The sequence below is a fragment of the Pseudorasbora parva genome, chromosome 10 (assembly GCF_024679245.1).
Source record: "Pseudorasbora parva isolate DD20220531a chromosome 10, ASM2467924v1, whole genome shotgun sequence".
In the NCBI taxonomy this organism is placed as follows: domain Eukaryota; kingdom Metazoa; phylum Chordata; class Actinopteri; order Cypriniformes; family Gobionidae; genus Pseudorasbora; species Pseudorasbora parva.
In genome coordinates, this window is record NC_090181.1 from 2,161,295 (window position 1) to 2,233,383 (window position 72,089).

Here is a 72,089-nt window from a genome sequence, read left to right on the forward strand (position 1 = left end):
CTGTCGCCAGCCCCCTCCCAGTCGTGACCCCCACGGGACGCTCCGCCTCCCCTGGTCTCTACTAGACCTACTCTACAGGGTGCGGAATCCGACCCCGCCCACAACTCGGCCGCTTCCATGCCTTCCGAGTCTGGGCCGGTCATTCCACTTCGCTCCCCCATGCCGGGTATGCCTGTGGCTTGCATTATCCCCTCGGTTCAGTTTTTCAACTGTCCAACTGGATCGCCCGCACCATCAGGCTTGACTATGCGATTCAGTTCGCACAATGTCCTCCCCGCTTTCAGGGAATCCGCTATATGATGGTGGGTGGCAATGCCCCTGTCCTGGGTGCAGAGATCGACACCCTACTGGCGAAGGGTGCCATCGTGATCGTCCCTCCAGCTGAGTTATTTTGAGTTTACTTAAGGAGAATGAGATGAGAAAGTTATTGAGGACTTTGTCAATTGGTGTGAGAAATCTTACTTACAGCATAATATATCAAAGACCAAGGATATGATCATTGCTTTTAGGAAAAGTACTCATCCAAGTGAACCGACCTCAATTAAAGGCCAAACAATAAAGTATGTACAATCATGCAAATACCTTGGGACTATTATTGATGAGAAACTACATTTTGAAAAGAATTGTGAAGCTCTGTGCAAAAAGGGGCACCAGCGTTTGTATTGCCTAAGGAAATGATCTTTGTTTAATCTTGACCGAACAATAATGTTTTATCATGCTTTTTTTGAATCTGTGTTGTCCTTCTCCACTGTAGTATTGTATGGTCATATATCTTTAACGGCATAAAAACAGTTAGACCAGATAGTAAAATGGTCTGGCCGTTTGATAGCTGAGTCTAAACCAGGAGTGGCATCCCTGTATACCAAACAGTTACAAAGGATGGCCTTCTCAATCTTAGATGATGACTCTCAACCTAATGACTTTCAGTTATTGCCGTCTGTGAGGAGGTATAAAGTCCCGAGGTGTAGAACGAAAAGATATAAGAGCAGCATCGTACCAAATGCAATTAATATGATTAACAAAGTGTAGAGGTGGTTCTTAGAAATGTACTAAGGTTTTTATGATTTTTATCCATTGTTTTTATTTTTATTTTTAAGTTGTTTGTTTTTATGTTTTTCAGTTCTTCATCAGGTCCTTTTACAAAGAAAACATGTAATGTTTTGAGAGCACTTTCTTTCTTTCTTGAGAGCACTATTTACTTATTTGTCTTTATGTTTTGTGGAGTATTCTTTGTTTGTGTGTTTTTGTATTGGATGCCATAGTCATTACACTGTAAAACAAATTTACCTACGGGTATAATAAAACTAACCTAACCTAACCTAACCTAACCTAACCTAACCTAACCTAACCTAAACTAAACTAAACTAACCTAACCTAACCTAACCTAACCTAACCTACTTAAGTAAAAATCTGTTACAACTTTCACTTGTAATGGAGTAATATTTGACCATTTGTACTTTTACTTTTACTCAACTAATGAAGTTGTGTACTTTGTCCACCTCTGGACTTGATAAACTGGATTTGAATGTAAATTATCACTGAAATTCACAGGTAAATCCCAAATAAACATGATTTTCCTGTATGCAAATAAACTGTATGTCATTGTTTCAGCGGATCATAACCGTACGGCTTCATATGTGAACGGATGAAACTCTCTCTCTCTCCTCTTGGACTTTGGACGTTCATCTCAAGAATGTAAGAAAATACTTTAGGATTTATAGCCAATATCTGTTGAAAAGAAAATCAAACTCTTGTGTCTCTATCAGGATATCTTTGGGAATTATGTCTCGGCAGAAGCAGAATTTGCTGTGGCTGATGATCGTCTGTTGTGCTTCAGAGCAGATAAGTATGTCGCTTTAAATGACAAATTACATTTATCAACTTTGAAAGAACAAATATGTTTTTGATGTGCTTAGCCTTTTTTGTGTTTGTTTGTGCAGGCTCCTCGAAAATAATGATCATTGGAGACAATCTGACTAATGCATATTTCGAGAATTTAAATAATTCAGCTTGCTCAGGTAGCTGTGAAATATTCTGCATATTTATTTTCTGAAAGTGCTTGTGATGACAGATTAATAGAGATAATGCCTTTTTATTCCAGCTGTAAACCTGACATGTCCGTCGGCTTGTGAAATACTGATAGGGAATTTTTGCATAATGACTGTCAAACCAAACTCCATGTTACAGGGTAACAGTGTTACTTTCTTATCATATATGATTTTTATTTTGTTTTTGATTATCATTTAGCTTGTTTTAATATTTTTTCAGTTTGTGTTTTAGTTAAAGTTTTAATAATTTTTTTGTTATTTACTCACTTTTTTTATAGAGTTTTTATCTAGGTTTAATTTACATTTATTTCAGTTTAATTTAAGATATTTAGTACATTTAACTTAAATGTAGGCCTATTTTATGCTAGTTAGTTGCCAAGGCAAATTTTTATATTTTCTTTACATCTTCAAAAAATAAAAAAATAATAGTTATTGATAACAACACTGGGTAAAGTATGCATATATTTTAATTACAAACCATTATTGATTTTTTTTTTTTTAAATGTTCTATCTTGTTTTCAGGACAATGCAAAACATCAAAAAATATATACTTTTTCAACATTACAAACAACTGGGGGAGATATGAAATCAGAACGAAAGAGATACTTGAAGACATAAAAATTTGGATTTTACCAAATGTATTTAAGTGCTTGCCATCAGCAGTCCTGATTTCAACAGGTGCGTGTCTTCAGATGCAGAGTGTAACACACACAACACCGCATGAGTACAGGTATACGCTTGTGTTTCCATGAGTGATCACTTTTGTCAGTCAATATGACATCATCGGTGCCGTCAGTCATTATGACATCATCGGTGCCGTCAGTCATTATGACATCATCGGTGCCGTCAGTCATTATGACGTCATCGGTGCTGTAGCCATTATGACATCATCGCTGCTGTCAGTCGCTGCTGTCCGCCATTATGACATCATCGTTGCTGTCAGTCGCTGCTGTCAGTCATTATGACATCATCGTGCCATCAGTCATTATGACATCATCGGTGCCGTCAGTCATTATGACGTCATCGCTTCTGTCAGTAGTCATTATGACATCATCACTTCCGTCAGTCGCTGCCATAAGTCATTATGACGTCATCGGTGCCGTCGCTTCCGTGGGTCGCTGCCGTCAGTTATTATGGCGTCATCGGTGCCATCAGTCATTATGACGTCATCGCTTCTGTCAGTCGCTGCTGTCAGTCATTATGACGTCAACACTTCCGTCAGTCGCTGCCATAAGTCATTATGTTGTCATCGGTGCCGTCAGTCATTATGACGTCATCGGTGCCGTCAGTCATTATGACGTCATCGGTGCCGTCAGTCATTATGACGTCATCGGTGCGTCACTCAGGGACATCGTTTGGCCTATTTTACGGGGGCTGAAGCTACCCTAAAATGTTCCTACGCTCCCCTAAATGATAATGAACAACAATAACAATTCGATTTATCAATAACCGTATCCTCAATCATATTTAGACGCAACAAATGATATATATCCAGATACCAGAAATAGCCGAAAAACCGGAAGTTGGACAGAAGTACAAAGAGTCGTTGTGCTATTAAGATGATGCACTGTCTCGTTGCATTGGTGTGAACTGTGGCAGCTTTCAGAGCGTTTATTGCAGACCGGAGTGCTGCTGCAAGTGACGGCCATTTCACACATATTCATTTGCCGTGCGTATGCGGTGTGTATTTTTTTCCCGTACCCATTTTAACAGATGACAGCGGACGTGGTCTAGCGTTCCAGGAGCCTTGCATATAGAGAATTGCATATATATATATATATATATATATATATATATATATATATATATATATATATATATATAATTTTTTGTGATGTGCTGGATTTGCTGAATTAAAGTAACATTGTGCATTGTTCGTATTAAAATAAACACTGACGCGAAAATCTAGTAATTTCACCACAGACGCATATGATGTGAATATAGTTTATAATTATATTCTGTTTCAAAGTCATGAGGCTTTTTACATCATACCTGCCATTTAGCTAAATAAGAAAACATAATGGATAGCACTTGTTCTTCCTCCTTTCTTTTTAGAGGTGGAAAAACGTCCCCGGTTACGACTGTAACCTTAGTTCCCTGAGAACAGGGAACGGGACGCTGCGTCAGCTGACGCTATGGGGAACGCCTCCAGCGTGACCGGTGTCTGAAACGTTTATCCAATCACATCAGTCCTACTGACCGGCGACAGCCTCTGACGTCATCGACGTGCGACCAGGAAGTATAAAAGGGCGCCTTGCAAACACAACCGCATTCAATTCGTCTGAAGGGACTGTTCGCAGTCAGGCCCCGAGGCATGGCAAAAGTGACGCAGCGTCTCGTTCCCTGTTCTCAGGGAACTAAGGTTACAGTCGTAACCGGGGACATTCCCTTTCGAAAGGGAACTCGAGCTGCGTCTGCTGACGCTATGGGGAATGATATACCCACGCCGCCATGCCGAGGGGAGTGCATGCCTACTGGCAGTGACAACTGTCAGGACAAGCAAATTCAACTGAAATGCCTGAACCACTCCCCCTCTGGTCACATTAGGCTGTCAGTGACAGCATTCCCTACAGTCATAGCCCGAGCTGTGGCCTTGGGGCACCTTCATGTACCCTACCCCGGCCGCTCAAAGGCCTGGAACCAACCTGTTCGACAGAAGGGGTTCCTTTAAGGGAATGTGGCTAGGGGACCCGAGGGCGCCCCAGCCAGTCACTATTCGGGAAGAACTTCACCGAATGCCACCAGGGAGGCTTGACCTGGCGTCACTATGCGGGACGCTTCCGTCTGCCAGCCCAGTCTGTTAACAACAGAGCCTCTGGAAACTCGCCTCTGGAGAGGCATCAAGCTGAGGGACTGCGAACTGGCAGTGTTCGCCTCAGGCCGGAACTCAGAGACGGGCTATCCTGGAGAACAGCGCTCAGCGTAGTGCTTTCCGACCCTTGCTAGCGAGGGGAGTCAGCTGCTCGATCCTAGGATCTACCGAGCACATACATTACAGGGGTGCTCAGGAGGCCTGAGAAGGCCTACGGGCTGATCTAACAGGGAGGCCCCGAGGGGCCTACGACCAACTGACCAGGCCCAGGCGGCCGTAAGCTCACAGACAACCCTCATAAGAGGGGAGCTTTTAAGCCTGCCTGGTAGGTACCATGCTGTAGGCAACCTATGCAGGTCCCTGTCCTGTAAGGACCGCATAGCAGCAGTGTAAACTCATTGTGCTAGAGTATGCGCCCGCCATCAGGTGCTGCCGGCTAGGACCGAAGCCTGATGGCAGGAACCACTAGCTGTCAGCTTGAGTTCCAGTTCTGTGTCTCCTTCCAAGGAACCCGTTCCCCCAGGGAGGCCCCGCAGGGCCTACTACCTGCCAGGCTACTCGTAGCCGGCACTGCGGCCGGGGAACGACCTCAGGGAGGCCTGGTGAGGCCTGCTACCTGATAGCAGATCATGCTAGCCGCCCTGGCTAGCAACCATGCTCACTGTCATAGGAACCGGGAACCGGGGCTCACCCTCCGGGAGGCCTAGCGAGGCCTAATCCCTGTCACCCAGTGGCCGAGGCCCTGGACCACCCCCTCAGGGGAAGCCAGATGAGGCCTGCTGCAACCCAGCAGGCCCTCCGGGAGGCCTGGTGAGGCCTGCCACCTGCCCTCTGGTGACTGGAGCCCAGGAACTGTTATCCAGCGCAAGTTCCCTGGAGTACCCCCCCCCAGGGGAAGCCAGATGAGGCCTGCTGCATCCCAGCAGGCCCTCAGGGAGGCCCCGCGAGGCCTACTACCTGTCCGCCAGTGACTGAAGCCCAGGAACGACCCCTTGGGGGAAGCCAGACGAGGCTTACTGCTACCACAGCAGGCCCTCAGGGAGGCCTGGTGAGGCCTACTACCTGCCGTCTAACACCTGAAGCACGGGAATACCCTCTCAAGGGAAGCCCGGCAAGGCCTGCTGCACCCCAGCAGGCCCTCAGGGAGGCCTAGGGAGGCCTACTAACTGGGCTTGTAGCCATGCCAGCGACGAATGCTCACTGGCAGGTCGGATGAATGCTGGCCGCTCCACGTCGGGCTGACAGTGGCTGTCTGCTTGGCTGACGAAGAACTAGTCGTCCAGTTACCACCTGGGGACTTATCCCCTGGGAGGCCCTACGGGGCCTGCCTGTTGACGAGACACTGCTGTTTGTGACAACAAAAGGGAAGATTTTTTTTTTTTTTTTTTACCATCCCGCACACGGGCCCCCATGTCGTCACTCCAACTAGAAGGCCTGTCGAGGCCTCCTGTTCAGAGTCTACTGCCTGGACTGTCTGGGCTGGCTGCTCACAGCTCACAGCTGGCTTCATTCGGAGGCCCACGGGGTCCTCCCTGCGAAGCCCAGTCTCCTCCGGCAGTAGCTACAACACAGACCTAATTGCATCGCCAAAGCGGTGTACTCAGCACAAACATGCTCTTACAACCCCTTTAAGTGAGGGGAGTTCACCTTACCACACCAGCCCCGGGGAGACCGCTGCTATTTCCAGCGGCCCGCCGTTTACTCCAAGGCGTCAGCCATGGCGATGCTTGGTTTCCCAGGGGAGCATCCAACGCTGGGCCCTCACGAGGCACGCAGGTTGTGCGTGTCGCTCACCCCGAGCCCTACGAAAGGTGGAGCACAAACACAGGGCAAAATTATTGCAATATGCGAATAATGGTTACCACAGTCCCACATCCCTTGGATGGGATAAAAGTATTTGGCCCAGGTGACCCACAAACCTTACTTACCGCCTTACAGGCTAAGTTGTAAATCTATAATGCTCTCACCTTTTCCCATCTGCATTACCGCACCCCCGAGCGCAGACCCGGGGGCGGGCCCTGGCCAGGCGACTCTCACATGAGAGGAGGCTGAATAGGGGTTATCATCCTGTAAAAACACAGCCTAGGCTAACTGTGCTCTCTTTTTGTAGCCTGACCATGGCATGCCTGTATACCAGTCTCTGCTAAGGCTGGGAGCACCCACCCTAGCAACTTAACGTCCCAAGCCCATATCTCGAGGGTTGGGTACACATATGCTTTGTTCGTGTGTTAGCCTACTCACCCTCGCGCTTACTTACGTCCGCAGGGGGTAACGCTACAACACTTGCCCTCCGGTGGCCCGGAGCTTTTAGCCGAACCGCTAGGGACACCCACACTCGCTTAGTTTTTTCTCTTGAAACATATTTCCGCGAAAATGAGCGGTAACCACTCTCAACGCACTGAGAGAACACACCACAGTAACATGTTTACTTTGCTGGCTTAACGTGACGGCTACGCTCCACTAGCGAGGCTAGCTCTCACCAGCCGTCTCACGGCTTCCCTCAATAGATCGTTCCGGCCACCAAACGGGGAAACTAGCGGCCGTCACAACACACCCTCGGCGGGGAGCACACAGCATTTTAAGAACATAAAACGTCCCTCATACTGAGGGCTTACCCGCTGTCCACCGGCGCGTAATGACATCCATGCACAGGCATATGTGCTGCTGTTTGCTTGGTGGCCCGGAGAGCTAAATCCGTGGTGCGGCGGAGCTCAGCCATCGCCTCAGGGGGTAGGCCACCCTGGCGTTCCCCCTGATCGAGGTCCCTCAGCAGGTCGGCTTGGTAAGCCTGCAACACCGCCATGGTGTTCAGCGTCGCCGCCGCCTGACCTGCTGACGTGTATGCCCTGCCGTTTAACCGTGAGGTCGTTCTCAACGGCTTAGACGGCAGGGTGGGAGTTCTTAATGTCGATGCCCGGCCAGATGCGAGATAGTTCGCAAACGTCTCATCAACTGGCGGCATCGACACGTACCCCGCCTCGGCCACTCCCTCCACATCAGCGAAATTCGCCCGCTGATGGCGGAATAAGCGAGCCGAGAACGGGGTTCTCCATGCCCCCGCGATCTGCTCATGGAGATCGGGGAGGAATGGAAGGCTCCCAAGAGCTGGGGGGTTATGGCCGGAGAGAAACCGATCGTCCAGGCGATTTGGACGAGCGGCTCCTCATCTAGCGCGCCGCCACGGCAACTGTACCCGCTCGGCGGCCCGCTCCATAACCTCCAACAGCTCCCCGTATACGGGGCAGGATGGCTGGGAGGGTTCGGCCTCGGCCGCTTCACCACCCTCCACTTCCATCCCTTGCTGATGTGGGAGCTCCTCGGCCGACGATAAGGAGGAGTTATCACCCAACTCCTCCTCCGGCGGCCGCCCCTCGTGATCTGGCCCTTCGCCGAGTACAACCTCCGTCTCTAGACGGCGGGCCAGATCCAGCTGGGAGCCCCAAGACATAAGTCGCCGCTCAGCCTCGGCCGAAGCGGGACCACTCCCAGCCGCTGGACCCCCTTCCCTCGAGAAGAGGGCCAGACGAGAGCGGAGCGTCTTCAGAGACAGACGCTCACAGTTCGCACAGGAGGCACTTTCCTCAAGAACCTCCCGTGCGTGCTCCTCACCCAGGCAGAACACGCAGAGTGTATGTGTGTCCTCAGGTGTGAGGAACCTGGGACACGGGTCTGCACACTTTCTGAAGCCGTGCTTCGTCTTGTGCGCACACTTCGACATAATGCTCTTTTTTTTAATCAGACAAACAGTCCCTGAAGACGAATTGGATGCGGTTCTGTTTGCAAGGCGCCCTTTTATACTTCTTGGTCGCACGTCGATGACGTCAGAGGCTGTCGCCGGTCAGTAGGATTGATGTGATTGGATAAACGTTTCAGACACCGGTCACGCTGGAGGCGTTCCCCATAGCGTCAGCTGACGCAGCTCGAGTTCCCTTTCGAAAGGGAACAAAGTTCTTTATGACCAGCTGGTTATTAAAAATATGACGTCATTATGACATCATCGGAGCGTCACTCATTATGACGTCATCGGAGCGTCACTCATTATGACGTCATCGGAGCGTCACTCATTTTGACGTCAATGCTGTTGTCAGTCATTATGACGTCATCGCTGCTGGTTACAATTTGAATTCTGAACGTTCTATCAATCAACGCAAATATGTAACCCTGGACCACAAAACCAGGGTCAATTATTTTAAATTGAGATTTATACGTCATATGAAAGCTGAATAAATATGATTTCCATTGATATATGATCTGTTAGGATAGGACAATATTTGGCAACGATTTGAATATCTGAAATCAAAGTGTGCAAAAAAAATCAAAATATTTAAAGTTAAAGTTGTCCAAATAAAGTTCTTAGTAAGGCATATTCCTACTAATAATAATTTCATAATTTCTCTACTTTTACGATTGGAAATTTACAAAATATACTCATGGAACATGATCTTATTATCCTAATGATTCTAGGCACAAAAGAAAAATGGATAATTTTGACCCATGCAATGAAAGTATTGTTGGCTATTGCCACAAATATACCTGTGAAATGCAGGACTGGTTCTGTGCTCCAGGGTCAAGGCAAGGCGAGTTTATTTGTATAGCACATTTCATACCCAATTCAAGTGCTTTACATAGAAATTAATTAAAACAGTGGTAACAAATGCATGAGAAAAAAGAATACCATATGGAGGAATACAATTTTTAAAACAAGCATAGTTAAAACAGTTGTAAAGATAATAATAATAAAATTAAAAATATATATAATAAAAAAAAAAGATAAAATCAAATAAAATGGTCAGATCCACAATTATGGTCTGATATAAAAATAAAACATTCTTCAGTTTACAGCCTACATACATGTACCATCTTTATTAGAACACCTCTCATTCATTTCTTTCTCAAACACGTTCATAACATCCATTTTAATCACTATTCCCTGATTTTTACTCAGAAACCTTCTTGTTAAACCCATTCTCACTCATCATACCCTCCACAGATTTACACATACTCAAACCTTATTGTCAAACTTACTATTTCCATCAAACCCAGTTTTCACTCATCATATTTAACTCAAAAGAACATATACAATAACAATAACCAAAGATAAGAACAAAGGTAAACTAAAACAATTATAAAAAGAATAAAGAGATAAGATAAGGTGCGATCAGTCGGACATACAGTGGTTCAGAGCTCATTCAGTAAATGCACAGCTAAACAGATGTGTTTTGAGTCTGGATTTGAATGTGGCTACTGTTGGAGCACATCTGATCTGTTCAGGAAGCTGGTTCAACTACGGCTGGCATAATAGCTAAAAGCAGACTCTCCTTGCTTTGAGTGAACTCTTGGTATTTCTAACTGACTTGATCCTGCTGATCTGAGTGATCTGTTGGGATTGTATTTAATCAGCATATCTGTAATATATTGATGTCCTAGCTAATTGAGTGATTTATAAACAAGTAATAGTACTTTAAAATCGATTCTAAATGTAACTGGAAGCCAGTGTAAAGACCTGAGGACCTGTGTGATATGGTCATATTTTCTGCTTCTGCTCACAATCCTGGCAGCAGCGTTCTGTATGAGCTGCAGCTGTCTAATGGTCTTTTTGTGAAGGCCGGTGAGAAGGCCATTACAATAGTCCGCCCTACTGGTGATGAAAGCATGAACGAGTTTCTCTAAGTCTTGCCTGGAGACAAAACATCTAATTCTTGCAATATTTTTCAGATGATAGTAAGCTGATTTAGTTATTGCTTTGACATGACTACTGAAACTCAGGTCTGACTCCAAAATCACTCCAAGATTCCTGACTTGATTTTTTTTTTTGTTATCAGGCCTTTAGTCTCAAGATAAGCGTTTACCTTGAGAATTTCATCTTTGTTTCCAAATGTAGTGATTTCGGTTTTGTCTTTGTTTAACTGAAGATAGTTTTGGCACATACAGTTGTTAACTTCATCAATGCATTTGCACAAGGAGTCAATGGGGCTGTAATCATTAGGTGACAGTGCTAAGTAGAGTTGGGTATCGTCAGCATAGCTGTGGTAAGCAATATTGTTATTTTTCATTATTTGGCTCAGTGGCAGGTGACCTCATAACCTCATATACAGGTTAAATAGGAGTGGTGCAAGAATTGACCCTTGTGGGACTCCGCATGTCATGGATGTCCACTCAGACTTATGGTCTCCTATACTCACATAATAACCTCTCCCTTCTAAGTATGACCTGAACCATTTGAGGACCATCCCAGAAAGCCCAACCCAGTTCCCTTTCGAAAGGGAACTCGCGCTGCGTCAGCTGATGCTACGGGGAATGTACCGTGCCAACATGACGCTATCCTTTCGTCTTCAGGGACTGTTCTGTCTGGTTCGCTACAAAGTCTTTCTAAAGTGAAATAAAGTGCACACGTAAATCCAAGGGAGCGTACAGGAAGTGCGCTGATCCGTGTCCCAGGTTTCTCACGCCTGAGGACACGCACACCCTTTGTGTGCTTTGCCTGGGGGAAGAGCACGCGCGGGAGGTTCTCGAAGTGGCTTCCTGCGCAAACTGCGAGCATTTTCCTCTGAGGACGCTCCGCTCTCGCTTGGCCTTCTTCTCGAGGGAAGAAGAGCCAGCATCTGGGAGCGGTCCCGCTCATGCCGAGGCTGAGCAGTGCTGTTTGTCCTGGGGCTCCCAGATGGATCTGGCTCATCGTCTGGAGAACACATTGCTCGCAGACGATCAGCCAGGTCGCGAGAGCAGGCTGATGGAGGAGGAGTCGGATGGAGACTCCTCCTCTTCGTCAGCCCGTGCTTTTCCAGTCGATCAGAGGATGGCTGTGGATGAGGAGGAAAATGAGGCTGAGGCCGAATCCTCCCAGCCATCCTGCCCCGTTTATGGGGAGCTGCTGGATGTGATGGGGCGCGCGGCGCTGAGACTTCAGCTGCCGTGGCAGAGAGCCAGGGGAGAGGCTGCCCGCCCTGACAGATTGGGCGATCAGTTTCTCCCCGACCATAGCCGCCCAGCTAGCCCGGGAGCCTTCCATTCCTCCCCGACCTTCACGAGCAGGTCGTGGGGGCATGGAAGAAACCCTACTCGGCGCGAATCCATCGACATCAGCGTTTTAATTTTGCTGATGTCGGGGGATTGACCGAGGCAGGGTATGTGTCGATGCTGCCCATCGACGAAACTATCTCGCGTCCGGGCGGCCATCGACACTAAGAGCTCCAGCCCTGCCATCGAAACCATTAAAGACGACTTCACGTCTTAACGGCAGGGCATACACATCGGCGGGTCAGACGGTGGCGGCCTTGCACACGATGTCTGTGATGCAGGCTTATCAAGCTGACCTGCTGAGGGACCTCGATCAGGGGAGGGTCTACCCCCTGATGCGATGGCTGAGTTGCGCTGCACCACGGATCTCTCTCTCCGGGCGGCCAAACACATAGCAGTCGCCATCGGACGGTCGATGGCGGCTATGGTCGCCACGGAGAGGCATCTGTGGCCGAACTTGGTGGACATCGGGGTGAAAGAAAAGGCCTCTCCTCGATGCCCCGGTCTCGCCGTCTGAGCTTTTCGGAACCTCCGTCGAGGCGGTGGTGGGAAAGTTCAGAGAGGTGAGGGCGCGCTCAGTGGTGTATAGAATGTGTATTCCGCTGAGGTCTGGGGTGGCGCCCAGGCAGGTGGGTGTCCCTGGCCCATCAAGATCCGAGGATCATCGACTGGGCCAATGAGTAGCGTGGCCTCTCATGCGCCCCCTCTGTGGAGGAGTAGGACGCGGAAGAGGCGGGACACCCGCAACTGGAGGAGGGACATCGGGGAGAAGAACCGCTTCCAGCGCCGGAAGCGAGGTGGTGAGTCTCCGCCCGCGGAGAACGTGAGGTTGTGTCCCCTCCTTTGTTTTCTGTTGTTTTCCTTTCTCTCCCTGGGCGCGCTTTACACCAGGCCGCACGGGCCGATGATGAGCGAGCGGTGTGTGAAAGCGCCCCACCCTCAGGTTAGGGCGGCGAAGCATGCATGTTACATGAAGCGATGAGGCACTGAAGACAGCGGGTGAGTCCCCTTTAGGGCAAACATTCTTCTTTTCAATGCCGTATGTTTGGACTCTATGCTTCCCTGAGGGATATTTTGTTTAAAAAAGAGTGAAGTAATGTAACAGTTGGAGAAGTGGGCCTGTAGTTCCCCGGTAAAGGTGGCTAGAACGATGTTTGTATAAACACAGAGTGTTTATGTAGGCTGTATGTTTTCTAGTGTAGCAACAGTAGTTTATAAGGCTGTTTCTCTTCTGGATATGTGTAATATGAGCAGTTGAGGCCACTTCACATGCCGCGGGCATGTAGCAGCAATATAAACTGATGTATGTTCTCCTGGCGAACTTTTTTAGCTGTAGCCACTTCTGGGTAGCGTTGGCACCTCTGCTAGTGAAATATCTAGATGAATATGTGAGGTTAGGCTAGCGCATGAACTGCAGTAAGGTCTGTCTTAGCCCTTTTTAGGGCCGTTGTTTGTGGGATTATCAGACCGATGCTAGTGCATCAAGTTGGCCAAGGCTGTTGATGGGATGGCGGTGGCGTCTCGCGGTGGCATATCGCCCTGGCAGTTGCCCCGGGCTCCTGTCGGTAGTCCCGCAGGAGCTTTGTATCCCTATCCGGCCTCCCCGCAGTTAGGGTCGTCCAGCCAATGCCCACCCCCCTTCTGCATTTGGGGGTTGTTATTAATGCAAAAAGGTGTGTAGCAGAATGAATCGCGACTCAGCCAGTGGTCGTGGGGACGGGGTAGGCGTCTCTTCGCGGTGCGCAGAATAGACTGGTTTTGCTAGCCCCGCCCCCCAGAGCTAGTGCGGCCGCCACTTCTGGGCGGCCCCCCGGCTTGGTTCAGGAAATGGCCGGTTGTGGGTGTTCAATATTTTCACCTCTTGCTCTGTGTCTTCTGCTTCACCTTTTAGGGCTCGGGTCGAGCTGTACTTCACAACCATCGGAAAGCATGGGTTGGTAGACGGCCGCCCTGGAGGCAGGTGGCGTAAGTTGTACTCCCCTCGCTTTAGAGGGTTCAAGGCGTTTTATGCTGAGTGCACTGCTGTGGGCATTGTGTTTTAGGTCCACGCTGGTAGGCGCTGCCTGGGAGACTACGCCGTCGCAGAAGGCTTCTATGGGCCGCTGGGGCGGACCGACTATAGAAGGCTGGCTGGCGGGAGACGCCAGCCGAGGCAGTCTGGGCAGTTAACTCTGGGTCAGGTGGTAGGCCTCAGTAGGCCTCCCTGCGGGTAAGTTCCGACGTCGTGGCCCATGTGAGCCGGGGAGGGTTCTCCCCAACGATGTCGGTTGCAGCAGAAACCTCGTCATAAGTAGGCCCCTAACGGCCTCCCTGGGGATGAGTCCCCAGGTAGTGACTGGATATCCAGTCCTCATCAGCCAGCAGACAGCCACTGTCAGCCCAACTTTGAGGGCTTGCTGAGTTTCAGCACGCCTCAGATGGCGTCCCCTGAGGGGGTGACCTAGGGTTCCGACCATTGGTTGACAGGATCTAGGCCGCTTTAGGCCTCCTGTAGGGTGAGCCCCGGTTCCCAGGTCTTGCAACAGTGTGCGTGGGTGCTAGCCAGGCGGCTAGCATGGTCTGCTATCAGGGGCAGGCCGCTTCAGGCCGTCCTAAGGTCGTTTCCCGGCCCTGCGGGTTTTCCGGTGAGATTTGCCATCGGATAAGCACCGTCTGTCACCAATCTTATAGGGAACTGCCATTTGGCAATAGGCCTCTCCAGGCCACCCTAGAAGACCGGACTATACGTGGGCATCAAACAGGCCTCCCTGGAGGCGAGCCCCGGGAACACAGCAACTCCCGACAGTTTGCACATTGGCTGGCAGGTAGCAGGCCTCTCCAGGCCGCCTGAGGGTGAGCCCCCCGAGCCGGGACGCTCGGTAGGCCACTGTATTATGCTGTCAGGCCTTTTTGGGCCTTTTTGGGAAGGGATTCCCGGACCAGTTCTCGGTGACAAGCTAGCCATTAGCATGGATGGCTTCTGGCGTTATAGCCTCATGGGCCCCCTGAGGAACCAGTATGGCCACCTTCCTGCGGCTCTTAACAGCTAGCACTAACGGTGCCAGGTAGAGGCGCCTCCTGGCCTCCCTGGAGGGGAAACGGTTCCCTTGAACGGGAACGTATAACTGGCTTTGTGCTGACAGCTAGCGGCTGCCCGCCGGTGGGTCCCGGCCTGGGCCGGTATAACTCAAGGGCGGGCTCATGCCCTAGCACGACGAGACTCCGTTTCTGCTGCGCAGTCCCTTCAGGACAGGGACTGGCTAGCCTACAGCATGGTTTACCTACCAAGCTGGCTTAAGAGCTCCCCTCATTGAGGGTCGTCTGCGAGCTTACGGCCGCTTGAGTCTGATCAGACGGGCAGGCCCCCCTCGGGGCCTCCCGGGAAGATCAGTCCATAGGCCTTTTTTAGGCCTCCTGAGCACCCCTGTAATAAATGTGTTCAGTAGATCCTAGGATCGAGCAGAAGAGACTCCCCTCGATGGCAAGGGTAAGAAGCACTAAGCTGAGTACTGCTCTCCAGGATTCCCGTCTCTGAGTTCCGGTCTGAGGAGGACATTGCCAGTTTGCAGTCCCTCAGTCTGGATACTCATGAGCAAGAGCAATGTCCGGAGGCTCTGTTTTGACAGATAGGGTTGGCCAAGCTGGGGTGTCCCACAGAAGTGATGCCAGGTGAGGCCTCCCTGGTGGCATTCGGTGAAGGTTTTCCCGAATTAGTGACGGCTGGGGCACCCTCGGGTCCCCCAGCCACATTCCCTTAAGGGACTCCTTCCTTCGAAGTAGTAGGTCCCAGGCCCTCGAGCAAGCCGAGAGTAGGAAACCTCAGATAAAACTTGTTAAGGTTCTCTCTTAGGCATATAGCTTGGGCTATGACCGTAGGGAATGTCTGGGAATGATGTCACTGGCAGCTTGTGTGGCTAGAGGGGGAGTGGTTCAGACTTTCTGCGAACACTCGTCCAGGCAGTTCTCACTGCCAGTAAGGGGCGTCCACTCCCCTCAGCATGGCGGCGTGGGTATATCGTTCCCCATATCGTTCCCCGTAGCGTCAGCTGACGCAGGGCGAGTTCCCTTTCGAAAGGCAACGTCCCCGGTTACGTATGTAACCTTAGTTCCCTGAGAACAGGGAACGAGACTCTGCGTCACATGGCCATGCTTCAAGGTGTGCCTGCCCACAGTCCCTTCAGACGAAGCGGATAGCGTCATGTTGGCACGGTGCCCTTTTATACTTCCTGGTCGCACGGCGATGACATCACCAGCTGCCGACGGTCAGTAGGATTGTGATTTGATAGCGATTTCAGACACCTGTCACGCTGAAGGCATTCCCCGTAGCGTCAGCTGACACAGCTTCTCGTTCCCTGTTCTCAGGGAACTAAGGTTACATACGTAACCGGGGACGTTTTCCAGCCTGTCTAGAAGTGTTTTGGTCAACAGTGTCGAATGCAGCACTGAGGTCCAGTTGTACCAGAATTGATGTTTTGCCTGTATCAGTGTTTAAGCGAATATCATTTATAATCTTTATGAGCGCTGTCTCTGTACTGTGATGTGGACGGAAACCAGATTGAAAATTGTCAAAGTATCCATTCGAGCGTAAGAATTTGTTCAGCTGATTGAAAACAACTTTTTCAATGATTTTGCCTATGAAGGGGAGATTTGAGATTGGTCTGTAGTTGCTCAGTATGGAGTTATCCAGATTTCTCTTTTTCAGAAGAGGCTTAACTATTGCAGTTTTAAGGGAGTTTGGAAAAGTTCCATAGAGAAGTGAGGAGTTCACCACTTCAAGGAGATCTGCTTCTAAACAGTTAAACACACTTTTGAAAAAAAGAAGTGGGGAGTGTGTCTAGGGCACAGGTTGATGTTTTAAGATGCTGTACTGTTTCCTCTAAAATTTTGCAGTCAATAGCTTCGAAATCTGACATGGTAATTTTCCGAGGGTTTGGTATGATCTGACTGACCCCAGCGCAACTAGAGGATGTGCTGATCGCCTTTCTGATATTATTGATTTTCTCGGAGAAGTAGAAAGTAGGAAACTGCATTTACTCTCTGAGAGCATTTCACTAGGAGTGTGACTCGGGGGGTTTGTTAGTCTCTCGACAGTAGCAAAAAGAGCGCGTGTGTTGTTAATGCTTCTGTTTATAATATTTGAGAAGAAGGCCTGTCTAGCTTTGCCTAGTTCAACATTGAAAGCATGAAGGCTGTCTTTATAGATGTTATAATGGACTACAAGTTTTGTCTTCCGCCACTTTCGTTCAGATTTTCTGCATTGTCCTTTCATTATTTGAACTGCTGTTGAGTTTCTCCAAGGTGCTTTTTGTTTGGTACTCTTTTTTCTGACTTTTAGAGGAGCAATATCATCAATTACACTCTTTACTTTTGAGTTAAAGGAGTCAAGGAGAAAATCAACACAGTCTGCAGATATGCTTGGTGTTAGAGATAAAGCCTTCATAAACAGCACATTAGTGTTCTCATTTAAGCATCTCTTTTTGACAGAGACAGATCTAGCTTCAATGGCAGGAGAGATTGATATATCAAAGAAAATACAGAAATGATCAGACAGTGCCGCATCCTTAATAACAACTGATGAAATGTTTAGACCCTTACTGATAAGTAAATCTAGAGTGTGTCCACGATTGTGTGTGAGGCCATTTACATGCTGTGTCAAATCAAAAGTGTTAAGAACAGTCATGAGCTCTTTTGTTGTACTGGATTCAATATTGTCTATGTGAATGTTAAAATCCCCAGCAAGAGCAAAACAGTCAAACTCTGAGGAAATTATTGATAACATTATTGGTCACAACAAACGGAAAACGAAAATTATTAACAAACCAGAATATTTGAATGGAGTGTGTATGCAATGAGTTCTTGAGAAACAGCAGGTCATGGTACAACCACAAACTATTTTACAAACCCGATTACAAACAAGTTGGGACACTGTACAAATTGTGATTTAAAAAGTATATGAAAAGTATATAAAAAAGTATAAAATTATAAAATGTATGTTACAAATACATTACAAATCTCATAAACTTATATTTTGAAATGTCATGTCAAATATTGGCTGATTTTGGATTTCATGAGAGCTACATATTCCAAAAAAAGTTGGGACAGGTAGCAATAACAGGGCCGGAAAAGTTAAATGTACATATAAGGAAACAGCAACTTTGCAAAAATGTGCTACTTATTAGGTCAATTGGCAACATGATTGGGTATAAAACGAGGCTCCCAGAGTGGCAGTGTCTCTCAGAAGTCAAGATGGGCAGAGGATCACCAATTCCCCCCAATCCTGCAGCAAAAAATAATGGAGCAATATCAGAAAGGATTTTCTCAGAGAAAAATTGCAAAGAGTTTGAAGTTATCATCATCTACAGTGCATATTATCATCCAAAGATTCAGAATTTGGAACAATCTCTGTGTGTAAGGGTCAAGGCTAAAAAACCAGACTGGATGCCCGTGATCTTCAGCCCTTAGTTGGCACTGCGTCACATATAGGAATGCTACTGTAATGGAAATCACAACATGGGCTCAGGAATACTTCCAGAAAACATTGTCGGCGAACACAATCCACCATGCCATTTGCCGTCGCCGGCTAAAACTCTATAGGTCAAAAAAGAAGCCATATCTAAACATGAAGTGCAGGCGTCTTCTCTGGGCCAAGGCTCATTTAAAATGAACTGTGGCAAAGTGGAAAACTGTTCTGTGGTCAGACGAATCAAAATTTAAAGTTCTTTTTGGAAAACTGGGACGCTATGTCATCCGGACTAAAGAGGACAAGGACAACCCAAGTTGTTCTCAGCGCTCAGTTCAGAAGCTGCATGTCTGATGGTGTGGGGTTGCATGAGTCTGTGTGGCACGGGCAGCTTACACATCTGGAAAGGCACCATCAATGCTGATAAGTATATCCAAGTTCTAGAACAACATATGCTCCCATCCAGACGTCGTCTCTTTCAGGGAAGACCTGGAATTTTCCAACATGACAATGCCAGACCACATACTGCATCAATTATAACATCATGGCTGTGTAGAAGAAGGATCCGGGCACTGAAATGGCCAGCCTGCAGTCCAGATCTTTCACCATTAGAAAACATTTGGAGCATCATAAAGAGGAATATGTGACAAAGAAGGCCTAAGACAGTTGAGTAACTAGAAGCCTGCATTAGACAAGAGTGGGACAACATTCCTGTTCCTAAACTTGAGCAACTTGTCTCCTCAGTCCCCAGACGTTTGCAGACTGTTATAAAAAGAAGAGGGGATGCCACACAGGGGTAAACATGGCATTGTCCCAACTTTTTTGAGATGTGTTGATGCCATGACATTTAAAGTCAACTTATTTTCCCCTTAAAATTATACATTTTCTCAGTTTAAACATTTGATATTTCATCTATGTTGTATTCTGAATAAAATATGGAAATGTGAAACTTCCACATCATTGCATTAAGTTTTTTGCCCAAACACAAGTAAGATTTTACCCTCTTCTACAGTATAATAATATTTGTTGTACAACCAGATAAACTTCACTCTGATTCCCACTGAAAAGTTTTCTAGAAGCATAGAAATAAAATAAAAAATTAAAGTAGAATCATCAATCTCTCTAAAGTCTAGGTTTACATCTTACGATTCGTTTGGTCCTTCAAGAATTTACACTGTCAACGGGAAAGTCCAATATAAGATTTTTAGCAATATAAGATATTTAGCAACAATGTCAAAAAATTCCATGCAGCCTTTTCATTAACACGATGGCATATATTATCAAGATAAGGATTATATGTAAACAGATTAGGCTGAAAGGAATGTTGCGAATTTTTTTAATAATATATATATATTTATAATGATACAAAAAACCTTTTTTTTTTAAATTATGACGTCATCACTTCCTTCAGTCGCTGCTGTCAGTTATTATGACGTCATCGGTGCCATCAGTCATTATGACATCATCACTGCCATCAGTAATTATGACGTCATCACTTCCGTCAGTCCCTGCTGTCAGTCATTATGACGTCATCGGATCCATCAGTCATTATGACGTCATCACTTCCGTCAGTGCCATCAGTCATTATGACATCATCACTGCCATCAGTCGCTGCTGTCAGTCATTATGACGTCATCACTGCCATCAGTGGCTGCTGTCAGTCATTATGACGTCATCACTGCCATCAGTCGCTGCTGTCAGTCATTATGACGTCATCACTGCCATCAGTTGCTGCTGTCAGTCATTATGACGTCATCACTGCCATCAGTGGCTGCTGTCAGTCATTATGACGTCATCACTGCCATCAGTTGCTGCTGTCAGTCATTATGACGTCATCACTGCTGTCAGTCATTATGATGTCATCACTGCTGTCAGTCATTATGACTAGGGCTGAAACGATTCATCGAGTAACTCGAGTTAATCGAATCAAAAAAATCCTTGAGGCAAAATAATCTGCCTCGATGCTTCGCTTAGTCCATTTAACTACACACAGATATTGCAGAAAGACATTTTTTGTGTAAGGACTCGGAGTATGAGCGGATTGCGGTTATATCCGCGGTTCAGGTGCGTAAACATCCCAAAAAAGAAATCGTTAATATGTTGATTTTAATAAAGACGCAGAACTCTCATATCACGCTAAAACGCAATGAATGCGTGTCGTTCTTTAACTTTCGTTTTCAGCTCATGTCGAGATCAAAGACCGCAATGCGAGAGAGGGAGAGCGGGCGGGCATCAGCACTAATAATAATATCATTTAGTATCACTGTTTTTAAATGAAGACAACTGTGTGTTGAGCTTCAGGATGCGACGCTGAACATATAAGTTTCATTTGCGTCAGTACACGTGTCAGCTGAGGAGATACGATCAACTCCAAACACATGAACTCGATGGAGTTTGCAGCTTTGCACATGGATCACCGTCATTGTGATGTGTGTGAAATCTTTAATGAGACTTTATATATCCTACTTGATAATATCTTCGAAATGCACCATTAGATGTTCTCAATACTAGGCGGAACAAACGTCAGAACAAGCTGTAACGCGCGCGCGTTTGTGATGAGCAGCGCTCGTGCTTTCAGAGCTCAGAGCGGCGTGCTTTCATTGATTTGTGTAATTTAAATATCACTCTTTAATCATATTTATAGCTACTAACTTAAAACAAGCTGTGTTACAATGATGAATGATTAGCTCAAAAGATCAGCATGTGTGATGTACTTTAACTGAATTAAACATATCTCGCGTTTGATCACGTTCTAGTGGTTATTCCTCCGTGTGATGTATAGGTTGTCGAACCCTGGTTTATGTAAATGTAATTTTGCCAAATAAGTTTTTTTGTTTTGTTTAGCAACCTACTTCAGTGTAGCTAATATGTGACGATAGCATCGCGCTTAACACGGAGGATTTGAAGTTATGACTACCGGGTGCGTGTGGATGGTTTGCTTCTAACAGCTGATTCGGTGACGATAGAGCTGATCCGCACATCTCTTATTCTAAGTTAACCTGTCCAATATGTTTTGCTTCAGTAAAGGAGTAAATAAGACAGTAAATGCTTATGTCATGCCTGAGCTGAGCTGAGTTAAGTTGCACAACATAAATACAATGTTTAGTTATTTATATTATTTATAGAATATTTATAGAATATTAGAATATTTATATTATATAGAATTTATAGACTATTTATATTTATATTGCATTATTGTTATTTATATTACTATTTAGATTTATTGGTTGTAGGTTTAGTTTTAGATTGAACTATGTTTACCTTTTTAAAGTAATTTGAAATAGATTTTTATTTAATATAATATGGCAATTGTATGCATTAAAATTGTTTAGTTTCACAGTTATTAATGTATGCAATTTCAGCAATAAAACTTGATTTTTCTAAAAAGTAAACAAATTAGATGTTAATTTTAAGATACCCGTCTTATTGTCTCTTATTGCTCTTTAATAAAGAAAAAGTAATTATCCGATTAATCGAATAATCGATCGGTTAAGTGGTAGATTAATTGATTGCAAAAAGAATCGATAGCTGCAGCCCTAATTATGACGTCATTGCTGCTGTCAGTCATTATGACGTCATCGGTGCTGTCAGTCATTATGACGTCATCGGTGCTGTCAGTCATTATGACGTCATCGGTGCCGTCAGTCATTATGACGTCATCGGTGCGTCACTCAGGGACATCATTAGGCTTATTTTACGGGGGCTGAAACTACCCTAAAATGTTCCTAAGACCCCAAAATGATAATGAACAACAATAACAATTAAAATTTATCAATAACCGTATTTCATATTTAGACGCAAAAAATAATATATCCAGCTACCAAAGATAGCTGAAAAATCTGAAGTTGGACAGAAGTACAAAGAGTCGTTGTGCTATTAAGATGATGCACCGTCTCGTTGCATTGGTGTGAACTGTGGCAGCTTTCAGAGCGTTAATTGCAGACCGGAGTGCTGCTGCAAGTGACGGCCATTTCACACATACTCCGTTTGCCGTGCGTATGCGGTGTGTATTTTTTCCCGTACCCATTTCAACAGATGACAGCGTACCGTTCCAGGAGCCTTGCATATAGAGAAGTGTGGCGATCGTTTCCGCACAGAGTATATTTATATATATATATATATATATATATAATGTACAGTCTCATTAAAGACTTTCAAGTGCAAAACCAGTAGTTTTACTAAATCTTATGTTTCTTCTTTCTGCCGGTGCATAAGCAAAAAGTGTGGTCGTCTGTGAAGGAGAGTCTGCATCTATCCAATGTGGTGAGTAGTCCAGTCTTTTGAGCTTTGTTCCCAAATAGGAGAGTATGTGAGAGGAGGAACGAGATCATGAGGGTATCTGGAGCCTGGACTTTAACTTGTCTCTAGCTTCATAGATTTTTTTTTTTAAACCACGTCAGATACTGGTTGCATAAAGGTCCTTAATGCCAACTATGGGCGAACTGACAGCACCGTCTGCGCTACTGGAAAACAAGCTGATCAGCTCTCAAATAACAACTGCAAAAAGGCTGAATCCCTCTCTATAATGTCTGCAAAGTAGGTTTACCAGAGATCATAAACCATTATCTTTCTATGCACTACTTTATAAGTATGAGATGCAGAGTTGTCTATAGTTTATTAAAGCATTACTTGTCATTTGTCTGTCCATAAATCAGGTGTGATGGACGGAAGAGCTGTGCTGTCTCTGCAGTGAACTCGGTTTTCTCTGATCCTTGTGCTTGGACTTTTAAATACCTGACTTTGTCTTATGACTGTTTCCCAGCAAGTAAGTAATTTTCTGTCATAAATTGATGTTTAATGTTTTATAACTGTAAGGCATGACAAATGAGTACAAAGTTATCTGTTAATAATTATCTTTCTACTACCCCCGAAATGATTGTAGAGAGAAATGTAACCTGTGATGGGCAAAAAAGCATCATTGAGTGTGGTAAATTCTCCTTTTTCTGTATGTTCTCTAATATGTTGAGACCGACGGGTACAGCATCCTGTTGAATCCTTAAGGCCCTCATGTCCACAATATTTTGGCCTGGATCTTCCTGCTACAGTTCATGTTGGCACACGCTACCATTTTTGAAAGGGTTGACACTTAACATGTGTTGGTCATCCATCAGTCATGAAATTCTGATCCGTGTCTGTTTGTGTATCAAAAGAAGTGACATCAAAGTGACATTGCACATCAAAAAAATTTTTGTGATGTGCTGGATTTGCTGAATTAAAGTACCATTGTGCATTGTTCGCATTAAAATAAACATTGACGTGAAAATCTAGTAATTTCACCACAGACGCATATGATGTGAATATAGTTTATAATTCTATTCTGTTTCAAAGTCATGAGGCTTTTTGCATCATACCTGGCATTCAGCTAAATAAGAAAACATAATGGATAGCACTCGTTCTTCCACCTTTCTTTTTAAGACGGGGAAAAACAAAGTTCTTTATGACCAGCTGGTTATTAAAAATATGACGTTATTACGACGTCATCGGAGCGTCACTCATTATGACGTCAATGCTGTTGTCCGTCATTATGACGTCATCGTTGCTGGTTACAATTTGAATTCTGGGATTGGAAATTTACAAAATATACTCATGGAACATGATCTTATTATCCTAATGATTCTAGGCACAAAAGAAAAATTGATAATTTTGACCCATACAAAGTATTGTTGGCTATTGGCACAAACATACCTGTGAAATGCAGGACTGGTTCTGTGCTCCAGGGTCACAACAAACGGAAGACTGAAATTATTAACAATCCAGAATATTTGAATGGAGTGTGTATGCAATGAGTTCTTGAGAAACAGCAGGTCATGGTACAACCACAAACTATTTTACAAACCCGATTCCAAAAAAGTTGGGACACTGTACAAATTGTGATTAAAAAAAGAAATGTAATAATTTACAAATCTCATGAACTTATATTTGGAAATGTCATGTCAAATATTGGATCATTTTGGATTTCATGAGAGCTACATATTCCAAAAAAAGTTGGGACAGGTAGCAATAACAGGGCCGGAAAAGTTAAATGTACATATAAGGAAACAGCAACTTTGCAAAAATGTGCTACTTATTAGGTCAATTGGCAACATGATTGGGTATAAAACTAGGCTCCCAGAGTGGCAGTGTCTCTCAGAAGTCAAGATGGGCAGAGGATCACCAAATCTCTGGGGCAAGGCTCATTTAAAATGAACTGTGGCAAAGTGGAAAACTGTTCTGTGATCAGAAGAATCAAAATTTAGAGTTATTTTTGGCAAACTGGGACGCCATGTCATCCGGACTAAAGAGGACAAGGACAAAGTTGTTCTCAGCGCTCAGTTCAGAAGCTGCATGTCTGATGGTGTGGGGTTGCATGAGTGTGTGTGGCATGGGCAGCTTACACATCTGGAAAGGCACCATCAATGCTGATAAGTATATCCAAGTTCTAGAACAACATATGCTCCCATCCAGACGTCGTCTCTTTCAGGGAAGACCTTGAATTTTCCAACTTGACAATGCCAGACTACATACTGCATCAATTATAACACCATGGCTGCGTAGAAGAAGGATCCGGGCACTGAAATGGCCAGCCTGCAGTCCAGATCTTTCACCATTAGAAAACATTTGGAGCATCATAAAGAGGAAGATGCGACAAAGAAGACCTAAGACAGTTGAGCAACTAGAATCCTGTATTAGACAAGAGTGGGACAACATTCCTATTCCTAAACTTGAGCAACTTGTCTCCTCAGTCCCCAGACGTTTGCAGACTGATATAAAAAGAAGAGGGGATGACACACAGGGGTGAACATGGCCTTGGCCCAACTTTTTTGAGATGTTTTGATGCCATGTAATTTAAAATCAACTTATTTTCCCCTTAAAATTATACATTTTCTCAGTTTAAACATTTAATATTTCATCTATGTTGTATTCTGAATAAAATATGGAAATTTGAAACTTCCACATCATTGCATTCTGTTTTTATTCACAATTTATAAAGTCCCAACTTTTTTGGAATCGGGTTTACATACTAGTTTAGGTTATGGATATTTAGCAAATGTTGTAATAATTCAATTTCTTCCCTTTTGCTTGATCCAGATGGGACTTGTCAGACCACCAACAACCCGACAACTACAACCCCCATAGAAAACACCTCAAATACCACAACACCGACCCCCACCAGCAGCAATGCAGTTACTCAATGCCCAAACACAAGTAAGATTTTACCCTCTTCCACAGTATAATAATATTTGTTGTACAACCAGATAAACTTCACTCTGATTCCCACTGAAAAGTTATCTAGAAGCATAGAAATAAAATAAAAAATTAAAGTAGAATCCTCAATCTCTCTAAAGTCTAGTTTTACATATTACAATTCGGCTGGTTGTTCAAGAATTAACATTGTCAACGGGAAAGTCCAATGTAAGATATATTTAGCAACAATGCCAAAAAATTCCATGCAGCCTTTTCATTAACACGATGGCATATATTTGCATATATTATCAAGATAAGGATTATATGTAAACAGATTAGGCTGAAAGGAATGTTGTGAAAAATGTATAATATATATTCATGATGATACAAAAAAACATTTAAATTAAACAATAAATGACGTACAAATAGGGACATTCTAAAATTCTTAATGTGAACTTGACTTAAGACAGTGATATTAACCCTCTGGTGCTGTAACGTCATTTTTGACCAGCTTTTTTACTTCATCAGAATGGTACAAAACTTGGTAAATGTTTTGGTATTTGCCATGTTAACACACACACACACACGCACACGCACACGCACACACACACACACACACACACACACACACACACACACAGAAAAATAGGGTGTCAAAATTGTACCTTTAGGGGTACAACAGCTTGTCGCTGGGGCAGTGCCCTTAAAAGAACAACATTGTACCATTTTTACCACAAAAAGGTTCATAGTAGTACCTTAAGGTACGCATTTGAACTCAAAGGTACTAATATGCAACTTTTAGAAGTAAAACAGGTACAAAGATGTCATTTTAAGGGTACTGCCCCAGTGACAAGCTAAAGGTACAATTCTGACACCCTATTTTTCTGTGCACGCACACGGTCTGAGTTTGTTTTACCCGACTGAACATGTTCAATCTGATTTTTTCGGGTCATTGAATGTCTGTCAAAGATGGCGTGCAGGTGCTCGGCATGCTGTCCTTATAGTGAAAATGGCAGGTTTCTGGCCAAATCACAAGACAATTCTAGAGAAAGAGCAAGCAGATATTCACAAGAGCACACTGGACAAAGTTTGAGCACACACAAAATCTGAGCGAGAGCCGAGTCATACTCTAAAGTGTACGTCCAGTACATTTTGTGCTAGTGAGAGAAAGTCGTGTCGTGCTAGTCATGTCTGAAAGCTGCAATCTTTTATTTTTATTGGTTAAAATTAATATATATTTTTTAGAGTAAAAATATGTATTTCATATAAAATTTCTAAATACTATTTTTGTTTATTTTCATAGCAATAAATGTAAAATGTTATAACTTTTTAAAAATTTTACTTTTTAAAACTTTTTTTTACTTGAGCACTAATCTGCCAAGAGTTCAATCTACCATGCTCAAAAGGTGAATAAACTGATTATATTGGATACATATAATTTAGTACCCTAAAATCACCTAAAAATGCCTAATTAAATATCTAATTAAAACAGTATAGTACAATCTTTATAATAGTACAATCTTTTCATTAAATAAAAAGTAGAGGGTTAAAATATTGAATTAGCTATACATTATTGATGATGCATAATATACACCGATCAGGCATAACATTATGATCATCTTCCTAATATTGCGTTGGTTCCCCTTTTGCTGCTAAAACAGCGCTTCATTTGCTTGCTTATTGCATAGTTGGTTAAAGCAACAATGAAAATTACATTTATGTCATAATTTACCTCACCTTCAAGTTGTTCTAAACCTGTATGATTTTCATTCAACAAAATAAGATTTTTTGACAAATGTTGGTAACCAAACAGTTACAGGTCCCCATGGAAGTCAATGTTATCACCACCGACAAAGCGATATGATCACATTCATTTCAAAGGAGAACTCTCGGTTTACAGCAACACGAACAGCAGTGACTGTTGCGTTATGATTAACTTTAGCAACTTTTCTGAGCGACAACAAATAGGAGTTAAGACAGTGGAACGCTCGATATGGCAACGTTATTTTAGCTCCTATAAATTATAATTATAAATACCTATATATATTTCCTATAATTTATGATGTCTCCGTGTATTTATGGTGGTACTTGCCATGCGGACTCTGAGCCTAAAAGGTTTTGTGAACCCAGGAAGACTGTTACCTATACTACCTTGTAACAACATTTTATTTTATTCCTGTTGGTCTTTTATTACCTTCAAGATGTTCTCAGTATACAAGTCTTTAAAATGTATAACAACTATGTTGACTTGTGTGTTTTTCATTTTTTTTTGAGGTTGTTTGCGAATATCTGCTGTTGATCCTGGAGCGAAATGTGGAAACGCTTCATATATCAATGATACATGCAGTAAGTCAGTGTTCATAAACTACTCAAACTTGCAAACATCCAAATTTCAATCAATCAAAATAAATAAAGTAGGCCTACAACATGCAAAAGGACAGCATGTCTTTTCTCCAGTGAGGTATAACTTATAAGATTAGGGTAATATCAGGTTTTCTTGAGCTTTTAAACATAGAATGTACTTGGTTTGTTAGTTTAGTAATTGACCCTACGCTAAGCCCCACCCTCCTTAGTTACGGTTGCTACGCCTGTCAATCTTTCCGCCTGGCACGTCTATTACAGTATGTATGCGCCGGTGTGAGACATTTCCAAGGAGATAATTAGTCATTTTTGGTGAACAGTTGAAATATCTGAGAGGACAAGACAAAGGGGACTGCAGTATGCATTTGCTGGATATATCCATGACATACTATGCAACCGATTAGAAGCTACCTGATACGCATGTTCATGCACAGCAAGGGTAAGTTAAATTAGAAAATAATTGAATAATTATAAATCAAACAGCTAATCAATAAATCTTATGGAATAAACACAAGACATTAAGTTAGCCTAAACACTTTGGAGTGATTCTCCCGCTTATATTGAGCGTGCCATCCACGCCTTGGACCAGGAACTAGCCAGAGACATACATTAAAAAAAAAACAAAGTTACTTATAACAATACAGCCTTATAATAGAAAGGCACTCTGTCAAACATGATAAACACAGCCCCTGCAACAATTCTTATGATGGTCTTAATTTGCACACAATTTGTCTAAACGAACTACGACACAAAACTAATAAATAAAGCTACCAGGCAGTCCTCTTTATAGTCTATATGCTGCATCATGTAATAATTTGCATCAGTCAAAAACCTCATGTTTGTTGGAGCAAACGTAACCTTAGGTGTTTTTGTTAATCCTGTCATCATTTAGTTGTGAATGGGGCCTCACACACTGCTTGATTCAGGCCTGGCATTTCTCACCTTGGGTTTTAAGTTTGGGGATGGAAAAAAATTCCACCCTTTATCCAAACTTTTAAGGATAGGTATCAGATTTACACAAATTCATATGCACAAGTTCGAAAGCTTGACAGACCTTCTGCGCCTAGTTACGGTTGCTAAGCCACGATTAATTAGGATTGCCAATGTCACGTGATTTCAGCAGTTTGATACGCAATCGGAATCATGAATCGATTCACTGACTCATAACGGTCCAAAGCTTTGTTCTGAAATCGGCCATCACTATATAAGTCGTTATTTAGTGTTTTTTGCGCACTAACTCTATTCTGGCCTCTTCATCAATGATTGTAGAGCCGCTGTAGTGAGATGGGCTTTGTAACGACGTCTTTAGTGCCTTTATGGGTCTTGAGAGAGGAAATGACATTGGTGTCAATGAAGGCCTTTCTGAGCCATCGGATTTCAACACTAATATCTTCATCTGTGTGTGAAGATGAACGGAGGTCTGATGGCTGTCCAACCACAGGAGGAATTAATGACAGAAGTTACATTTCTGGGTGAACTAACGCTTTAAGGCTGAAGACATGGAGAGGTCTCAGAAGGGCCCTACTTCCCCCACCGTCCCAAGCCCCTGGGACCTTACAGAGATACCACCATTTCCTGTCCAGCTTTACCGTGCATAACTCAAGACACAAGCCGAGTTGGGGCTCCAGACTCTGGGCATGGAGGGATCACCCAGTGGACCCCCTATGCCGAGAGTATGAAGCCCCAACTCCCGAGATATGGTCACTTCCTTTGGAAATTTGACTGGGCATAACTTGGGATTCAAGCCGACTTAAGGCTCCATTCTCCCAGCGTGGGGGGACCACTAGGAGACCCTTCCAAAAGGCTTAGAGTATGGAGCCCCAACACGGCTTCCTTCCTGAGATACACTCAGTCAGACAGAGTCAAGCCGACTTGAGGCTCCAGAACAACTACTCATCCCACCCAGGGCTGTAATCAAATATTAGTGAAAGGATTTTTTTTAATACCTATGAATCGCTGAATAAATATATTGATGTTTTAATTCCTTAAAATCAATACATTTTTATATTTGGTGAACAAATCATGGGCTTATTTGGAATAAATGCAGGCTTAAATGGTGCCAACGTACAGCTCTGGAAAAAATTAAGAGACCACTTAACATTGAGAAATTACGGAGCCCCTTACATGACATCCAAGAAAAAAAGGTAAATAGTGCGCACGATTTACTATTTCATTCCCTCGAATTTATAAATTATGTGCACGATTTAGTAAATCGAGCAAATTAATTAGTATTAGTACTAGTGTAGCGCACTATTTATAAATGAAGGTAACAAAATGCAGACAATTTAGCCTACTAGTTTTTTACTGCACGTCATGTGCGGGGCTCCGTAAGAAATCGATGTTGAGTTGTCTCTTAATTTTTTTCCAGAGCTGTATAACTAATTAAGCCCATTCCAGACTTCTGACTTTATTCATAAAATATCTTAATTTTATATTCTAAAATATTCATCAATTAATTACACTTTTAAATACATTTTTAAATGAGCGATAAATTTTGCATTTTAACAAATTACTTTTCTTATAAACCATGGCACTATCTTAAGCAGCACGTAAACATACTTTATCTCTAGAAATATCGATATAACTTGAAAACATTATGCAATCATTCTCCTTTAAAGAGTCAAGAACCCTAGAACTCTACATAGACCTCCACTGAACCTTTTGGTGTATGTGATGAACATGTCTCTACTGTATAATGCAGAAATTAAGTGTTTCTTATGATATATGACATATTAGAACACTTTAATATGTTAATTATTACATGGTTGCACAGATATATAATTCAAATCCATTCCTTATTTCTTTGTGTTGAAGGGACAGAAGGAGGCAATTATGTTCTGTTTTTGAATGAGAGTTACTGGATGTGTACACCACCGTCACACACCACCACTATCAAACCAATTACCGATTTCACAACACAGATCCCAAAAGCCACTCTTGCACAACCTGAGATGACTTTCAATCTCACAACAGACACGAGTAAACCTTTTGAACCCGCAAAAGCATCGTAAGTCTGTGGTTACCAGCGACTATAAGTCTAAAACTCTTGTACAGAACACCAAGTGATTATATCAATTTTGCAGAGAGACTCTGGACAACATGACCTCTTTGGTGGAGCAGATGGAAAAAAATAATAAAAGCAATGCGGCGATTGTGATGGGAGATGTTATTGGTGTTCTCCAAAGACAAGCCAAGAACACAGAAAGCAAAGACATTCAAATATGCTACTCTCCAAATCAGAACATGATCAACGTAAGGCACGAGAAGCATTAAAGCATGTGGCTAGGATTGTATTGATTTATCAGTGTTAATTCCTCTTTTATATCCACAGGTTGTTGAGAATAACATGAAGGCAGACTTTCCCTGGTCTGTAAATGTTCCCAGGGAGGCCTTTGATAAATCACGACTGGAAAACAACGGAAGTGCGTTTGTTGGAGTTTTACGGTTCAAAAACATGGGAAATAAGGTAATGTGTGCATTGGGTTCTATATTTGTACAAATGTTTCTTAATCTGTTGCATTCACACATTTATATTTGATTATTAATGATTGCTTTTTTAATTCTTGTATGGTATGGTTTCTTATTTAGGGTGAAAATCTTTTGAACGATGAGGTTTATGGAATAACGATGGGCGCCAATATCTCCAACCTTACCGACAATATTGAAATGTTCTTTACAAAGAAAGTGGTAATGAAGGTTTTGTTGTGAGACTTGTTTTATTATAATCAGACACTGTACAGGCAAAATAATAATCAAACACAATCTTACAGGTCGGTAATGCGTCCTGCAATTCATGGGATGGCAAAGGTAAATTCACATATTTCTGTATTGATCAGTTCCCATCAAGTTATTTTATATAATTCATTTCATTTGCCACTCTTTTTTCTTTAAAGGAAATCTTAAATGGACAACGTCCGGCTGTAAGACAGACATCAACAATAACACCATAAAGTGCTCATGTTCACATCTGACGTTCTTTGCCGTGCTGATGGTGAGAAGCTTCTCAGAGTTTCAGAGTTAAAAACACCATGAATTAAATCTCTATTAGTCTATTAGTCCACGTCTATATGCTAATGAACGTGTACACGATGACTAAAGAAACTTAACAGATATATGCATCTCTCTCTTCTGGGAAAATCTAACATATTGACAATAAAAAGGTTTAGTCCAAAATGTTTCTAGAATAATAACATTTCTCCAAAAATACAACCTACTTTTTAAAATGAAAGAAACAGAAATGATACTGCAAAAAAAAAAAAAACCTTCAGACGACATTAAAGAGCATCAAACATATGAATGAATGAATTATTTTTTTAAATTAATAAACACATAAAAAAAGAATAAGCAGAGGAATGCCAACTAAACCTCATCAATATAATCATTAGACAAATTCTCATATTGTTTTAAGAATCATTCGCATTATTTATTACTACTTAATCAAAAAGATTTAAGAAGTGAGTCCACCTTAATTAACAGATGTGAGAGTTTAAGTGTTGTTCATGGATAACAAACAAACAAACAAACAAACAAACAAACAAACAAACAAAAATAATATATTCTTTAGGCTTGTTGGAAGCATCAGTATAGTAGCAAATATTATTTTTAACTTAAAAAGATTTAACTATGCGTATGTCACCAAAACATCTGGAAACATCAAGGAAAGAATACATATATCAACGTTTCTTCCTTCTGACCTCAAAAGGTACAGGTACTAGGAACATCAACATATTTAGACAGTCAAATTTACAGGGTCATAATACTATAATAGTGTGACCAGTGGTTGCAAAGGCAAAGCAAAGATGTAAATAATACCTGCAGGAAACTAACAAGTCAATGCAAGCCTGTTTCATACTTATAAGTGCTCTCAGAAAAATAATAATCTAAATACACTGATACTTAATTATCCACAACAATTCTATCTAGTCTTATCTTGATTGTTATCCTAATTTAATTTAAGTGAAAATGACATTTTCTTAGCTATAGATGATATTTAAACAAAAAGTACAAATAGCAATAGATTCTATTTACACTAAGTAAAAATAGCAGTATTTTCTTGTAAAAAGTTTTTAATAGTAGTTAGATGCTATTTATACTTTTTAGGCAGATTTTGCACCTCAGGTCAGAGTCCTGCACGGGTCTGATTTTTTAAATCCACACCCACCCGTACCCGCGGTGCTTAAAACCAGATCTGAACCGCTTTCCGACAGCAGCACTAATTAAAATCCGCACTCGACCCAACCCGCTTTAAATAGAACCGACACCAAACCTGCACTCAAAATAAAATCAGCATTTCATATTATAGACACTCTTACAAAAATGTTTATTGCCAGGTTATACAGAAGTTATTACACAACCATTAACACAAGGACAACTTCAGTCGAAGCTGTCAAAAGGCTACATTATGAAGAACATATTAATGTGTCCTTATCATCTCTACCAGTCACCTCAGTGTTGTTGTACTTTACACCGTATGCAATAATAACAGTGTAAATTATTAAATGTATTAAAATTATTAAATGGAAGCCACCTGATTGAGACAATAAAGCCCCCTCCCCACACCTACCCCTAACCATTAAACACTTTATTATTAAACACACACTAGACACTTTATTTTCACATTTCAATGATTTTCTTCATTTTTCAATTCAAAATACATGCCTTTTTGATCTGATATGTGATGGGAAAAGGGAGTAGAGCAAGTTTGGCAAAAGTTGAACTCAAACATTATGACAACATTAAAAAGTGTTGGTCAATTTACACCAAATCTTTTTGCCATGTGCCTTACCCCTACACTATTGCTACTGTTGATAATCCAGCGTCTTCCGTAAATTTGTCTGGTCCAACCAGACGTCAGTGGGCGATGTTATTGTAAATAGCCTTTGCAAACAAGGTGGGCTATTTGCATTTATTGCACTGTGACGTGAGTCTGGTGTGGGAGTGGCAGGGGTTAGTTGTCACACAGAGTGAAAAAGGTTGACATTGAGCCGGTAAACCTCCAACCTCCGAAGAATCACCCGTTTTAAACAAACAGCGAACAGAGGGGTGTCTACTAGAGAAAAGAGAACGAGACAGAGCTCGTAATAAAACCAGAATCAACATTTCTGAGAGGTCTGGAGAGAACCGAGTGATTTGAAATGTTGTAAAATTGACGTGTAGATGATACTAGCTCTCTAACTGATTGTAAGCATTATCTGAAGACTCATTTCATTATGATTATAGCTCTGTGCTGAGGAAGTAACGGATCTCTTGACGGGTAAAGCTACAGTAACGTCAGTCTACTTGAAATCCTTTCCATCTAGACTGATTATTTCTCTTAAAGGACAACTCTGGTGAGAAATGACCCTAGGGGTAACTAAAAGATGGTCAGCGAGTAGATCGTTCTCTGGGATGCGTTTTCATGAAAATCGAATGTAAAGAGTTTTATCTCTAAACACAGATTATCTTATAACGCTTGTCTATGGGGCACAGGGTCAGTGAAATTAAACCGCTAGTTAATACCACTAACAGCTCAACATAGCCTCAAACTAACACGGCAGCATAATGAGGGTCCCTACATGCAAACCGAAGCATTGAGAAACTTTGTAAGAGTACAAACAGTTTAATAAGAAGAAACTTTATAAAGACCATCTTGGAAAACAGCATCGACGAGTCAAGCTACGAACGCTGTGCTACTTATTAAACTGTTTGTACTCTTACAAAGTTCTCAATGCTTTGGTTTGCATGTAGGGACCCTCATTATGCTGCCGTGTTAGTGTGAGCATCTGTTAGTTACCCCTAGGGTCATTTCTCACCGGAGTTGTCCTTTAAGTCTGGTAAAGAATGATTTATGAGCAGTAAGACAAACACACTAATCCGCACAGTCACACAGAGCCGAAGCAGAACCAATACAATGTTGTCCTGAAAAATGCATGCAGAGGGCCAAAAGTTACATAGTGCACCTTTAAATTATCAAATGTCATTGTTCTCATTCGGTATTTATAAGTTGTGATTGGATTGTGCCTTTTTGTTGTTGTTATTTTTTAAAAATGACTGTAAAGAAATCTATCAATCTGTCTGTCTGCTTTTGAATAAAGGTCAATAAATACAGCCAGATGTTGTAGTTAGGACATCTACCAGCTGTCGACTCAGTTATACTAACTAGAGCCATAAAATGAACAAGGAGCATTTGATCTTGGGAGTAAATGTTGAGAAAAATTTGACTTCAAAATGAGATTTTTTAAATGAGATTTTTTGACTTGCAGACATTGACATGATGATGACTAGTGGAAATGAGAGTAATTATCCAGCTGATCTGTGTTTTTCTGTTGTGCTTTCTTTGATCTCTCAGTCTCTGCCCGATAACAGCACAGCACCGTACGTGGAATCATTGAGCTTCATCTCTTCTATCGGCTGCGGCATCTCCATGTTTTTTCTGTCCGTCGCTCTGTTCATGCATTTCCTCTTACGGTAGAGTGTCTTTAATTTGAACATCTAGTTTGTGCTGTTAGTACTTCAAGTATTGAAGTTCTTTGACCAGTTGTGTTTGTTCCTCTTTTGGATGGAAGTGTCTGCATGTTTCAAATACAGGCTGTTTTTCATCTTTGAACAGGAAAGCCAAATCAAATCAGGCCACAAAGATCTTGATAAACATGTTTGTGGCTTTGTTTCTCCTGAATTTATCCTTTTTGACAAACGAGAGCGTGGCCAACACAGAAGACAAGGCTGCGTGCGTCTTCATAGCGCTGCTCATGCATTACTCCATGCTGGCTACATTCACCTGGTTCTTCATTCAAGCTCTTCATATGTACTTATGGCTCATCAGACAGAATGTCACCATCACAAACTACATGAGGAAGATCACCGTGTGCGGCTGGAGTGAGTTATATGAACAAAACACCTGTTATTATAGTGTTCACTTAAGAAAATATCTGTTTAAAACAAAAACCAGCAGACTGCAAACTCGAGTTTAGCTGAAAAAGAAAATTGCAACGTAAACAGATTTTGTGGGCATTCCACATTGCATCCCTCTATCCCTCTTTTAAATTTACCTAAAAATACCTAAATTGACCAATTATTGTTGGGGTTTGAAGTAGGGATATGCCCCTTTGGACAGGTACTCTCAGGGAAAAATGTTCTGCTTGGGGCACTTGCTTTAGGGAACAGAGTCCCGTGCATTCTTCTGCACATCACATCGGATGTACTAGGGTATTGACATGCTTTTTGAATCTGGCTAGTTTTGCAGAGTCGCTTAATGTTAGGGGTGTGACAAGATCTCACGAGACTAAACTGTGACGGGATTTCTCGTTGAGGTAAAAAGCTGTCTCCTCAAATTCTCATGACCTGGTCATGACGGAGTGAGAGGGGGAAGTTTATATTATGCCTCCACTCTAGTTTTGCTTTTTATAGAGATAAAAACAATTTAATTCAGGTGGATAATCATAACAGTCGCTTCAATTCCATCAGCTCATCTAGAACGAGTTGTTCCAGTCTTGCGAGCTGTTCACAGCACTGATCAAGTGACGAGAAGACGAGTGTGTGTTATGAGGTGTGTTACGTGTTAGTGGACAAGACTGTGCTGGAGGATTCGTTGCGCAGCAGATGCCAGACTTACATTTTAAACTGCGCGTTCTGCACCACCGCTCCCTAATCACAGAGTATACATATGATCGTGAAATTGAAAGTAAAAGGAAATATGCATTCAAAATTTAAATGCGATTTCAATAAGTTACCGCTGTTTGAAAGCGGCTCCCTGAGGCATGAAAATATCTCTCAATATGAAAGATATCTAGTTGTAATCATCTCTTAGCTCTAATGCTTGAAGAAAAAAACGGGTGACGTCACGACCAGGAAAGGATAAATACACCTCCGGTCTGACCAGACTTCAGGAAAACTGCCAAAGCAAAGATCGCAGGGATGCAGGGAGTATGGCAAGGGGACGCAGTGTCTCGTTCCTTTCTCAGGGAACTATGGTTCCCTTTCGTTCAGTCACTCCGACGTAACGTCAGTGACTGACGAATGGGGGTTTCGCCTAGAAGCCAATCATCTTCGAGATCTTAGAAAACGCCCAATGGCAGTGCCAATGCCATGGGCATGTGAAATTTGCATGCGTAACTCCGCCTACCCACCTGGGTATATAAGGAAGTAGCTGGCATGAATCGCATTATGTTTCTGCTTCGGAGCCAAGAGCATCTCTTCACTCCGGCAAGCCTGAATTCTGAAGTCCTCTCTTCAGTCTTCGAGAAGAGCGGTTCTCCAGGGTGTTGGTGTAACGGCGCGTTCCAGCGATCTCACATTGCCTGCCTGCTGATCTGTGCAGTGATCTGCAACAGCTGTGTGTGTTTTCCCTGGGCGCTTCAGCACTCTGCAGAGCTTCCTCTCACAAAAAGAGCTTGCGTGTGGCACGTCTTTTTCAAGACGGGTTGCCCGCGCACTTCCGGGTGCGGTCGATATCTGTCGCTGTCTTTGGGACGCATTCACTGCTCGACGTGTTTGGGCCCAGCACGTTCGGACAGTGTTTGTGGATGTGCTGTGTTCCCTCTGTGGGAACATGACCATCGCAATGTTGTGGTCGAGACTCAATGATCTCTGTAAAGAGAGAGAGTCCCCTCTGCCACACCCCGATCTACCATCTCCGAGAGAGGTGGTACTTTGGCTGGTGGCCAGGGTGACCTGAGGGCGGTGCTGTGGTATTAAGAACCCCGACGATCATTCCTCGGGCCACTCCCACCCTCTTGCACATCGCTTCCAGTGAGTGTTGGACTGAAGCAGCGGGACCGTCTGCTGACGCCCCGTTCGTTTCGTTCATACTCCAGATAGCGGCGAGAGGTCGATTGCCGCATCTCAAGGTGGGCTAGAGTCCTTTGGGGATGACGATTCGGCTATGCTCCGCCTCTGGGTGTGGTAGCACTGTAGAATCTGACCTAGAGTTGACAGCCATGTTATCTCGGGCAGCCGCGAGCCTCGGGCTGGTGTGAATCTCCACCCTGTCACGAGTGCTCGCGGTCCAGCAGTCCAGCAGTGCTATGGGGTAAGCTGCCGGCCCGATGCGTATGCACGAGGACAGAGCTGATCCAGGGCTATTAACTCCCTCGCAGAGCAGACCCCAGTGGAACGCGAGTCCTTCCCTGGTCTCCTCTGTCAGGGCGCAGTCGTTACCAGTGCCCCGACACCGGGCCGCTATGCCACCCGAGTCCGGGCCGGTAACACTGCCTCTAGAAAGGCGTGCCGCCACCGATCTCGCCCAGCGCGGCGTAGGTGACCACATGCCCCCTGGGTCAGGAGATGTCCACAGCTGTGGTCCGGGAAAGACTTTGGCCTTACTTGACTGCGCCCAACAGTTCTTGGCCGTCCCCAGAGGCAGACTGAGGCCATCTGCCCCGGCGGCCCGCTGCTGCACCTAAGCGCCGCCGGCACAGTTGCCTCAGCCTCCTCGCCGCCAGGGCGACTTCCGGCGACCCCCTCCCGCGTGGCCACAGCAGCAGCCTTCACCCTGGCCACGCCGCGGAGCACGCTGCAGGAAGCCGTCCCAGTCCATGCCAGCCCCGCAGCTTTCTAAAAAAAAAAAAAAAAAAAGGAGGCCAGCGGCGCTGCGGACGTGGACAGCTCTGGGATGGGCAGTTCTTTCAGGGGATGGTGGCAGGTCCGCCCCTTCCCCCGGTGGAGAATCCTTTGTCCAGCTGCTGGCCCACGGGTCAGCAGCACCCTTTTTAAGAAGGAACTGATTAACCCATCCTTGAGCACCCAGAGACCGGTGACGGCAGTGTGCGCCGCCTCCGGGCCACGCCGCTCTCGTCCCTCTCTGTCGCCAGCCCCCTCTCAGAGCAGACCCCAGTGGAACGCGAGTCCTTCCCTGGTCTCCTCTGTCAGGGCGCAGCCGTTATCGCCGCCCCGACACCGGGCCGCTACTCCACCCGAGTCCGGGCCGGTAACGCTGCCTCGCTGCCCCACGAGGGTACGCCGGTGCTCCGCATGACCCCGTTGGTACACTCCCTGGGAGCGTGGCTACAGCTGATGAGACTGTCCCGCTGGGTCGCACGGACCATCCGGCTCGGCTATGCGATTCAGTTCGCGCGAGCTCCTCCCCGCTCCCGGGGTGTCCGGTACACCATGGTGGGGTCCAATGCCCCAGTCATGCGTGCGGAGATCGCGACCCTACGGTCGAGCTCGTCCCTCCAGCCGAGATGAAGTCCGGCTTTTACAGCCCTTACTTCATTGTACCGAAGAAATCCGGTGGGTTACGACCGTTCCTGGACCTTCGCGTCCTGAACCGATCCCTGTCAGGCTTCCGTTCAGGGTGTTGACTGCGAAACGCCTTTTTGAATGCGTTCGTCCATGCGATTGGTTTGCAGCGATCGACCTGAAGGACGCGTACTTCCATGTGTCCATCCTTCCGCGACACAGACCGTTCCTACGGTTTGCGTTCGAAGGGTGGGGCATATCAGTATGCCGTACTACCATTCGGGCTAGCTCTGTCCCCTCGCGTCTTCACGAAGATTGTCGAGGCAGCCCTTGCGCCCCTCAGGCAGCAAGGGGTTTGCATCCTGAACTATTTCGACGACTGGCTCATACTGGGCCACTCTCGGGACCGGGTGTGCGAACACAGGGACCTGGTTCTCCACCTCTTAGCTCGTCTGGGCCTTTGGGTCAACTGGGAGAAGTGCAAACTCTGCCCAGTACCGAGGATCTCTTTTCTCGGTATGGAGATCGACTCGGTCGCCATGTGTGTGCAGCTTACCGGCGTGCGCGCACAGTCACTGCTGACTTGCCTCCGTCAGATAGAGAGTAAGAGCGCGGTTCCACTGAAACTGTTTCAGAGGCTCCTGGGGCATATGGCATCTGCAGCCGCGGTGACGCCGCTCGGATTGCTTCATATGAGACCGCTTCAGCACTGGCTTCGCGATCGAGTCCCGAGATGGGCATGGCAGTCTGGCACGCTCCGGGTCCCTGTGACTCGGGCCTGCAGACAGACACTCACCCAGTGGTCGAACCTCAGCTTCTACGGGCAGGTGTGCCCTTAGAACGAGTTTCCCGGCATGTTGTTGTGTCAACAGATACGTCCACCACGGGCTGGGGTGCCATGGGCAATGGACATGCAGCCGCCGGCTCTTGGTCAGAGAGCCAGAGCCGCCTGCATATCAATTGCCTCGAGTTGCTGGCAGTTCGGTTCGCCTTGCACCGCTTCCTAGCGTTGTTGAAGGGCCAACACGTTCTGGTCAGATCAGACAACACGGCCGTAGTAGCGTACATCAACCACCAGGGCGGTCTACGCTCCCGCCGCATGTCTCAACTCGCCCGCCATCTCGTTTTATGGAGTCAGAAGCGCCTGAGGTCCCTTCGTGCTGTCCATATCCCGGGGATCCTGACCCGTGCAGCCGACGAGCTCTCACGGTTTCAGTCAATCCCTGGGGAGTGGAGACTCCATCCCCAGTCGGTCCAGCTGATCTGGGATCAGTTCGGGGACGCACAGGTAGATCTGTTTGCCTCCCCCGACTCGTCCCATTGCAGCCTGTACTATTCCCTGACCGAGGGCACGCTCGGCACGGATGCACTGGCGCACAGCTGGCCGCAGGGCCTACACAAGTATGCGTTTCCCCCAGTGAACCTTCTTGCACATGTTCTGTGCAAGGTCAGGGAGGACAAGGAGCAGGTCATCTTGGTCGCCCCGTACTGGCACGGCCGGACCTGGTTCCCAGAACTAGTTCTCCTTGCGACAGCCCCTCCCTGGCCGATTCCTCTGAGACAGGACCTACTCTCTCAGAGACGGGGCACCCTGTGGCACCCGCGTCCCGATCTTTGGAACCTCCACGTGTGGCTCCTGGACGGGACGCGGCAGGTTTGTGTACCCTACCACCTCCGGTGGTGGCTACCATCACTTCCGCTCGGGCCGAGTCCACGAGACAGGCCTATGCGTTGAAGTGGAACCTCTTCGTCAATTGGTGCTCTTCTCGCCAAGAAGACCCCTGGAAATGCCCAATCGGGTCTGTGCTCTCTTCCTCCAGGAAGGGTTGGATCGAAGGCTGTCTCCATCCACCCTGAAGGTTTATGTGGCCCATATCGCCGCCTATCATGACCTCTTGGACAGGAAAACGGTAAGTAAGCACGACCTAGTCATCAGGTTCCTGAGGGATGCGAGGAGACTACATCCTCCTCGTGCTCCTCTCGTACCCTCTTGGGACCTCTCAGTAGTTCTAAGTGCTCTGCAGAGGGCCCCATTTGAGCCTTTGCGGTCAGTAGATGTTAAGTTCTTGTCTATGAAGACAGCGCTCCTGACCGCATTGGCCTCCATCAAGAGGGTAGGGGACCTGCAGGCATTTTCGGTTGACGAAGCGTGCCTGGAATTCGGGCCGGCTGACTCTCACGTGATCCTGAGACCCCGGCCTGGATATGTGCCCAAGGTTCCCACCACTCCGTTCAGAGACCAGGTGGTGAACCTGCAAGCGCTGCCTTTGGAGGAGGCAGACCCAGCCTTGGCATTGCTCTGTCCAGTACGCGCCCTTCGCGCTTACGTAGACAGGGCGCAGTGTTTCAGGACCTCAGACCAGCTCTTTGTCTGTTATGGTGGGAAGCTGAAAGGGAAGGCTCTCAAAGCAAAGGCTGTCTCACTGGGTAGTGGACACCATTGTTTTGGCTTACCAGCAGCAGGGACGTCCATGTCCCCTTGGGGTCAGGGCCCATTCCACTCGGACACTCTTGGGCTTTAGCACATGGCGCTCCGCTGACAGACATCTGCAGAGCTGCAGGCTGTGCGACACCAAACACATTCGCCAGGTTCTATAACCTCCGAGTGGAGCCTGTATCCGACTATGTACTCGCCTCTACTAGTGGCCGGTAAGGATTGGCTCAGGTGTCTTCGCTTGCTCGCCATTCCACTCCACGGACTGGATACGTGCGATATTCTTCTCAGGTGAGCTCCCCGAGAGCCCTGAGCTCCTCCAGCACTGACGACGCCGACGCCAGTAAGTCTTCCCTTAGCCCAGACACTCGTGTCCGGCCAGGTGCCCCATGTGCATGGTTCCCCTCCGGCGACCCCCACATGTGTATTTCCACCGTAAGCCTCCCTGAGCAGGTGTATTCCCTTGGCAACCTTGCCACCCCCTGGGGTTAAAAATCCACCTGCGGCTCGTACCCCAGTGATCTTCCGTATGCAGCCCCCCGGGTCATACGTGTATTCCTAAGTCCTCCCTACGGGTAGGCATCTTGGCGCATATCTCCTCCCGGAATATGCCTCCCAGTGTACCTTGGTATTCCTGCGTTAAGTAGAGGCCTTTGACCGTCCTAACTTGCATCAGGGTTCTCACGCTTGCGCAGGGCACTGGAAGACAGCCGAGTGGCGTTATTGCATTGGGACCCCCATTCGTCAGTCATTGACGTTACGTCGGAGTGACTGAACGAAAGGGAACGTCTCGGTTATGTATGTAACCCTCGTTCCCTGAAGAGGGAACGGAGACGTAACGTCCCGCTGCCACTTCAGCTGTACCGCTGGAACGGCCGAGAGTTCAGTCTTGGCTCCTCAGCAGGTAACATAATGCGATTCATGCCAGCTACTTCCTTATATACCCAGGTGGGTAGGCGGAGTTACGCATGCAAATTTCTTATGCCCATGGCATTAGCACTGCCATTGGGCGTTTTCTAAGATCTCGAAGATGATTGGCTTCTAGGCGAAACCCCCATTCGTCAGTCACTGACGTTACGTCTCCGTTTCCTCCTCAGGGAACGAGGGTTACATACGTAACCGAGACGTTATAGTTATAACATGTTAAAACCTGAGACATTCCCTTTAGGGGAACTTTACACTGTGTCCACTAGGGACAGCTTTGGGAACGAAATACCAAAATGCCATAATACATAATACCTTTCGTTTGAAACTGGCACATTCAAGATAGAAGCACTGATGAACCTGGAGTGCAATCCAGGTCGAGATCATAATATATTACAAATGTAAGAAACTAGGACCAACCGGCCGCATCGCACACTTCTTTAAGGGAAACCCCCGAAACCAAGGCCTTAGAGGCCGCCATACTCCTAGTAGAGTGAGCTCTGACAGCTAAAGGGCACTGCTGACCCGAAGACTCATAAGCTAGAGAAAAAGCCTCTTCTATCCACTTGCTGAAGCCTTGTTTATACTCGACGCGTCCGCATGAGCGCGAGGGTGCGCACGGCAAAAAAGACGTCGACGCGGAGGGGGTGGTAGTGCGCGTTGGGTCCGCAAGACTCCATTTCACCTGGCAGTGTGCAGCACATTTTTTGTAACTCCGCGCGCAGCTCCGCATCCGAAGATGAACAAGTTCTCGGCGAATCTAGCCGAGCATGACGTCTCATCACACCAGCCCCCAGTTTGCACATAAAAGTTAGGTGCTTATATTTACAAAAGGAGCATACAAAAGCAGAAATAAGCCGTTTTAAATAAAGATCCATGTTTAACCAAATAAATAAATAAATCACGACACTAAAGTTTAGTGAAATTAGGAAATATTTAAGAGATCGTTAATTTAGTGCATATTTTGTTCTCATGTCACAAGTAATAATATCAAGCAAAGGTTTACTGAGTTTTACACAATTCTTTTGTGGTGTGGTTTTTGGTGAAATGTACTAAAATAAATATCACTTGTGTACATTAGCACACTTCTTCTTGACGCTTTTTCCTGTTGGTTTATAGAACAATTACTCCAAGTCGCCCTCTGTCTTTTCAAAGAATAGCACAACGGCGAGCGCGTCAAGTATAAACACCTCGTCCGTTTGGGGAGGAGTGCGCGCAGTCAGCGGAGGCTCGTGCAGCGGAGACAGGCGAAAGTATAAACAAGCCCTTAGTGTATGTTTGGACATAGGGAGACCCTTTATGTGGCCTAAAACACACAAACAATCGATCCGCTTTTCGCCACAGGGCAGCTCTGTGGACATAAGCATCCAGTGCTCTCACTGGACATATAAGGTTCAATTTTTCCTGGTCCGGATTAGCAAACGGAGGAGGACAGAAAGCCTGCAGCACTATAGGTCTTGGGACACTGGTTAGTACCTTCGGAACATACCCTAATCTAGGGTAAAGGAAAGTTTTAACCATCCCCGGTGAACACTCCAAGCACGTAGGGGATATAGATAGGGCATGAAGGTCTCCTACTCTCTAAATAGAAGAAATGGCAAGAAGGAAGAGTTTCTTTAGAGTCAGAAATTTCTCTGAGATGCTGTCAAGTGGCTTGAACGGAGCCGATGATAACCCTTACAACACGGTAGCCAAATCCCAAGCAGGAACTCTAGTGCGCACAGCAGGCCTCAGCCTCTTGGTGCCACGTAGTAAACGAGTCACCAACAGGTTCCTCCCTACAGTGATGCCATCCAGACAGGCATGGTAAGCTGATAAAGCTGACATAAACACATTTAGTGTAGAAGGGGTTAACCCGGAAGAGAAACAATCTCGTAGAAAATCTAGCACTGGGTTAGGGTTAGGTTAGGGTTAGGGTCAGCCAAATGGAAGAACCCGGTATTGGTATGCTTTTGCCCCCAAAAGCGAACCTCAGGAACTTCCTGTGCTGTGGTTGGAGACATGGAAGTATGCATCTTTTAGATCTATTGTGACAAACCAGTCCTCGAATCTGATTTGAGTCACAATTTGACTTTGCGTCAGCATTTTGAAATTTAGTCTGCTGACTGTACAATTCAAATGACGAAGATCTAATATGGGACGCAACCCTCCATCCTTTTTTGGAGCTATGAAGGAACGGCTGTAAAAAACAGAATCTCTGTCTGATACAGGGATCTGTTCTATAGCCTCCTTCTTTATTAAGGTCTCTACTTCCTGTTCCATTATCAGAGCCGCTGAATCGAGGTGGGGGGAACCCAAGTTGAATTCTGTACCCTTTCTCTATCGTTTGCAGGACCCATAGCGATATATTTGGTTGAAGCCTCCACTCTGCCAGAAAATCTACTTAGGGAATCAGCCTCTTTTCTCTCCAGCCACTTCAGTGTTGTGAAACATACCTGCAGGCCCTAATCGATTTGACTGTGTTTTTAACCTGCTCGTTAAAGTTAAAGGGGTCATATAATGGTACATGCACTTTTTACAAGTTGATTGTATGGAAATGTGTGCTGGCAGTGCCTGTACACAACCATCCTATAATGATAAAAATCCATCCAGTGTTTTCTTTTTTTTTAATCTCCTTATATGTTTTCCCCTGTCTCAAATCAAGCCGTTTGACCATTTCACACACACCCCTCCCACAATTGTTGATTGACAGCAGCGTTTTAACACAGACCCGTCCTGAGTAAGATGTTTTCATAGTTCGCCATTGTTGATACGCTGGAGCAGAATGGCGTCTAAGAGATTGTGGTGTTCTGTCCTTGGGTGTGATAACAAACACAACAGTCATTTTGATGTTGCTAAATCCGAACTGCTGAAGACAGAGTGGCTGAGTTTTTTTTCCAAAGGGAATATTCCCCCGATCAACGTCAATGCTTTCATGTTTGCGCAAATCATTTCTCACCTGACTGCTTTATAAACGAGGGTCAGTATAAAGCAGGTTTTGGTAAGAAGCTGCTCCTGAAAGAAGGATCGGTACCAACTATTCGTGTTCCTGCTGTACCTCCAGAAGAAGTGAGTGCAGCTTGAATCGCTTGCACGCTTCATGTTGAATGCGGCTAAAGTTTACAGGTTAAATTACATTACGGCATGAAAATGTATGATGTTCTCAATAAAATTCACAATCCCACGTTTATAATGAACTAAGCGTCATTATGGTTATTGTGTTATTACAAACTGTGTCCGCTGGTGATAAAGTTAATGTGGTAACACTACACTAAGCTTACTTTTGTAGATGGTTTATAACGGTGTCTTTGGTGACCTAATGTAGTGCTTCAGTCCTGACAGTTATACCTAACACTGCATAGATGTTACGCATCACTGACAAGCCTACATTTACAGATTTTTTTTTTACATGACCATTATCTGTAATATCAATCTGTCAATGAACAAACGTATACATCAGTAAACGCATAACATTCGTATCTCACTATGCTAACGTTACCCTGCCAGTACAAAGATAGATCAAAGTGACATTACGTAAACCAACCATTCAGAAATGTCCAGCTCGCTGGCCATCATCTTTTTCCGGGTTCAAATGATACAGTGTCCTCAGAGACTCCTGTTGCCATTCTTTCTCCAAAATATACCCTCAACTGTTGTCAAAGCAACTCTCCATGTGTGTCAAAATGCCCCACAGAACCAGGTAAAATTAGTGTTTTCTTACGATACTAAGGATCATTTTTAATTAAAGTATATTACAAACTTTTCATTTAGACACTAAAGAATCATATTAACTTGTACAAAAATGGCATTATATGACCCCTTTAAAACATTTCAAATACACCTGCAAACAATTTTTAATTTCTAGTCATGTATTTGGTCATTGTGGATTTCTTAAAAATGTTATGTAAAAATCTTGTCTCGTCTCGTGAGATTATTTTGTCACACCCCTACTTAATGTTATTTTCACTCTGTTTGTGCATATTCACAACTTAGAGGTCTGGCATTTCCTCTGCATGGCATTGGCAAGTATTATGTTCCCCACAGTATCAGTATCACAGTTCAAAGTTCCACTTAAAAAGGGAATATCTTGTGTTGAGAATGCAACCCAGATGCCGGAGAAGGTAAAACCAGATGTTGCGTATTGCTGCCATACTTCAGGGCATGCTTGCACATCTCCTTCAGACAAAAGAGTTGATGACACTCTGTGTGTAATGTCATGGACTACAAACTGCCAATAGATTGCTGTGTGTTTAAACATACACCAGACAGTCGAGGGCAAGGGCGTTCACCTTAGTGCCAACACAAGATGCAGCATCAAAGTTCCACCTCTCAGGGAACTGGGTTGCAACCCAAGATGTCTATATATTTTTTTCATAATTTTTTATTTTAGTTTTAGTTATTTTAGTACATCAAGTTAAACTAAATGAAAATGAGAAATGTTGCATTGGCAGATTTTTATATGATTTATGTTTAGTTGAAGTTTATTTTAATTCCACTTAGAAAAATGTGTTGTTTTACTTTTAGTTACCTTTAATAACCCTGATCTCCATGTTTTCAGTGTTTCCAACTCCTATAGTCATAGCCATTGCTTCAGTAGGAGAATATAAAGTGCTGATCATAAACACAACATCTGGAAAAAGCCCACAAATGTAAGTTGTTCTGATGTCACAAATGCATGAATTAAATATGACCTATTATGCTTTTATGCCTATATAACTCCCTCCAGTGAGAGTTCTTCTCTATGTCAGTGTCTATGCCACTTAATACCAAGTTAGTTATTAGCATGTTGAAAATGGTGGTTATGGTAAAGGACAGGCATTTCACAACACACTGCTGTCAGTCACCAGCTGGTGTGCCCATGTTGACCACTAGTGGGCACTCCTTCCCTGACCATTGCCACTCAGCCCTGAACTTCAATCCCTATAATCCTTTGCCTGGACTCTTCATTAATGATTGCATTCAGTTGTAGTTCATTACATTGTTAGTTTCAGCTTATTTAAACCATGTTTCTCTATGTCATTTTTATCTAGGTTTTGTAAGCGTGTAAGAACAAATCAGAAAGAATGTGAGTTAATTAGGTTAAGCCCCGCCCACCGACTCTATACACAATGTGATTGGTCTGAGCAGAGTTGTTTTTTCCCAGCTCGCAAGTCTATAGAGAGTTGTTAGATGACACTGGCTGCAAATTAGATTTGCTGCCATTAGAGTGCATCTAGATCCTAGACCCTTTACATGCTATTTTGACTATGATTCTGGATTCTCAAATAAATCTTTGCTTGGATCTTATCCAAAGTCTCAGAACATTCCGTGACAGAAAACCTTGTTCACTTCAAATACAGTAGCATGACAGTTTGGATTCTTCCTCAAGCCAATAAGGAGTGGAGGGCACGATATCAGGCATTGACTGGGGGTAGGTGGATTAGCTCAGTTATTTTGGACCATGGCTGTGGGGCTGGAATATAATGATACTGTTACCAGCAGCCATATCAGCCTGTAGCCCAAGACTGGTTTCCCACTGAAGCTAAGCAGGACTGAGCCTGGTCAGTACCTGATGGGAGACCAACTGGGAAAACCAGGTAGCTGCTGGAAGCGGTGTTAGTGAGACCAGCAGGGGGTGCTCACCCTCTGGTCTGTGTGGGTCCTAACACCCCAGTATAGTGATGAGGACACTGTACTGTCAAAGAGCACCGTTCTTCAGATGAGACGTTAAACCGAGGTCCTGACTCTCTGTGGTCATTAACAATCCCAGGATGTCCTTCGATAAAGAGTAGGGGTGTAACCCCGGCATCATCACAACATGGCCGCCACGCCAGAGTCTTCAGCCAAGATGCCCACCACGCCAGTCCTATGTCTTAGGACAAGATGGCCACTACGCAGTAGCATACCGTGGGGTTTCAGTCAGGGCCTTCACTAACGATCAACACGCCCCACGCCATAACACCACACACACACACACACACATGATCAACAAGCCCCACGCCGTCGCCATAACAACACCCCCACACCCCCACACGCACACGTTTGTTCCCTTTCGGGGAACTCGAGCTGCGTCGAAATGCTGTGAGAACGCCTCTGCGTTAATGCGTCGTGAAGCGCCTGTAGAACCATTCCATCGGAAAAAAGATCAATCGTCGGCGTGATGACGTTATCGACCGGAAGCTATAAAACGTCCGTGCAAACAAACAGGAACTAGCTTCTGAGCCTTCAGCAAGCGATCTGTGTGAACCTGTCTGTCTATTTGGTGTTTTTGTCTGTCTATTGAAGAGTTTTTCCACCCTTTTTGTTAAATATTTCATATATATTAACAAAACAAAGAGAAAATAAAATAGATAGAGAATTATGGCGAGTGAAAGCAGTTTTAAGAGTTGTGTTCATCCCTGCCCACGTTACATCACGAGTGGGGATACACACTCTCTTTGTGTAGCCTGCTTGGGAGCGCAGCATGCCCAGGCAGCCCTCGAGGGGGCTGCTTGCGAGCATTGTGAAAAGTTACCGCTGAGAACGCTGCGCTCCCGCCGGGCACTCTTTGAGGAGGGTGCCTCGGCTCGTGTTCCCCGCGGCTCTGGTCCCGCTGCCGCCGAGGCGGAGCGGAGGCTGCAGTCGTGGGGATCACAATTGGATGTTGCAGAGGGGTTAGAGACGGGCGCTGCCTTATCTCTGCCCTCACCTGCACCATCCAGCGGCTCTTCTCGGGGCATGGAAGCACGCATGGCGGTTTCTTCCCCCCCGAGAGAGTCGCCGGTGCTTCATCTGTCCAGCTCTGAGGAGGTGGACGTTGAAAGCATCGAGACTGAAGACTCGCCACTTCAGTCCCCTGCATGCGAGGAGCTCGTTGAGGTTCTGACGCGAGCGGTGGCCAGGCTTAACATCGACTGGCCAACCGAGAGATACGAGGCAGGTAGAAAACGTGCAAGTAAATTAGACGAGAGATTCCTGCCTTCTCGCGCTTCAGAGCCTCAGCGGCGGGGCTTGCCGTTCTTTCACGACTTGCACACTGAGGTGGCAAGATCGTGGAAGAGACCGGCATCATACCGTGTTTTCAGCCCACAGACTTCGGTCTATAGTAACATCGCTGGGTTGAAACAGTATGGGTATGGGGCGATGCCAAAGGTTGAAGAGACGCTCGCGAGCCATTTCTCGCCTTCCTCGGCATCGTCCCTTAAAGCCCCGTCTTTGCCCACCAGACCTCTAAAAACAACGTCGGCGTTGGTGGGCAAAGCGTACTCGGCAGCGGGTCAGGCGGCTGCATGCCTGCACACTATGGCAATCGTGCAGGCATACCAGGCTGACCTGCTGAGGGATCTGGACAGTAGCGATGCAGTGGGGGGAGATATTATCACGGAACTTCGTTCTTCTGCCGATTTAGCTCTCCGGGCCACCAAAGAGACGGCCAGATGTGTGGGCCGCTCTATGGCAGTCTTGGTGGCCACGGAGAGGCACTTATGGTTGAACCCCACTGACATCAAAGAGAGGGAGAAAGCTCTTCTGCTGGATGCGCCGCTTTCTCCTGGAGGCCTCTTCGGTGACGCAGTCCATACTGTCACCGAGAGGTTCCAGGAGTCCAAAAAGCAAGCTGCGGCACTCAAGCAGTTTCTCCCTCTCAGGGTCCAGGTCCCTGGGGCTGCTGCTGACATCAAGCAGCCCAAGCCGAGTACGAGCGCCTCGCACAGGGCAAAACAAAAACAGAGCGTCGCCACCCGAACTCCCCCTCAGCGCGGGGACGAGGGGCGGCGCTCTCAGGCGAGGCCTTCGAGGGGCAGGGCTGATCTGAGGACAGTCCTGATCGCCAAGAAGGCCTCGTCGAAGCGTTCCTGACGCTAGAAGCGCCAGGACGCTGAGGGTGGTTCCCCCCGTAGGGAAACGGTGTTTACCCCTGCCTACGGTACCCGTTTTCCCTGCGGCGCCCTTTGGGGGCCGCGCTGCCAACCCCGCCGCAATGCCGGGGCGCAGTCGGTCTCCGCGGGCCACCTGAGGGTGGTCCGCCCCCTCCTCGGAGGGCAGGAGAAACAAAAGGACGCTGAGGGTAGTCCCCTCCGAAGGGAAACGGTGTTTACCTCTGCCTACGGTACCCGTTGTCCTGCAGCGCCCTCTGGGGGCCGCGCTGCCAACCCCGCCGCAATGACGGGGCGCAGACGGTCCCCGCGGGCCACTCGAGGGTGGTCCGCTCCCCCTTCGGGGGGCTCCCGAGCAGTCAAGTCAGTCGTTCCCTGCCGGTCCGCCGCTTCAGGGCACTGTGCTTGTTGCTCAAAGTACACCAGAGGCCAGCCCCGAGAGGCTGGTTCCCTTAGTAGATTTTCTAGACGAGTGGAAACGTCAGTCAAATATATCTCATTGGGTCCTGCAGATAATCGAAAGGGGGTACGGCATTCAATTCAAAAGTCGGCCACCTCCTTTCAGCGGTGTCCTACCTACAGAGGTGGGCCCGGAGCAGGCTCTGGTAATGGTACAGGAAGTACAGATACTCCTGCAAAAAGGGGCTATAGAGAGGGTTTCCCCTCCCAGCAGGGAGTCTGGGTTTTACAGCCGTTACTTCATCGTGCCGAAGAAGGATGGGGCGTACGCCCGACATTAGCTTCCTTTCGGTCTAGCACTGTCACCCCGCACATTTACCAAGTGTGTGGATGCAGAACTGGGGCCGTTGCGTCTGCAGGGCATCCGCATACTGAGGTATATCGACGACTGGCTGATTCTAGCGAATACAGAGCAGATGGCGGTTCAGCATCGAGATGCTGTTCTCGCGCATATGTCGAAGTTGGGGTTGAGGCTGAACGCCAAGAAGAGTGTGCTTTCTCCGGCTTAGAGAACCACTTTTCTAGGTGTGAGCTGGGACTCGGTAATAATGCGGGCGCAATTATCGCCAACACGCATAGCATCGATCCTGGCAGCAGTCAAGGAACAGAAGCTAGGCCGGGCCGTCACTGTGAAACAGTTCCAGAAACTGTTAGGTCTCATGGCAGCAGCGTCCAACGTTATACCTCTTGGCCTAATGTACATGAGGCCACTGCAGTGGTGGCTCAAAACAAAGGGATTCTCCCCGAGGGGAAATCCGCTCCGCACGATCACAGTCACGCGGCGATGCCTACGTGCTCTGGTCATGTGGAAAAACCCGGGGTTTCGATCTCAGGGTCCCGTGTTAGGGGCTCATGTTCGTCGCGTAACGCTAACGACAGATGCCTCTCTCACGGGCTGGGGGGGCGACCACGAGTGGTCGCTCATCCCAGGGTCTATGGCAGGAACATCAACGGCACTGGCACGTAAATCGGCTAGAGATGCTCGCAGTGTTTCTTGCATTGAAACAGTTCCTGCCCGACCTCAGGGGCCACCATGTGCTAGTCAGGTCAGACAATACATCGGTGGTCGCCTATATAAATCACCAGGGGGGTCTGAGGTCCCGTCCGTTGGACAAATTGGCACATCGGATCCTCCTGTGGGCCCAAGGGAAATTGCTGTCAGTCAGAGCAGTATATATCCCGGGGGTCCTGAATCAGGAAGCAGACAGCCTGTCGAGGCAGGGGCCGAGGCCCGGGGAATGGAGACTCCACCCAGAAGTGGTGGAGCTCCTATGGAAGGTATATGGGAGCTATTTGCTTCGGCGGAGAGTTCTCACTGCCCGCAGTGGTTTTCTCTGACCCATCCAGCCCCGCTGGGGTTGGATGCCATGGTACAGGAGTGGCCGAGGCTATCTCTGTACGCCTTCCCCCCGATTGTCTTGCTTCCAGGAGTTCTGGAGAGGGTACGCCGGGACGGGGCCCAGGTACTTCTAGTGGCTCCGTACTGGCCGACCCGAGTATGGTTTTCGGACCTGATATCTCTCCTGGAAGGCTCTCCGATGGAGATTCCGACCAGGAGGGATCTACTCTCTCAGGCGGGCGGGAGATTCCTGCACCCACGCCTAGAGATGTGGAAACTGTGGGCCTGGCCTCTGAGGGGGCTAGGCTCATAGAGGAAGGTCTCTCGGCCGAGGTCGTAGAGACCATCCTTCACTCCAGAGCTCCGTCCACGAGGAAACTGTACGCTCTGAAATGGAAACTTTTCTCAGCATGGTGCAGAGAACGCCAGTGGGACCCAGTTAACTGCCCGGTTGGTACAGTGCTGGAGTTTCTGCAGGCAAGGTTCTCGGCAGGGTTGACCCCCTCCACAATAAAGGCGTACGTGGCGGCCTGGGGTGCCTTCCACGTCCCTTTGGGTGGAGTGTCTTTGGGAAGACACCCTCTGATTACACGTTTCCTCTGTGGCACTTTAAGGTTGAGGCCTGTTATGCACTCGAGGGTCCCAGCATGGGACTTAGCCATTGTTTTGCGGGGCTTGTCCGAGCCTCCGTTTGAATCCTTGGAGGAGGTGTCGGATAAGTTCCTCACCCTCAAGACTATATTCCTTTTGGCTATTTCATCTCTTATAGAATAGGAGATATTCAGTCCCTGTCTGTAGGGCCCTCATGTCTAGAGTTTGCGCCGGGGATGGTGAAAGCATTTCTACATCCCAGGCCGGGTTATGTCCCCAAGGTTCCTACGAGCCCACGGGGCCCCATTACTCTTCAAGCATTCTGTCCTCCTCCTTTCACGACGTCAGACCAGGAAGGATTAATCTGCTGTGCCCTGTTAGAGCACTAGATACTTATGTCCACAGAGCTGCCCTGTGGAGGAAAACTGATCAGCTGTTTGTCTGTTTCGGGCCCCCTAAGAAAGGGGCCCCAGTATCTAAGCAGAGAATGAGCAAGTGGGTGGTCGAGGCCATCTCACTTGCTTATGAGGCGGTCGGGCAGCCGTCTCCACTGGCTGCCCGGGCGCATTCTACCAGGGGTATGGCTGCTTCTAAAGCATTGTTGTCGGGGGCTTCCCTCCTTTACATCTGTAACGCGGCCGGTTGGTCGTCTTCATTAACTTTTGTCAGGTTCTACGAACTAGACCTGGCATCTACTGTTGGGGCACAGGTACTCTCGTAACCGTGTGCGCTTCGGCTTCACACATACGAGACACTTGGTCCTATGGCGTTGTGGGTATAAGCGTTCTCACAGCGTTTCGACGCAGCTCGAGTTCCCCGAAAGGGAACGTCTCAGGTTACGTATGTAACCCTAGTTCCCTGAGGGAACGAGACGCTGCGTCGCTTTGCCATACTCCCGGCGTGTCCGTGATCACTTACTTCAGGCTTTATCAGAAGTTAGTTCCTGTTTGTTTGCACGGACGTTTTATAGCTTCCGGTCGATGACGTCATCACGCCGACGATCAATCTTTTTTCCGATGGAATGGTTCTACAGGCGCTTCACGACGCATTAACGCAGAGGCGTTCTCACAGCGTTTCGACGCAGCGTCTCGTTCCCTCAGGGAACTAGGGTTACATACATAACCTGAGACGTTTTTGTGACATATGGGGACATTCCATAGGCGCAATGGTTTTTATACCGTACAAACCGTATTTTCTATCCCCCTACACTGCCACTGCCCCTAAACCTACCCATCACAGGAAACATTCTGCATTTTTACTTTCTAAAAAAAACCTCATCCTGTATGATTTATAAGCATTTTGAAAAGTGACATGGCCATGTCCTTATATTTCATCCTCTCCTGTGTGTCATAATACACACACACAAACAATACAATATGCACTGTACGCAATACTACTATGAACTTTGCTTTCATAGTGTTCGTTGGGAAGGGGGCAAGCAAAAAGTATACGTGAGACAAAAAGGCAATTTGACTATTTATTGATGATACTGCACTCACGTGTCACCGTTTAGGCAAATGGTGAAAACAAACAAAAATACGGACCAACAGAACATCCAAAGAAACAGAAAAAAACACTGCTTGTTAGCTAACATTACCGGCTTGACATCAGGATCGATCATTCGCACGCAGCCTGTCATCCGCGGCGACCATAGTTTATTTCACACAGAACACTCACAACCCGCGAAAAAGTTCAGACGGCTGATGACATCAGCAGGGTGTAGCACACCGACACATCGCTGGGCCTCTGGGCCGTTCTATCACTACACATCAAATTTTGATTGGCTAATGACCCACGTCAGTCAAAGCTATGGTCCAATGGAAAATAGCAGCTTCAATGTAAGGCAAGCTATTCTTCTAGTGCTGGTCCTCGGGGCTGTGATGCGATTAGATGATGACATATGGAAAATACACCAAAAATAAATACATTCTTTCTGGAAATATAATCGTAACTATATATATATATATATATAATGATTTTGACAGGGCCAGCAGAGAAGGCCCTGATGGCCCTGACAGCCCACCACTGCCACTACGCCTGTGTCTTCAGCCAAGATGGCTGCCATGCCACAGTCATCAGCCAAGATGGCTGCCACGCCACAGTCATCAGCCAAGATGGCCGCCAGACCAGTCTTCAGCCAAGATGGCTGCCACACCAGAGTCTTCAGCCAAGATGGCTTACTCGTAAAAAGGAGGAGAAATAAGGCTTCCTCCATCCCACATGGCCCAGAGGCCATGCAAGCTCCATATTTGATGCCTGTCCTGTCGGTCTCTCACTGATGCCGGCTAAAGCCCCTAACTAGAGTCCAGCGATGGCTCCTGCACCTGACCAGAGTCTGGTGATGGGGGAGGGGCTATAGGTACCTGGAGTCCAATCCCTCCTGGTTCCCTGAATTACCTGTACCTCAATGGCAACTTCCTGCACCTCCAGGGCTCCCTGAATTGTCTGCACTGCCATGGACCCCCAGCCTGCCAGCGCCACCCTGAAGGCTTTCTAGCCTGCCAGATTTGCCCATGCTCCACAGCCTGGATCCACCCATCCTCCAAGTCCCAGACCCGCTAAAGTCTGTGAGCATTCTGTGACAACTGCTCCAGCCAACCAATTAGAGCACATTGTGCTTTTCAGAAGGTGGGGCCTCATAGGGACAGAAACTAAACAGAGCAATACTGACTGACTGGGAAGAGAGGAGCTTCAACAATGAAAATATTGGGGGAAATAATCAACATTCAAGCAGGAAAACCTGCTTTAGTAGAGCCCCCAAACAACATGAAATCTCTGTAAAAGGGTACAATTAAAGACAAATGTCAACATTTTCTATTCTCTTCTAATTACAGGTGCTGGATTACTAATTATGTTATTCACTACATTGTGAACATTGGTTACTATGCCTTAGTCTTCATCTTCACAACTGGAGTCTTCATCATGATCGTCTCTAAGCTTGTCCAAGCCCGACACATAAAAGCGACTGATGGCAAGAAAAAGACGTTCAGAAAGCAGGTCATGATGGTGTTGAGTTTGTTCCTGCTCTTCGGCTTGACGTGGGGTGTGGCGTTCTTCAGTTATGGGTCGATGCTCATTCCCTCATATTACATCTTCACTGTGTTGAACTCATTTCAAGGTGAGAAACAATCACCGGCTCCTGCATAGATGATTGTGTACAATTTGGTTGTTCTTTTGGTTACATTTTTTAAATTAAACAAATAAATGTAATGATATCTGAAAAGTTTATGAATTAGTTGAAATATGTTCTACTGATTTTTCTTTTTCAGGGTTTTTCCTCTTCCTGTATTACTACCACGTTCACAATGATGTTGAAGGAAATTTCTCAGATAATTCAGAAAGCTCTGAATCTACCACAACTGTTGTTCAATCCAGAATTAATGCTGTGGAAAATATTTATAATTAGCAGAATTAAGGTTTCTTTATCTCTCAGACTTTTTTAGACTGATTTCTTCTCGGCTGAGACGAACTGTAAGGGCTGATTTAAATCTGGACTATAACGTTATACAACCTGGATCACCTTGAGGAATATATCAATGTGCACTACAACAGATTCTGCAACACCATGAACAGGGACAACCAGAAAACAAAAAATGTAAAGGAAAAAAAACCCTCCAAACTCAAAGAGACTCCAAACTCTGTCATATTTCACTCACCAGCTCAAGTGCAACACCATCCATATCACCCAAACCACTGTGCTGCACCGAGATAAACGACATTCAGCTTTCCAATGAAAATAAACTTTCCGGATTTGATGCCAGTAGTGCACTCATTGAAGCCAAAGAACTCCAGGAACTGCTAGGACTGAAAATGCAATAGACAAAAGGAAAATCTTGAACGTCAAAATTTTCCCAATCTGTAAACAGATTTTCCCAATCCGAAAGCAGATTTTTCCAATCTGAAAAAAATATATATAAAAGGGAAAATGGGGACCATTGCAGTGGACAAATTATACATAGATGGACAATTATGTTGGGATAAGGGCATTACCTCCTGGCTTTTTTAACCCTCCACTCCATTCCTGAGTCAATAACGGCCATGATCATGATCCCCCCCCCCCCCCCCCGTGCCTCTATTTCTTATTCTTTCACAAAAATCTATAAGATGTGATACTTTGTATGTATATAATGCTTTCTGTTTTTGTTGTGCTGTGTGCATTCTATAACTTCTGTATCTTTAGTTTTGTTCGTCTGTAACAGCACTGCCATATTATACACCAGTGTGTATAAATATTAAGCTTTGGTGAATATTATCGCTTTACCTGTTTTTACTTTTACTCCTATTTTAGTAGCACAAGTTCATAAAGCCCTATTAAATTTAGATTGTAAAAAATCAGCAGGGCTTGATAATATAGAGCCTTGTTTTTTTTATTGCAGCATATCTCATAGCAGAACCTATTGCTTCTATTCAAAATTTAAGTTTAAATTCTAATGAAATTCCCCATGCATGCAAATCAGCTATGGTTCTGCTGTTGTTAAAAGGAGGTGACTGCTATGAATTAGATAACTACTGTCCTATTTCAAGGTTATCAGTGATGGCAAAAGTTTTTAAGTCTTTCGTAAATGATCAAATAAAACGATTTTTAACGGAAAATTATATGTTTATTAACGTTTCAATCAGGTTTCAGGTTAGGACATAGTACAGTAACAGCGACCATGCTGGTCACGAATGATATTATTGCTTCTTTAGATAATATTCGACACTGTGCTGCTCTGTTTGTTGATCTCTCAAAAGCCTTTGATTCTGTAGATCACAATATTTTGTTGGAGTTGTGTATGTTTTAGCAAAATGAGTATAAATGGGTTAAATAATTATTTTTGAGAAAGAACTGTGTGTTTCAGTCGAAAATGTCACTTCTAAAAATTTAAAAATGAATAAAGGTTTTCCACAGTGATCAATCTGAGCACAAGTTTTATTTTCAATATATATTAATGCTCAAGGTAATGAGATAACTACAGCTAAACTACATTTATACACGGATGATACAATTATTTATACTGTCATTTTGGAGTCAGACCTGAGTTTCAGTAGTCATGTCAAAGCAATAACTAAATCATCATACTATCATCTGAAAAATATTGCAAGAATTAGATGGTTCATTTCCAGGCAAGATTTAGAGAAACATGCTTTCATCACCAGCAGGGTAGACTATTGTAATGTCTTCTCACTGGCCTTCCCAAAAAGACCATTAGACAGCTGCAGCTCATACAGAACGCTGCTGCCAGGATTCTGAGCAGAACCAGAAAATATGACCATATCACACCAGTCCTCAGGTCTTTACACTGGCTTCCAGTTACATCTAGGATAGATTTTAAAATAATATTACTTATAAATCTCTTAATGATCTGGGCCCTCAATACATTGCAGATATGCTGATTAAATACAAACGCAACAGATCACTCAGATCAGCAGGATCAAGTCAGTTAGAAATACCAAGAGATCACTCAAAGCAAGGAGAGTCTGCCTTTAGCTATTATGCCAGCCGCAGCTGAACCAGCTTCCTGAACAGATCAGATGTGCTCCAACAGTAGCCACATTCAAATCCAGACTCAAAACACATCTGTTTAGCTGTGCGTTTACTGAATGAGCTCTTAGCCACTGTACGTCCGATTGATCGCACCTTATCTTATCTATATATCATCATTTTATCATTTTTATTTCTCTTTGCAATCTTATGCATCTGTTGATTATTATTTTTGGTTAGGGCTGTCTGACTGGACGAGATTGGAAAAGGAGAGGAGTGTGCTTCGCTTCATTCTGCTTGTGGTAGCAGACAGTGAAGTGGACTCAAGAAAGCGGAGGCCCTGCGGGGCAAAGGTCATAACTATTTTAATTAATTTCTACGTAAAGCACTTTGAATTGTTATTGTGTATGAAATGTGCTATACAAATAAAATTGCCTTGCCTTGCCTTGCAATGGGATTCTCTCCTGGTTAAATAAAGGATAAATAATACATATGTATGTATATATGTATAAGTGTATATACAACTGCACAAATATATACACTTACATGTATCAGCACTCACACACTCATGCACATATGCATATAACATTAATATACATATTTGTTTACTTTCCATTTCCTCTTAAGAACAACATGTCATCAATTAGTTTTCTTACCTGGAACATTCATGGATTTGGTTCTCAGACAAAAATGATCAAAGTTTTGAATAATTCAAATAAACTACAAGCCGACATATGCCATCTGGAAGAAACACTTCGATCAGAATCAGAATTAAATCATCACTGCAACATTAAACAAAGAGGAGTATGCATTAGTAAAGTAAAAAAAAAAAAAAAAAGTCTAAATCTAATAGACCCTGAATGTGTCACCGTTATGTTCAGTTTTGTTTTAGTTTTGTTCATGGACTTTCAGTTTGTTTTCATTCAAGTATTAAGACATGTTATACTGCGCCCCATAAACACAACCAAGCCTAGAAGAAAAAAAAAACGGAACCGCCGCTTTAATATTGTAATCCACAGCAGTGGCCTATAGCCAACAGCATGACAGGGTGTGCAAATGGTGCTCAAAACACCATGCTCCTCACACAATTAACAAGAAGTGTTTTTAATCTAAATAAAAGGCTAGTAGGATTGTAAAATGAGTCGATGTGATAATTTAATTAAATTACTTAAAGGGTTAGTTCACACAAAAATAAAAACAGCTGTCAGACCTCCGTTCATCTTCAGACACAGATGAAGATATTAGTGTTGAAATCCGATGGCTCAGAAAGGCCTTCATTGACACCAATGTCATTTCCTCTCTCAAGACCCATAAAGGCACTAAAAACGTCGTTACAACGCCCATCTCACTGCAAAATATTTTGATTCTCTCGATCAAAGAGCTTGTGAACGTCTTTATCAAACAAACACAATGGTTTATTTCTCATCCACCCGCGATTGATTGGACTATTATTTTTATATTACACATAGCCCGCTAGATCGGTCGATATAAGCTCGAACCGCGCTCGCACACACACACCCGTGCGCACCCTCCAAATGTCAAGTCAAGAGAGACTGGACGTCGCAGAACAAGAAAGGGATATTTCACTATTTGACATTCATCGGCCTGCCAACAGGCTTGCGTTTTGGTAACTTTAGCTTGTCTGCAAGCTCTGGCCCATACATGTCTGAGTCCAGCGTGCTAAAGGTATGTTCTGTTAGACACGTACACATAAGCAAAACAATCTATAACAATGCAATACTATTACATATAAAACACGTTTTACTCACATAAGTGTGTTGCACCATTCCTGTCAGATCCAATGTAGAAGAGCATTGTGTTTTAATCTTAAATGTCTGCAAATCCAGCATCGACCTGAGATTTGTTTACAAACGATTCCGCAGTGAACTGAAGTGAATATGTCTTCCCTACGTCAGCTGGAACTTCATTAAAAATAAAGTTAAATCACACATTCCTAATATTACGATCAGAAGGAAGCTTATGCAGTGACTTGTGTTCTTCCACAACCAGGAATAGCGCAATATCTTGCCATCTTCTTCACAGCTCCATGAGTCGGTGGGCAGAGCCACCGAGTTAGACGAGTCTGTAGGCGGGGCTACTGAATTAGACATGCTTATTATTCTGTATAGGCAGAGTTTCATCACGCGATGACGTAATGATGCACACACGATCGTTTTCTGAGCCTGGTGTCTATAAACACTTTTCTTTGACTAGCAATGAAGTTTTCATCTCTGAAATCTACAGGATATTTTTATTACCATGACCTTTTATTAAAAGCTCAAGGGAAAGTTGATTTCTCAATTCATCACCCCTTTTATGTACAGCCCTAATTCATAATCAATTTACACAACATAAATAGTCAATTACTCATTGTGGCGCTATGACCAAGAAAACTATCCTCATGATAGCATCTTGGAAAAACTTACTAAAGGACTAAATCTAAAATATGCAACACTAACAAGACTACATTTGTCACAACCATGTTCTGTTTGTGTTGGTTTTCATGGACTGAGACTCTCTGATTGGTCCAATAATCTGCCAATTCATTAATATAAATGTGAAATAGAGTTGGGCTGAGGCAGCAGCCCTGTCTAACCCCTCGCTGTTGGGAAAAATATTCTGTTCTTTGTTGACCAATTTTTAAAGCACATTTAAATTTTGTTATACATGTTTTTTATCAAGTCATATGTTTTTCCCCCAATACCACTTTGAATGATTTTATAAAACAATCATTTATGCCAAATGGAACCAAAAGCCTTCCTAAAATCGAGAAAGCAAACAAATATTTTTCCTTCTTTCTTTTGGTTGGTTTAGAAATGTGTTTAGTGTGTGAATATGATCTGTGGTTCGATGTTTGAGGAGAAAGACAATTTGAGATTTGCTGATGACATTGTGCTGTTTTAAAAAGGCTGAAATCCGAGAGTTGATTATAGAACAAAATCCTTTTCTCAAATGGCTGGTTACACAGATTCCTCTGTAGTTATTAGGATCTTTTTTGTCTCCACTTTTAAAGATGGAAGAGATAAGCCCTGTATTCTAGACCTCTGGAAAAACACCTGATCTCAGAATCAGGTTGAAAAGTTTAAGCAAAGCGTTCAGAAGTTCAGGGGAGCTGTATTTAAGCATCTCATTTTTTATGTTGTTGGGCCACAGTATTTTTTAAATTTGAGGGATTTCAGTTTTCCACTAAGTTCATTTTGTGTTATTGGACAATCTAGGGGATTTTGGTTGTTTTTGATGCATGACTCAAGACTCAAGTTAAAAAGTTTTTCAAGGATTTTCAATTGCTTGGGATTATTTAAAGGGTTAGTTCCCTATATCGAGGGAACTTAGCACTGCGTCAAAACGACGAATTTGGGGATACTCCCTAAGCATCAACGCATCTGAAGTATGAATGAAACTAGTCCTATCCTTATTTGTCCTACGTCATGACGTAGATGTGACAGCATACCCGGAAGCTATAAAGGGGAGCTTGGCACATTGTAGCGTCAGTTATCGCTCTTCAGCATAACGCTCTGTGTGTGTTTGAAAGACTGCCTGTCTATTTATTGTTGTCTGTCTCATATATATATATATATATATATATATATATATATATATATATATATATATATATATATATATATATATATATATATATATACATATATTTTCAGTAAAGAGACCTATAAAGTAAAGAGACCTATAAAACTTATAAAGTGCACCCGTGTCCCCGCTTCATTTCGGGAGCGGACACGCACTATTTATGTGTACAGTGCCTGGGCATTCAGCATGCTCAGGCGGCTCTCGAGGGAGCCGCCTGCAGTCATTGCGAGCTGCTGATGCTCAGGGTTCTGAGGTCTGGGTTGGCGGTCTTTGATGAGGCCGGCCAACCACGTGCGCCCCGTGGGCGCCCCGAGGCGGCCCGGCGTCGCAGATCATGGGGCTCACAGCTGGACTTGTCAGCGGAGATTGAGACTGCTGAGGCCCTTTCTCAATCTTCCCCTGACGGTTTAAAGGTTCTCCCACCTCGTGTGGAAGCCCGTGAAGCGGCTTCTTTCCCTGGGGTGACTCCCTCAGATGCCTCCCTCACTGGCTGGGGCGCGGTCATGGAAGACCGCTTTGCGAGGAGTCCATGGGAGGACCGTCATTCAACCTGGCACATAAATTGCCTGGAAATGATGGCGATCTACAGAGCTCTTTTAGGAGTTTCTTCCCGGAACTTCGTGGACACCACGTTCTGGTCCGTATGGAGAATATGGCAGTCGTGGCGTATATAAACCGCCAGGGGGGGTTGAGATCGCACCCACTATGCAAACTGGCACATCTAATTCTTCGCTGGTCGCAAGAGAAACTGTTATCCCTTAGGGCAATGTATTTCCTGGGGATACAGAATCAGGGGGCAGACATGCTGTCGAGGCAGGGGCTGAGGCCCGGGGAATGGCGGCTCCACCCAGAGGTGGTGGAGTCGATATGCAGGAGGTTCGGCCCAGTGGAAGTGGATCTGTTTGCGTCTCGAGAGACGTCCCACTGTCCACTGGGGTTCTCCCTCACGCATCCAGCCCCGCTGGGGCTGGACGCCATGGTACAGACATGGCCGAGGCTGCGTCTGTACGCATTTCCCCCTATCGCTATGCTCCCAGGGGTCCTGAAGAGAGTGCGGCAACAAGGAGTCAGTCTCCTTCTGGTGGCTCCTCGTTGGCCAACTCGAGTATGGTTCTCGGACATAATAGCTCTGCTGGTGGATCACCTCTGAGGAGAGACCTCCTATCGCAGTCAGGGGGCACAATATTTCCCCCCCACCCCAAAATATGGAACCTCTGGGTCTGGCCCCTAAGGGGGCCAGATACCTAGGGGAGGGTTTACCAGCAGACGTTATAGAGACCCTACTTAGCTCTAGGGCCCCGTCTACTAGGAGATTGTACAGCCTCAAGTGGAATGTCTTCGTCACATGAGGTGGACCCAATTAATTGCTCAGTGGCTTCATTGTTGGAGTTCCTCCAAAATCGTTTCTCTGCAGGGCTTACCCCATCCACACCTAAGGTGTATGTGGCAGCTATTGGAGCTTTCCACACTCCATTAGGTGATGGGCCTTTGGGTAGGCACCATTTGGTTGTACGTTTCCTCCGTGGGGCACGGAGAATGAGGCCTGTAGTGCGTACCAGAGTTCCTACATGGGATTTGGCCGTGGTTCTCGAAGGCCTGGGCAAGGCCCCCTTCGAACCACTGGATGCAGCGGAACCTAAGAATCTGACGCTTAAAGTGGCGTTCCTCCTAGCCATCACTTCTCTTAGGAGAGTGGGGGATCTTCAAGCCTTGGCCATTACGCCAACCTGCTTGGAGTTTGCCCCAGGACAAGAAAAACCATACTGCACCCTAGACCAGGCTATGTGCCTAAGGTCCCATCCAGTGTGGTCAGGTCCTTGGTTCTTCAGGCATTTCATCCCCCGCCTCACGCGACGGTGGAAGAAGGGAGACTGTTCCTTTTGTGCCTGGTTCGGGCCTTAAGGATTTATCTGGAAAGGTCAGCTCAGTGGAGGAAATCAGACCAGCTGTTAGTGTGTTTTGGCTCACCCAAGAAAGGGTTGCCTGCATCAACCCCTACTATTAGTAATTGGATTGTGCAGGCGATAGCTTTGGCATATCAGGTGCGCAATCTGCCTTCACCTATTGCCTTGAGAGCCCATTCTACCAGGGGCATGGCCTCCTCGGTGGCCCTTCTCTCCGGAGTCCCAATGCAAGACATCTGTGAAGCGGCTGATTGGGCTACTCAGCACACGTTCATAAGGTTTTACAGCTTACACCTCCCTGCGACACCCGGCGGCAGGGTACTCCAGTCCTAATTGTGCCTGGTCTCCAGTTCACAATAGGGCAGGTTTATCCTTGGTGTGGCCTAGTGGGCACTCGTTCCCCAAATTCGTCGTTTCGACGCAGTGCGAAGTTCCCTCGATATAGGGAATGTCTCGGGTTATGTATAACCCTTGTTCCCTGAGAGGGAATGAGCACTGCGTCTCGTCACCACACCGCGTATCGCCTGAGAGCATTTTGCTTCATCGCGATAATTGACGCTGCAATGCGCCGGGCTCCCCTTTATAGCTTCCGGGTATGCCGCCACATCTACGTCATGACGTAGGACCAATAAGGATTGGACTAGTTTCATTCATACTTCAGATGCGTTGATGCTTAGGGAGCATCCCCAAATTTGTCGTTTCGACGCAGTGCTCATTCCCTCTCAGGGAACAAGGGTTATATACATAACCCGAGACGTTTGATAGGTATAGATGTTCTCAAAATAATCTTTCCAAATCTGACCATCTTGTATGGCTGGTTCTTGTGGCCTTGCAGAATTAAACTGTTCCACATGCTCAAGAACTGGACCTGATAAACTGTGTGTTCAACCTTTTGAAGCGTCTTTACTCACTCACTCACTCACTCACTCACTCACTCACTCGCTCACACTCACTCACACACTCACTCATGAGTAAATGAGTGAGTGAGTGAGTGAGAATTGTTTAATGTGATTTCTGTACATAAAATTATGACCCTAAATAGGTCATACAAAACTTTACTGAAATCACTCAAAATAAATGACAGATGTCGGTGATGATCATCAATGAAGCCACTTATTATTGTGGGAGGATTGAATTATGCTGAATGTTACTAATGTTAGATTTATTAGGTGTTATAATCATCCTGCTGTCCTGTATGTTTAAGCATATGGATATTAGAGCGACGCCAACAAAACTGAAACTCTTTTAGAAAACAAATTTACATTAGAATATAACTAAAGTCCCACGCATGTGGATGAAAATATTTGCATGGTTATTTGTTATAGTAGATTAACAAAACTCATCCACATGGACGTGGAACATATTTGGTTACTGATAATACAAGACACGCAAACCCTGTGTCAGAATCAGCAAATTACTATTTCCGCGAGCCTCTCGAGTGATTGTAATGAAGATAATACAATTTCTTAATCATGATGGACTTTCAGTGGCTCCAAAAACATTTATTGAGTTTTGTCAAACTAAACATCATTTTCTGTATGAGAATATGAATCTATATATTGTAAAATAATCAAAATATTGTCAAAAAAGACCAAGTTATACTTTCTAAATACAATTTTTTATTTGCAATATTTATATAGTTATCTGTGAACAAATGTGACTTGATAAACAATATCTGAATGTAAATGAATGAACACTGAAATTTACAGTAAAATCCCAAATAAATAAAAAATAATAATAAAACAAATTCATCCTAAATGATTTTCATGTATGCAAAAGAAGCATGTCATTGTTTCAGCAGCTCTGAGCTGCAGATCATAACCGCACAGCTTTATATGTGAACGGATTAAACGCTCTCTTTTCATGGACTGTGGACTTTTTATCTCAAGAATGTAATAAGAAACTGCTTTAAGATTTAACATCTGTTGAAAAGAATATTTGGCAGATTCCATCAGGCTTTTTTGGGAGGGAATTATGTCTCAGCTAAAGGAGAATTTGCTGTGGCTGATGTTCGTCTGTTGTGCTTCACACCAGATAAGTATGTCCCTATAAACAATAATTTACATTTATCAACTTTAAAAGAATATATAATGCCAGTAAATATGTTGTTTGGTAAATGAAAACAAAAAAGTAAGTAAAAAGTTGTTTTTCTATTAAAACAACATTACGACTGTAAATATGTGCATCTAAATGTATCCATCTAAACTTGAGTATTAAAACATTTTCATAAATCATTGTCACCATTTTAGTCTCAGTTTAGTTTTTATGGACTAGTGGATTTCATGGGTTAGTTTTATTTCCTGTGTCCATTCCGTGTTCCCTTTCGAATGGGAACGTGCACTGCATCCCCAAGAGGACACTTTGGGGAATGCCTCCGTCATGACTGGTGTCTGAATTACATTGCGGATCAGGCCACATTTTTCTGGCTCGGCCTGTGTCCGACAGAACAGTAACCGAACCTGACTCGAGCCTGACACAGTTAAAATATTTTTTCCACCTCATACTAATGACAATGTTTGCTTGTGTGGAAAGCCCGGTTTTATTAAGCAACTGTAAGGCATTCTGAAATGTTCACAGATGACCGCATCAGCGCGAACACGGGGCAACAAAGCACACTTTACACAGGGCCCAATCAAATAGCAAGTTGAAATTAAATGAACAAAGGTCTTAGCCTAGAAATCTAGACGCACCCTAGCGGCAGCAAATTTAATCTGCCTGCAAGTGTCGTCTAGGAACTCTCAATACCCTTCTGAGCTGTATTCCCCTAACTCTTGCCGGACCAATCACATCGTGTATAGAGTCGGTGGGCGGGGCTTAACATAATGACGGCCCCTTTTCTCTGAGAAAAGAACAAAGAACGGCACTGAAGTCATTCTTAAAAAGGGAAGATGTGTTCTAAGTTTAGCCGACCGGATACGGTGAATGTTTAATCTATCAACAAGCTCTGTTTCACCTTCGTTGCTCTGGTTGGTTGTAGCGCTATCCTATCACGTGCAGAGGGAGTTTGAAAGACAACCGTTTATCCGCCCCTCGGATTGAGCCGTCAATGGTGAGTTTCCAGACCAAACATCTTGATGTGGGTCTGGCTTGTCAGGCTACAAAGGTCTACCAAAAATGGCCCAAACTAACAGAACAAAAAATTAACATAACACAAATGCAGCTTATTAAAATGAAAGTCAATCTTACCATTTTTCCTCAAACTATATGGCTACTAAACTGCAACATGGGATCTATTTACATAATCCATCCATCCAAAGTTTAGGCTAATCTTTTTTAGGCAGAAAAGGGATCGCATCAACTGTGGATGGCTGTGGATCTGCTCAATGGTCCTGCTGGAATGGCAAGGATGTTGCGGACAATATGCACGCATTTGTTGCGCGTTGTCACAACTACATAAACACATTTCTGCACACAGGAAGATGGATGTTAGGGTAATATTTAAATTTTATTTTAATCACAAACACAAACCACTGAATCAAGATAATCGGCGCATTGGCTACTTACATAATAAGCAGTTTTACACTTAAAAGGACAATGTCAAGTTCATTGTCACTACTTCCTTCCCATTGTTCTCTTATTATAACTTTATACTGTCATCCATTGTTGCTTGTTAAAGGGGTGATGAATTGAGAAATCAACTTTGCCTTGAGCTTTTGATTTATAAAAGGTCATGGTAATATAAAAATATCTAAGTTTCAGAGCTGAAATCTTCCTTGTTAGTCAAAGAAAAGCTTTTATTGACACCGAAACCGAAAATGATTGTGTTCGCATCTTGACGTAATCGTGTGCTAAACACGCCTCTACAGAATAATAAGCACGTCTAATTCAGTCGTCCCGCCCACCGACTTGTGGAGCTGTTCGGATTGTGCTAACTACTAACAATAAACATGACGAAGAAGATAGCAAGATATTGCGCTATTCCTGGTTGTGGAAGAACACAGTCGCTGCATAAGCTTCCTTCGGATCCTAATAATAGGAATGAGTGGTTGAACTTTATTTTTAATGACATTCCAGCTCACGTGGGGAAGACATTTATACGTGTTCGCTTTAACTGCAGAATCGTTTGTAAAAAAGTCTCAGGTTGAGCTGGATTTGCAGACATTTGAGATTAAAACACAAAGATGTGCCTTCTATATTGGATCCGACAGGAATGGTGCAACACACTTATGTGAGTAAAATGTATTTTTTATATGTAATAGTATTAGGGGTATGTGTTTTCCAGAGGGCTACCAAAACACAAGCCTGTGGGCAAGCCGGTGAAATAATATTCCTTTCTTGATGTGAACTGCGCATGCGCACGCGCACACGCACGCGCACGCGCACACTGCACATAATTTAGTTCTTTTTATTTCTCATTATCCTGTGTATTTATAGTCCTCAGTTTGTTCACTTCTTTGCCTGGCATTGTTTGTATATCACACACTCCATTATGTGTATCCTGCATTTATCCTTGCTTGTTTCCTGGTTTTGATTTGTTTATCAAAGAATATGACTGCATTTAGATATGCTTACATCGATCATCTTCCTTGCCTGACTTGAACGTTATGATAATTACATAATAACTTTTTTATGTTGTCTTTCTTTGTTCAGGCTGCTCAAAAATAATGCTGGTTGGTGACAGTTTGCCAGATGCATGTTTCTGGAACTCGAGTAAAACAGGTAGATGTGAAATATACACTGCTAACGTGACTGTAGAAATACTGTACATTTATTAGATGAATGTTCCTGTGATGACTGACAGGTCCAAACTTTTATTCCAGATTTTAAACTGAGATGTCCATCAGTTTGTGATACAGTGATAAAGGATGTAGAATGCACAATGAATGTCAAAATAAACACATCTCGTCTAGGTGAAAACAAGTATATATTTTATTTTAACTATTTTTGAGTTTTTAATTTTTCATTATGAATTAAATTCTAAAATGTCCTCTCTGGTTTCCAGGATGCTGTGAAACAGGTGGCAAAAAACACAGTTTCAACATAACAAACAATGGGGGGCAATATGAAGTAAGAATGAATGAGACGACAGAAGACATAGAGCTGTGGTTTTTGCCAAATGACCTGAATTGTCAGCTATCACAACTCACAAGTGCAAGTGGGTACTGGCTCTAATTTAATAAAGTTTTAACACACACACAACTAATAAGCACAAAGTTATTTTAGTGTTGTATTGATTGTTCATTGATATCAGTGATGATGTTAAGACAGATCCTAACACACCTAAGACAAACTGAATGGAGTCTGTATGTTAATTGTCTTCTAAGCACTGGTATTTGTTTGAGTTTGGAAAAGCAGATTATGGTAAACTAAAGACTATTTTAGACTAATAATATTTAGTGAGTGTTAAAATAATTCCCTTCCCTTCTGCTGGATTATTAGTACAGAACGTGATCACCCAAACCTGTACACCCGTCTGCACCCTAAAGGAAAACTCAGGTAAGAAATTGTCCACTTGTTCAGTGTCTTTAATTCAGTCTTCAGGGCAGGACTGTGGTTATTTACAGGACAGGTGCAACATTATGGGAATGAGTCTTTCCTCATATCTATATCTAATCTGTATTATTTCATTTATATCATTTTCATGTGTTATATTTTCCTGGAAATAAGTACTAGAGGAAGAAGCATAGAATGTTAACCTGTATGTGATCACCGTGTATGTACAGTATATGGCATTATGACATGTAAACTAATGAGAAAATGTTGTTACCTGAATCATATGTCGCACAATTGTCTGTGACTTCTCTTATAAAACAGCATTTTCTTTTGGTTTAAAGTAAAAATAGATCAATCCAAAACTAATGTTTCAAAGCAAACATGTTGAAGATTAGCAGATGGGCTGACGATTCATTAAATAAGCTCCTCACAAAAGTGGTTTAAGACTCGTCTGTAAGGGCAGGTGGGACAGTACCCCACCATAACATTCATCCCAAACATAGAGGTCTATATAAACTCAATCAATAATAGGATGTAAACGTGTTCAGCTTTTTGCAACATTTTTTTTTCTTTCTGATTTTCTAGAATATTTAAAGTAGGGATGCACTGAAAATAAAAAATAAAAATTCTGGGCTGAAAACCAGAAACGAAAAATGCTTTTTAAATTAGTTGTTAAGGTTTAGACTGAAATTCAATTTAACACTCAGAGATGGACAATGTACACAACTTCATTACTTGAGTAAAAGTAACAGTACAACTGGTCAAATATTACTCCGTTACAAGTGAAAGTTGTAAAAATAGATTTTTACTGAAGTAAAAGTACAGAAGTATTTGTTTTCAAAAGTACTTAAGTATCAAAAGTAAATTTCCTTTTTTATATCAACACATTATTGTATTATAGTTGTATAAATGCACATTATGCCATCATGGTTTAAGCCAGTCAGTGACGCTCCATCTGACACACTAGCATACGACTAACTTAAACTCATTTAAATACTTGTAGAAAAGTTACAAAGCTCTTAAAAAACACTGTCACTTTAAGGCCGAATGCACGGATCCAATACACTGATACACATCTGATATTCTCACACTGTTCACCTTCACTGAAGACAGAAACAACTTTGTTTATGTGAATACTCCACTAAATTAGCATTTTGACATCCGTCCTCTTCCATTTTGCTCTAAACTATAAATCAGTGTTTAATAAATGCTGTGAAATCATTGAACTTCACGAGACTCTACAAGAGTGATTCCTGAAAGGCTTTCTGCAAAAACCCAAACACCTTTTAAAGAAGAAAAAAATCATCACTGACTTTCAAAGCTGCGACAGAAACGACTTTCCACTTCGAGGACCTTGATAGAAATGTAGTGGAGTAAAGAGGACGATATTTGTCTTTCAGATGTAGTGAAGTTAAAGTCCGAAGTTTACAGAAAAAATAATACTCAAGTAAAGTACAGATACTCAAAAAGAGTACTTAAGTACAGAACTCAAGTAAATGTGCTTAGTTACTGTCCACCTCTGAACACACTAAAATTAGACAGAAAATACATTCATATTAAATATCAATATACTATTCTTTATTCAGTTCTATGCAACAGAATGAGACGTATTGTTTCACCAATTATCCAAATAATGTACAGTCCTACAAAGCTATTATTATCTGAGCATGTGAGCAGAGCGGAGCAGGAGCGGATCAGGGGCAAGCCTAGTTTATTTATAAAGCACATTTCATTCAACAATGGTCATTCAAAGTGCTTTACATAGAAGGAATTCAAATAATTAAATGAAATAAAATTATTATAAAAGGCAAGAATAAAAAAATATATTAAATATATTAAAACAGTAGATAAAAAGGAGGATGCAAAAATAAAAGACAGTATTAGTTAGACGTACAGTGGCACAGCGCGCATTCAGTTATAAACACTCAACAGATATAAAAGAAATTAACAGATTTTGTATTTCTTTGTATATTTGTCACAAACGTCGGTGAAGATTCCACCGTCGGCCACCAGAGGTTGAACTCACCAGGGCCCTCAAAGCTCTATTAATCTGTCGAATGCAGCACTGAGGTCCAGTAGCACCAGCCCTGAGAATTTGCCTGTGTCAGTATTTATGCAAATATAATTTATTATCTTTATGAGCACTGTCTCTGTGCTGTGAAATGGTTGGATACCAGATTGAGAATTGTCCAAATATCCATTTGTGCTTAATAATTTGTTTAGCTGATTGAAAACAACTTTTTTTAATTCGTTATTTTGCCCATGAAGGGGAGATTTGAGATTGTTCTATAGTTGCTTATAATAGTTTTATGCAGATTACTCGTTTTCAACTGCAGATATCAGTAAATTAAAAAAAAATTCCCAGAAATAAGTGAGGTATTTACCTCTGCTTGATCTGCTTCTAGACAGTAAAACACACTTTGGGAAAAAAGGGTGCAGGTTGATGTTTTAAGATGCTATACTGGTTCTTCCTAAATTTTACCCTCCATTTCCTCAAAATGAGAAGACATATTACCTTTTTTCTGAGGTTCTGATCTGTCTGACCACAGTGCAGCTGAAGGATGTGTTGATCGTCTTTCTGATATTATTGATAATTGATTATATCGTTGCATATCAACGAGAGGGAGTGTTATCTGTTCGTCGCTTCCCCACCCAAATCAAGTTAACTATAATGTTAGATTTAGATTTTATTTTTATTTTTTTATGACTATGACCAGTGTAATCAGTAAAAGATATAATTGACCTATCGGTAAGCCCCGCCCCCTTAGGCACTGTTGCTAACTCGGACAAACAAACGGATTTGCTATGTCTTACAATGACAGCTGTCAGTGTGAAAACCTCATCCCAAGATGTTTTTGGACACAAAATGTAGCGTATACCCCATCTGAATGATGACTAAACTTTACTGATGGTTTATGAAGTTTATTACATCTTTTTTCACTCCAAAAAAATCACCTTAAGAGCTGAACAAACAAAGTGTGTGCATTAATGTCTCATTCACAATTTTTTATCTGCAAAACAACTCCGATAAACTGCGTGCGAGCTAAACTCTAATACCCATCAAAATCCCTCAACTATAGTAAGACAGATAATGTAAACCTTAAACATTTAAACTCACCGAAATTTAAAAAATGTTTACAAAAACAA

At 44.3% G+C, this 72,089-nt stretch overlaps 3 protein-coding genes across 3 annotated transcripts in view; all 3 read left to right on the top strand.

Annotated features, from left to right (window-relative positions):
* Window positions 1-1,633: 1,633 nt before the first annotated feature.
* Window positions 1,634-25,505, top strand: LOC137090814 (uncharacterized). The gene is made up of 8 exons (XM_067454768.1): window positions 1,634-1,695; window positions 1,767-1,846; window positions 1,941-2,018; window positions 2,102-2,188; window positions 2,571-2,726; window positions 22,532-22,579; window positions 22,717-22,852; window positions 25,385-25,505. Exons 1-8 carry the CDS (start codon window positions 1,646-1,648, stop codon window positions 25,503-25,505), a joined length of 756 nt encoding a protein of 251 aa, XP_067310869.1. The 5' UTR covers window positions 1,634-1,645.
* On the top strand, window positions 24,339-56,603 carry LOC137090815 (adhesion G-protein coupled receptor G2-like). Its single transcript, XM_067454769.1, has 13 exons — window positions 24,339-25,501; window positions 27,755-27,826; window positions 30,656-30,848; window positions 30,925-31,093; window positions 31,173-31,307; window positions 31,430-31,528; window positions 31,612-31,648; window positions 31,735-31,832; window positions 35,169-35,287; window positions 35,430-35,695; window positions 46,894-46,984; window positions 55,391-55,674; window positions 55,826-56,603. The coding sequence occupies exons 3-13, from the start codon at window positions 30,703-30,705 to the stop codon at window positions 55,960-55,962; spliced, it is 1,581 nt and encodes a 526-aa protein (XP_067310870.1). The 5' UTR covers window positions 24,339-25,501; window positions 27,755-27,826; window positions 30,656-30,702; the 3' UTR covers window positions 55,963-56,603.
* Window positions 56,604-62,592: 5,989 nt separating this feature from the next.
* LOC137090816 (mucin-2-like) overlaps window positions 62,593-72,089 on the top strand; it is a 15,670-nt gene continuing 6,173 nt past the window's right edge. The window contains exons 1-2 of the mRNA XM_067454770.1: window positions 62,593-62,710; window positions 63,020-63,418. Coding sequence (XP_067310871.1) covers window positions 62,593-62,710; window positions 63,020-63,418 — 517 coding nt within the window. The remainder of the gene's footprint in view (window positions 62,711-63,019; window positions 63,419-72,089) is intronic.

What these genes read in the sequence shown, in the direction of transcription:
- LOC137090814 (XM_067454768.1), top strand. Translation starts at nt 1,646, where the DNA reads ATGAAACTCTCTCTCTCTCCTCTTGGACTTTGGACGTTCATCTCAAGA. An exon ending in TGGACGTTCATCTCAAGAAT is followed by an intron (nt 1,696 to 1,766) that starts GTAAGAAAATAC and finishes TGTCTCTATCAG; the next exon opens with GATATCTTTGGGAATTATGT. An exon ending in AGCAGTCCTGATTTCAACAG is followed by an intron (nt 2,727 to 22,531) that starts GTGCGTGTCTTC and finishes CCGGTGCATAAG; the next exon opens with CAAAAAGTGTGGTCGTCTGT.
- LOC137090815 (XM_067454769.1), top strand. Translation starts at nt 30,703, where the DNA reads ATGTGTACACCACCGTCACACACCACCACTATCAAACCAATTACCGAT. An exon ending in TTCATGCATTTCCTCTTACG is followed by an intron (nt 35,288 to 35,429) that starts GTAGAGTGTCTT and finishes ATCTTTGAACAG; the next exon opens with GAAAGCCAAATCAAATCAGG. An exon ending in GATCACCGTGTGCGGCTGGA is followed by an intron (nt 35,696 to 46,893) that starts GTGAGTTATATG and finishes CCATGTTTTCAG; the next exon opens with TGTTTCCAACTCCTATAGTC.